At 34.2% G+C, this 72,089-nt stretch overlaps 3 protein-coding genes across 7 annotated transcripts in view; all 3 read right to left on the minus strand.

The window, feature by feature from the left end:
• Positions 1-4,047, minus strand: part of LOC122276458 — a 6,948-nt gene extending 2,901 nt beyond the window's left edge. Inside the window, exons 1-4 of one of the 2 annotated variants that reach the window (XM_043086191.1) lie at positions 3,778-4,047; positions 3,409-3,506; positions 2,156-2,244; positions 1-1,949 (exon numbers count right to left, since the gene is read on the minus strand). The exon at positions 1-1,949 is cut by the window's left edge and continues 52 nt beyond it. In XM_043086191.1, coding sequence (XP_042942125.1) covers positions 1-1,949; positions 2,156-2,244; positions 3,409-3,505 — 2,135 coding nt within the window. In that variant the 5' untranslated portion in view covers position 3,506; positions 3,778-4,047. Of the gene's footprint in view, positions 1,950-2,155; positions 2,245-3,408; positions 3,741-3,777 lie in introns of those variants that run through there. The other variant, XM_043086190.1, reaches the window with a different exon arrangement.
• An 8,900-nt stretch (positions 4,048-12,947) lies between these two features.
• Positions 12,948-17,744, minus strand: LOC122277337 (protein SLOW GREEN 1, chloroplastic-like). 2 transcript variants are annotated; one of them, XM_043087297.1, is made up of 2 exons: positions 16,503-17,744; positions 12,948-15,510 (listed from the first exon to the last, which is right to left on the minus strand). In XM_043087297.1, exon 1 carries the CDS (start codon positions 17,609-17,611, stop codon positions 16,562-16,564), a length of 1,050 nt encoding a protein of 349 aa, XP_042943231.1. In that variant the 5' UTR covers positions 17,612-17,744; the 3' UTR covers positions 12,948-15,510; positions 16,503-16,561. The 2 variants fall into 2 exon arrangements, with proteins under 2 accessions (XP_042943231.1, XP_042943230.1); XM_043087296.1 differs by lacking the exon at positions 12,948-15,510 and adding an exon at positions 16,356-16,417.
• A 25,245-nt stretch (positions 17,745-42,989) lies between these two features.
• On the minus strand, positions 42,990-44,264 carry LOC122275191. 3 transcript variants are annotated; one of them, XM_043084168.1, is made up of 3 exons: positions 43,976-44,264; positions 43,779-43,902; positions 42,990-43,681 (listed from the first exon to the last, which is right to left on the minus strand). In XM_043084168.1, the coding sequence occupies exons 1-3, from the start codon at positions 44,006-44,008 to the stop codon at positions 43,506-43,508; spliced, it is 333 nt and encodes a 110-aa protein (XP_042940102.1). In that variant the 5' UTR covers positions 44,009-44,264; the 3' UTR covers positions 42,990-43,505. The 3 variants fall into 3 exon arrangements, with proteins under 3 accessions (XP_042940102.1, XP_042940103.1, XP_042940104.1); XM_043084169.1 differs by having other exon boundaries at positions 43,779-43,893; positions 43,976-44,263; XM_043084170.1 differs by having other exon boundaries at positions 43,779-43,884; positions 43,976-44,260.
• Positions 44,265-72,089: the final 27,825 nt, after the last annotated feature.

Consider the following 72,089-nt stretch of genomic DNA (forward strand, 5'->3'; position numbering starts at 1 on the left):
ATGCCAGCTGTTTTGTCTGGTAACAGCTCATCAGGAGGTTCAGAGGGCATGTCCGTATTTTCATCACTCACATCGACGACATTTTCAGGGCCTGGACTCGTATTGTTGACATTACTAACTGATGTCTCGAGGATCATAACATCTTTTTCAGATGGATTAATATTTTCAAGGCTAGCCTTCACTTGATTCTGGCTTGTATGAATCTCTGCCAAATACCCATTACTTTCCATGACTGTGCAGCTAGAAGAATGAGACTTCTTACTACTAGATCTTGACTTGTTAGTGACTGATCCTTCTCTCCAATCAGATTTACCCTTTACTCTCTTGCTTCTTTCCTTCTTCAAGGTCTCATTTGGCATGAGATACCTGTCCTCATAAAAAGTTTCCCTGTGTTTGCTTGTCTTAGGACTTCCAAAAGCAGTAGAAGAAGCAGGTAGTGATCTTGACCTTGATAACTTTCTCATAGATCCATCTTTCCAGCCATCCCTACTGCTAATTCCCAAGGGCTCAACCCACCCCATTGGTCTATCTTCACTAGCAAATTTGTCACTAATTTCATCCTCACCAATCACACCACTGAAATTTGCTGGAGTTAAATCCTTATCACGGACAGAAAGCATTTCAGCCAGTGTGTTGCCCTTGCTAACCACTCCAAACTCTTGAGACTTGTGAGTCATCTTCCACCTCTCTGAGAGTCTTTTCTTCGCCTCCCTACTCACAGAGGATTCAGCTGAACGGGATGATGAAGGCTTGTACTGGTTACTCAAGTCAAATGAATTTCTGGAATCCACTGTAATCGCCTCTGATTCATTTCCAGATATGTCACATGAACTCTCATCCCCAGCATATCCTCTAAATCCAGCAGATGAAAAATTCATTGAACCACCACGAAAACTCTTTCTCATTTGTTTAGTTATTTCCCTAGCAATTTCTCTAGACTCCCTGGACTTATGCCTTGAAAGCTCAGCACGATCAGGAAAGTTCTTCATCCCACATGAGTCTCCCTTCCTATTTTTGACACTCGAAAATTCTATCGGTGCCCCACAATCTGACAGAAAACCATGCAAAGAACAAGGTGATGAAGCAGGATTGGCACCATTTTGGGCCTTCCCAATGTTTGGTTTTAACACTACTATACTTGTAGGCAGAGTTGCCAACTTATCCTTCTGCTCCACTGAAATATTTGCTGAATTGAGTGCATTATAAGCAGCATGTCTACTGTCAGGGTGGCTAAATAGACCATCGCAATGCTTCCGAGGAGATCTACTGTAGTTTTTCCAAGGAGTTCGTCTCGCTGATTTCCCAAGTTCACTGTTTTCATGCTTGTGCGCATCTGAGAACTCTACAGCTGCTACGCGACCCCGATGGGTTTGGGGAGGAGCACCTCGCAGATCATGCAAATGCTTTGTGAATAACAAATCTGGTTGTTGAAGATATTTTAGAAGACGATCCTTATTAGAGTCTAGCACCTCAAGTGCATCGTAGAACTCCTTTGTATCCTGTAGCTTCTGATCACTGGAAAGACGTTTAGCATCCATGAACTTCTGCCTAATAAATTCCATCTCAGCATCAGTAAGCTTTGAGCTTGTAGCTTCCTGTGATGAGCAATTGCCATTCTTCATCTTTGACGTTTCCAAAACCTCAAATACATCCTTAAATTCTTGCTCCTCCTTGGAATTTCTACTAGACGATCGAAGGTCATAAAATCTGCCACTCTTCTGTGCTCTATCTACTGATGTTTTCCTATTAATATAATTCTCTGAGTACTTTTTTTGCTGTCTGTGAACAGGCTGCTGAGGTGGCAGCCCATCAAGACCCATCAATTTGGCAATAACACTTGGAGACCTCCTTTTGGATTCAGTTTCTCTTGACATCTCTTCAGCTAATAACTTCTTTATCGGAGTTCCAACAGATTGTTTTGAAGACCTCCAGTCCAATTCAAATGTGAACTACAAATGCCAAATGTATTATACATTACTGTCAGTTTAGTGTTTTATTTTTGGGGCATAGATAAACAGAGAAGATACCAAAAAATGAACTGAAATTGATATAACTCGGAAAAAATATTTCTATAACTAAATTGTGAAAGAAGAAAATTGGAAAAAAATTAATTAGGAAATTCTAGCAAAAACATAAAAAGGGAAAACAAACGCACAGTATTTTCATCTGCAGTACCACTACTGCAAGAACTAGAATCGGAGGCCACTTTTGGAAAGTTCCTCTCCCTTTGAACCTGCCTGTTTCCTGGAAATCAATCACCATAACATGGTTAGGATGACCATGCAAGAATAGTGAGAGCGGCGAAGGAGCTCTTTAAGATCTTTAAAATGAAGAGTCAAAAAATTACTAGAATCCAAAACCAGGAAACAATCCCTGAATAGTGTCGCCTATTCAGACATACATGGTCACAGAAACCATAAAATAAATGAAATTAGAATCATTTTTCAAATCTTAGATGCTTTTTGTAAAGGAATTTGAAAGAACCTTCCTTGCCATTTTGAACAACAAAACTCGAGGAAAAATAATTCTTTTAAAGAGGATCAAGTAAACTAAAGAAACACAAAAGCAAATCAGTCATTAAACAATGGCAAAAATCTAACGAAATAGCAAGCAGAGAACAGAAGAAAGTTTCATGTTTGGGAAAGGGAAATAAAAAAGACAACTTGGAGAGAGAGGATATAATGAAATCGAACGCTTTTAAGAGCACTCAGTAGTGAAGCTGGCAATGCAATGATTTCCATTATATCCCTAGAATTCGTTATGTAAGGAAACAAATCATGGCTGATACCACTACACCAAAAAAGTCAAACTTGCAAATTCCAAAAATTACTTGAACAAAAACAGTAACACTAAAGAAGAAGAAAATCAGCTCGGGTATTTATTCGAAAGAAATGAAATTAGAATTTGACAATATTTACCATTTTCAGCTGTTTTATTTAATTATCTCTGTTGATTTTTTCGAGAAATACTCAAAGAAGTAAAATTAGAATTTGACAGTCTTCATCATTTTCAACTGTTTTATTTAATTATTTCAGCTTTGGAAAACCTGAAGAACATAAGAAACGAAGAGTTTCAATAGTGTTCTTCTCTGACTTTCTTGAGTTTTCTCAGCGACCAAACGGAGCCAGCTTCGTTTTGTAGCTAAGAATGCAAACAAGAAGAAAGAGTAAAAGAGAAATCATGCATTGTTCATCATCATCTGAGCCCAATCCAACCCTTCGGGGCTCAGCAATCAGATCCTCATTTTTCGTAAACCGAGAAACGAGAGGGAAAAGAGCGCAATGAAAAGAAGATTTCGAGTTTTTAAATTTCTTTCGTTTCCTCGCTTTTCTTGGCAACAAACCAAAGTGAAGACTACTACATTTACAATTATTTGAAAAGTAAAAAGAATTGAAAGAACAAACTGACCTTCTCGGTGAGCTCGCACAGTCGAGGAAAACCTTTCGCCGGAGCTCCGATCAGTAATGCCCGATATCTTGGACCTCTTTTGCCGAAAATTATCCATCCTGACTCATCAAAAATATCTTCTGTCTTCAAAAACAAAAAATAAAACAAACACGCAGGAATGCCAAAGAAACCTGGATCCGAAATCTCGGAAACACACACCGAATTAAACGAGAGAGAGAGTCAGAGAAAGCAAAACCCTAGACTTTTTAGCTCATTCAAAAAAAAAATAAAAAAGTCACAGAATCCAAAGGCCGGATCATAGAGAGAGAGAGAGAAGGGGGGGGGGGGGGTGTGGAGGGCGAGCATTAAAGGCCAGGCATAGGGTCTGACCGTTAGAAGCGTCGATGAGAGAGAGGGAGAGGGGGTTGGGTGAGAGGGAAGTCCAAGAGCATGAATGTGAGAGAGAGGGGGAGCGAGTTTTATTTTTGAACATTCAAATACCGATGATCCTTTCATACACTCGCTCGCTGCAAGTGCAACTCTCTCTCTCTGCTCCGAGAATGGCTTACGTACTACTCTCCTGCCTGTCAAAGGCTCCACGTTTTTGGTAATTTTGAAAGCCACATTGGCATATTTGCACAGTCCTTTATTTTGACGTGATTGATTCCCGACGCTATGGCTCTCCTCCTCTACCCCCTGTCTTTTTTTGTTTCCTTCCGACGCGCGGTTCACGGCCGCCTGCTTTCTCACTCAATTTAAAAATTTTCTACAGTTATTACACGTTGAATTTAAAGTTAAGTTGTGCTCATTTACTTGAAAATATGAATAATATTAAATATAATAAAAATTTTGTGTTTATTTTTATCAAAAATGAGGTTAATTATTTAAAAAATAATAATTTTTTTATGTAAATTTTAAATTTAATTTTTAAAAAAATGAGTACATGAGATTTATATATTCTAAAATTACAAATGTATTTTTTTAAAAATATTTTATTTCAACTAAAACTACATTTAATTAACGATGTGCATTCGACACCACAACATTTATTGTCGACCATTGTTGTTCCCCTATATCACTCACCTTACCTTATACGCCGATGACTTTTGTATACATTATGTAAGTATGCATTAAAACTTCAATAAATTTATCATTTGAGATTAAATAGGATGGATGTGGTTCATTTGCCATTTTAGTTTGGTAGATGAGCATGTGTTGCGCTGTCTTATCATGAGTTTATCATTTTCTATTTCTTTTAAATCAATAAAGTATTAAATTAAAACATGAAATATAAGTTGAAATGATGGAGTACCCACTCAAAAATTTCATTACAATAATTATAGTATTAGAGTTGGTCGAATTTTAAAAAGAATTTTGTTACATACAATCACTAACCGTTATATATTCTTTACACACTTAAATTTTAGAATGACTGGGGTAACTAAAATGTAAAATTTTAGGTTCGGTTTGGATGTTTAGATGAGTTGTACTCCATCTTTCATCTATCTCTTTAAAAGGTTGAAAACAAAATTTTATCTCATATCTAATTTTTCAACTAACGCTTCAGTAATACTACAGTAACACTAACTACCACAAGACTACAGTAACACTAACTACCACAAGGGCCTCTGTCGAGCAAAAATGCACTAATAATCAAGATAACTATTTGACAAAATTGCCCCGGACTTTATTAAATTGAAGAGTTTTAAATAGGAGAGAAATAAATATAAATAGACGTTACAATATTTAATGTAATTCAAAAAGAGATCACCAATAAGTACTTGAGGGGTCCAGTATCTGTATATGTGTCTTAACTGAAGCTTTCAATTAAGTTTTTGGTAAGAATTTAGAAAAAGGTAATTTTTCTCAAGTGATAATTAATGGGGACCAAATGCATGTGCATTTGCTTATATCCGTAGTGTGATTGTCAAACAAACACACTGGCGTACTCCAAATGTGTACGATATATCGAAAAAGACGATGCCCACTCAGCCACTCTACCTATATATGCTGTGCTTTTCATGTGTATTCTAGAATAGGAGTAATTTTCGACACAAATATATCAGAAATATTTTAGTTATAAAGAAAAATCCACTTTTCATGATATCATGCATGGATAAGGTATATCATGGTAAATTTGTCAGGAAAAAAATTATGAAAAATGCAAAAAAATAAGTGAGATTTCAAGTAAGTGTTACATAATCTTTTTCTGTCTAAAGAAATAATTCATCGAAATAATGAGTCATTGTTGATATCAACACATGACATTGCCAAATGTTCGGGAATTCCTTTATTCAATCATTTTCCTTCTTCTTGTTGATGGATATCTTGTTTGTACATATCTTTCATCTTCTTTTTGTTTCTCGAAGATATCTCGTTTGCAAATCTTTGATGATTCCATTATATATGATTGAGTTGCAAAAATTTTTGGATAGATATCTTGCATTTGAACTGATTTTTTTATGGTTAAATTCATAAACTAACGTTTGACGTAGTAGATTAGAATATAAATATATTGTGTATTAAAGAGCACACTGATTAAGAGGTTTTTACTATTGTTACGTTGCATAGCGGAAAACACGATAATATTGTATGGGTTTTGTTTAGACTTCTGAAGCAGCGATGCCCCCAAAATACCGTCCCTCCTGATAGGTACCATAAGACACTGACTCAGACCAAACAAAGCAAGGAATCTATTTATAACTTACATGTAATTAATTGTTGTGGGTTTTGTTTTGTTTTGCAATTCTTCTTAATAATTTAGTTGACTCACCCTTTTGTTTTGTTCTCGCATCTGGGAAGGAGCGTACACATCATGTACATGAGTTTCCTCTATGGATCTGTGTCGAGAACTGTACCATGGAAGGGCAGGAAACGATGACAAAATTATATGGGATTCTTTGAGACATAGATCATAGATATATTGGTTTATTAATTTAGGGTTCAAGTACCGTGGTTGCAGTGTCCATAACAGAGAGAGCTGATCCCATGATTTCTGTTTGTTTAGAAAGAAAATATATATATATATATATTTTAACGATATGGGACAACCGACATTTTGACTTTGCAGGGAATTATTACGTTGGAGGTTTATAATATAAGCAAGCCCTAAATATCCATTATTGGGGAAATGATGTTGATAGACACGCCATCTAGCCAAGCATAATGAACACTGCTTAAGTTATCTTACTGCCGACAACAGCTCTCCTAACATGTCGTTTGCTTTGGCGTGGAAGAGCTATTGATTTATAGAGTTATTCCCCTTACTTTCAGCTGCATGGATTATTATGTTAATTTCACAAGCAACAATCAAGGCTTTTTTTGTTTTTTTTTTTTTTGGGTAGAATTGGATTCCCTGGAATTCTCCGCCTTATAAGGGCAACACGTGTAGACCCTACATGTTGCCCGTGTACAGGTCCCCTACCCGGGCAGCGAATATTACCAGGAATTTAGATTCATTTTTGTGGCTATACAGCTTTGCATTTCATTTAGGGCTTTCACCATCTGCCTTGTGCAAGGAGTCAATTTAGTGTATGTAGGCCGGACTGAGGAAAACAAACATGTTGTGATAATGTTCACCACCTCCAAATCCCATGTTTTGCATGATGTTTTATATAGGATGGCACCTTTGTTTCCGTGAACATGGAAGAAAAGCAAAAGACATCATAACAAGGAGATCATTGTTGTCTCCAATCGCTGCCATAAAGTTGGGTAAGGAGGGTTCACTCTTCTATTGCAATACAATGATCATAATGTGGGCGCTTCCATGTTTTCTTTCTTTTTGACACTTTTTCATAGGGAAATCAATTGGTTGTTCATCGAAGAAAGTGAAAGAGGTATAAAGATCAGACCCACCACCCAAATGTTCTCCGATAATCATGTATGCATGGTCACCCATTTATTAGCTATAGTTCGAGAGAAATTATTTCTATTTTTAAAGGTGATTTGTCTTATGTCAATAAATTGGGACAAGTTTTGTACCTGACTTCATGGTTACAATTTGCATCTTTCGATCGGCAATTTGATACAACTTTTCTTTTTTCTTATTTTTGGTTCGGAACAATTTTAAAAAAATAAGTGACTATATATGAGCGTTCAAATTTGTTAACTAAGCAAGATTTTATGAAATTAAATTCAAAAATATATTATGAGCGGATGGTGGATCTCAACAAAAACCTAGTACAAAAAATCCAATGCAACAATATAAAATAATAAATTAGATTCGAACCCATGTTTCCTAGCCGAGTAATGTTATACTTCATATTCTAATTTTACTTTCATTCTACTATATATACCATGTAAGATATAACACATTTATCATCATTGGATAATTTTTGTGCTACATCTTATATATTAGAATGAGAGTAGGATAATAATGTAGTGCATAGAATTTTCCATTCTAGCTAAATCCATGAGATACCACGAGAATGCTTTTCATGTCCAATTAGTGAACTCTTTTAATGCAATTTTTTGCCACATTTAGGGAAGGGACACTTTACTCATTTGTTTCAATATTGGTGAAAGGAGACATATATATCTTCTTCCCCTGGATAATTAGTTTGAGAAAACTCAAAAATAACTAAGACCCATATCGGTGGTGGTGGCTCATTAAGACACAAATGACGATGCAAGTAAGTGAGGCTCACACCCCAATAAGGGTGAAAATCACACTCCAATCTTTTGGTGGCACTTCCACTGGAATTTTGAAGACCAATGGCAATCTCGTGTGACCATTTAGACTTTGTTTGAATGGTAAGATGATTTCAGATGATCTATATTGATATATGAATAGTAATATTTTATATGTCTAAATGAGTTGATAAGAATCATCTAATAATAATAAATGTGACACACCTTACATAGTAGAATGAGAGTAGGATAATAATGTGGTATATAAAATTTTCCTTCCTAGCCAAGTCTAGGAGGGTACCACGGGAATGCTTTTCACATCCAATTAGTGAACTCTTTGAATGCGATTATTGGCCATATTTAGGGAAGGGACACTCTACTCATTTGTTTCAATATTGGTGAATGAGACATCTATGTCTTCTTCCTCTGTATAATTAGTTTGAGAAAACTCAAAGATAACTAGATAGTTAGGATCAAAAGACCCATATCGGTGGTGGCTCATTAAGGACACAAATGACAATGCAAGTAAAGTGGGGCTCATGCCCTAGTAAGGGTGAAAATACACTCCTATCCTTTGGTGGCACTTCTATTGGGATTTTGAAGACCGATGGCAATGAGCATGATGGAGTGGTGCATGTAACAATCTAGACTATGTTTGGATATTGAGGTGATTTTAAATTATCTGAGTTGATTAGTGGTATTCTGTATGTCCAAATGAGTTGTATTTAAATATATGGAGTAGGTTAAAATGAGTATTAATTTTTATAAAAAGTTGAAAAAATAGTAGATCCCATCAATGATTGGTTTGAATTGGTTAAAGTGATTTCATCTTTCAAACTCAACTTAGTTGTGGGAAAGTGATATTTTCTAACCTAGTGGGAAAAAAAGAAAAAGAAGAAAACCAAGAAATAATTATATAAACAAAGAGTTTACGTGGAGGAAATGAGAGGAAGAGGGAGAGGGATCTCTTAGGGAAGAAAATGAATATAGGTTTGTGTGTTTCGAAAGAGAATGGAGTAGAATTTTTATTTTTATTTTTTATTTTCATTCGGGAGAGGGGGCTTTCGAATTCCAGACCTCCCTTTTGAGATAAGGGGTTATACCAATCAGGTCACAAGCCTTTAATAGAAGTTTTGTTTAAAAAAGAAAGAGAGGTCACAAATTTATTAACATTTTGAAAGTTCAAAAGCTATCGGTGGAGCTAATGTTTGGTTGCAAAATTAGGCCATCTTTTGAGGAATAGAAGTACATTAAGGACCCAACTTGTTCAATATCCTAAGCAATTACGTACCACTTGGGGTTGCAATGCTATTAGCATAGATTCCTTAATTAATCTATTACCCAATTTCTATTGTTTATATCTCTAATTTCTCTATCCCTCTAATTTTGCTTCTCTCTTCTTTATGTTTCAATTTAAGTGGATTCTTATATATCTTGTTCTTGTTCTTGCATTGGGAACTTCCCCAACTTCCATAATCTTTTTTTTCCTAAATTAATATAATGCCAAAGCATCTGCATGAATATCAGTCAATTACGTTTTAGTCTGGTATATATATGTCTCATTTATCAGTAACTTTTAGAAGTATTAGTAGAAAAATACATAAATTTCCCTCAAACTATCAGTCCCTTCGCAATGACTCTTAAAACTGTCAATTTTTGCAATCAAACTCCCAAACTCTTCAAAAATTACAATGTACGCTACCCCTTTTTCTTGAAGGAAAAAAAAAAAAAAAAAAAAAAAGAACAAAAGTATCCACAAAAATTTCAAGAATCCCCATTAAACTCAATAAATAAAATAAATTTAAAAAAGAAATTAATTTTTCAAGTTTTTTTTTATATGGTTTTTGATGTTTTTTTGTTTGAGAAGAGTTTTTCATGTTTTTTCAAAATCTTGTTTTTTAATAATATATTTTCAATTTTTTTTTAATGTTTTTCTTACTTTTTTATATTTTATTTATAAATTATGTTCTATTCTTCTTCTTCTTCTTCTTCTTTTTACTTTTTTCATTTTTTAATTATATTTTTCAAGATGTTTAGGTGGAATTTTTTTTATGGAGGGGATATATTGTTTTTTTTTTTTTTTATAATTTGTGGGATGGTCATCAAAATTGATAGTTTGTGAATAATTATAGTATAATATAACTTTTAAGGACAATTAGATCTTTCTACCTCGATGCAGATGCCGTTACTTGAGAGAATTCTAGAAAAGCCCCCAAATGAAAGAAAAAGCTAAAGTGAATTGCCTTAAATAAAGTGTTATTTAGGTACAAATTAATAATCATGGCCTTTGAATGGCCGTAATTATCTTTCTAACTTTTGACACATCTTGGTCTTAACGAACTACTTAAAAAATAATAATAATAATTAAAAATAAATAAAAATTGATGTAATAACACCATCATACAATTTGAATTGACAAAATTAGTATATTAATTTGTAAATAGTAATAAATAAATAAATAAATAATAATAATAAAATAATGAATAATAGTAAAATAATTTTATTAAATATGACTTATGTATCTCGAAAATTGAAACAAATAAAATGTTAAGGATACATAATTTTTAATTATATTTTTTTCCATGAGTCATCTTAAGTTATTACCCCATTTTTAAGGACATGCATGGACTTGAAGTGGATCTTTTAAACACATAGAGTGAGAAGGAGATAAACAGTAGATCTTATAAATTTTCTTGAATATTTAGCATTGTTCCAAAAATTCACTCGAGCAAATGAAAATATTGTGAGATCTACTTTATGTATGGATCTTCTTTCCAGTTTAGATTCTAGAATTTGTTATCAAGAAAAATGTAAGAATCTCAATTCTGCATGCATTGGTGGCCTGGTTAGTAGATCTAGATGACTTTCAAGGGATGGGATGCCTTTTTCTGTTATCTCCAAGCACTGCTTTTAAAACCTACAGCAACTGTGCACACTATGCTGAAAAGAGTCATGCTGGGATCATTCCTGGATGGATGTTTGAATTTGACTGTATAAAAAAAAAGTAGGTTGCAGTAAGGCAGCGCTTATTGTTGACTGCATCTCGCAACTTTAGAAACAATGTTGACTATTAGAAATTTTGAAATTATAACCATCAGGAAACATGAAGGAATTGCTTTGGTTTGCCTGCGGCATGAGTACCCGAGTCCAGGGCAAAGGAATAGAGAGTGCAAATAATCAAGATTAAGAGAAATTGACATTGCTCTATGTTGGAAATAGTTTCCAATGGCAAATCCATCAACTACTAGTTTCTAGGACTGTTTAATCGGATTCCAACCCGAAACTCCAGGAACAATCAGACCGAAACCCAGATTTTAAATCCGGGCCAGAACCCAGACCGGATTAGCCCGGGTCAGACCCAGGCTAGAACCCGGATGAATCTGATTTTTTAATATTAAAACCCGACCCGTAGAACAATCTTATTAGTTTCTATAGAAGTGGTCAAATAGAATGTTAGGAAGTTTGCCATGGCCAAGACTCATTTGTTTTTCCAGATGAGATGAGATAAATTAATATAAAAGTTAAAAGTTGAATAAAATATTATTAGAATATATTATTTTTATTTTACAATTTAAAAAAATTGAATTGTTTATTTTATTTTGTATAGAAATTTAAAAAAATTGTAAATTAGACAAGATGAGAATAGTTATAAAAACAAACAAGGAGACAAGGGACATTGCTGCAAAAAAAAATGGGAACATATATATATATATATATATATATATATATATATTAAGAAGAGCGCTGGTGCTTATCAGTTGTTTGTTCTTGTCATAAGGATGGTGTCTTATGTATTTGACTATTACTTTAATGAATGAATGTCGAAGTGTTCTTCTCCAAAAAAAAAAAAGAAGCGATATCTCTCCAGTTAATCATTTTTGAAATTTGGATCTTAGCATTAGGAATTAGGAGTAGAACTTTGGATTAATAAAGTTTTATCACCTGAATTTTTTAAAATTGCTTTAAGATTTAAATTGGTTTTTAGCAATCTATAGTAAGTCCGATGAACAAAATAGCAAGGGGTTTACTCTCTTCACCCATATCATAACCATATGTCAAAATATTCAAAGTCAAGGCAAGAATATTAGGATCATCTAAAGCAAGGATCAGATTAGGAAAGCAATCAAAATGAACTCGACCATTGAACAAAGATTAATGAATCATTCCAAGTATACTTGTTTCAAATTTCTTGAATATAATATTGTCCCACAAAATTTTTTAAAATATCCCTTCAAAACTATCCATTCTGACCATAATTTCGAACGGATACATCGAGTTTTTCATGTGCTGAATAAAAATATAACTTGCAATGCATGATCTGTTACTACTATGACACACCTTAAGTATCTTCAAACTGAGTAACATTTTGATATTTTTCAGCATCGTAAATTATGTTTATATTGATATACATGCATCGTAAATTATGTTTATATTGATATACATGAAAAATATACATTATATACAAACATTTATATTATTATGGTAAGTTTGGGCCATCTAAAGATAAATTTCTAACATTGTCATCAATTCTGATTCTTAAGACAAAGGAGGATTGATGAATATAAGAACGCATAGACTGAGGTTCGGGCTTCTCAGAAAAGGCACCCAACAAAACATAAAAACCAATGCCCTAGTATTTCAGTTTGTAAAATGGGTTGTATATCAATTGCCATAGTTTTTGTCAACATCTCTCTCTCTCTCTCTCTCTCTCTCTCTCTCTCTCTCTATGTGTTATGTTCTATCTACATGTCATACCCAGTGGAAGTTTAAGGTTGAACAAAGTTTTCTTTCAAATTGAATTAGATGAAGTTCTTTTAACCTAGTCTATAAATTGCCCCTTTTAAGCATTTTACCACGTCTTTTAAGCATATAAAAATCACGTGAGAAATTTTTTTTTTTTTATGAGTAAAATCACGTGAGAAATTCCTATATTAGACAATTAAAAAAGAGTATATACTTCTCACATGTTCAAGGGATACTAGAAAAATTTTCAGATCAGGGATTGAGATTCCCAATAATCTTCTGCCCCAAACACCTTTTACAATTCAGCAAGATAGACACAATAGAACATGCCTAATCATTAATTATCTTAGCCGGCAAACAAAACGGATCCATCTATCTTACCTGCTGCGCAAATGTGAGACAGTTCTTTTATTTTAAGGGCCACAATCAACTAAACCTGTGCAGAAATATCAGCATAAGCAAAATGCAGTGTTGTTTTAGACCGGAAGGGAGGTATACCGGGCAGAAATGGTCTATGCCAAGAGGAGAGGGTTTATTAATGCCAATCTTTGGCTTCTTATCACCAACAGTTTATGCAAAAATAGGCCATGTTAAGCTTGCTTCCTTTCCACTCTTCACAAGCGTTGGTCAGTTACAGATACATATCTGTGTGGGTAGGTGGGTGTTGTGTTACATATTCATCAATGCATATTATAGAATATACTCATACAAATATGTAGCTGTGACGCTCAATTACAATTGATAATAAGTAAAAGAAGTGAGACATGTTGACTTATCAAAAAAAAAAAGTGAGACATGTTGAATAGGCTGTCAAGTAGGGGAATGCATTTTATGCCTATGTTTATTTGTAAGGAACTATTTGATCTTGCCACTAATGTTCATAAGGACGTGGGGTCGTGGGTATATGACACAATAACTATGATAATGAAACCAAAAAATTAATATGAAGGTCGTGGGTATATGACCTTCATATTACTAACTAATGATAAAGTCTAATTTTACAACACAAGCAAGGAAATCAAAATGTTTGCATTCAGTTGAATAACCACAAGGGAAAAGCACCCAAATGACTTGCTCAAGCTAAATAGACAGCATTGCAAGGATAGAAATATATCATTCAGGTGGACAACTAATGATGAAGTCTAAGGTGGAGAACCGTCTTAACATCCTATCATTCAGGTGTTAAGGTTCAATTGTCTTATCTAACTCTTGTTTCAAGTCTTCCCAAGAGATGCAGCTTCTTCATCGAATCAACACTACCAACCACAAACCTTGCAGATAAAAGTACCACATAAAAGAGGAAAAAGACACGACATAACCACAAATGTGCAACCAAAAACAGAATTTGTCCATGATTTCTCTGCATGCCACAATTGTACCACCTAATCAGTAATCAGCAGAGACTTGAGCTGAACACATTATTTTTTATCAGTACTCTTTTATCTTGGACTGTCTCCAGAGACTTTAATGGGCTATCTACATGGCTTTCTTGTACCTTTATCTTCTTCTAGATAGGCGTCTCTTTTGGATACTTCCTATGTAGTTTTGTGCTTATTAATGTAGAATTATTACTTATAAAAAGAAAATAAGTAACAGCAGGAACAAGAGACGCACTATAAGGGGAAAAAAAGTTTCCAAATAACCTAATGGCCGAGTCTATATGCATAAAATGCAGGAGCAAGAACCATTAATTTGTCGTTCAACCCCGCGCTAAAAGCCCATTACAAGCAAGCTTCCTAGCAGATGTGGCCTGTGGGTACTATTAGGACTATGCTTAAGCAAAGGATTCCAAGGTCCCCTCCCCGGCATTTGAGAGGGGGGTCGGGCGAGATACCTTGTTTTGCTTATCTTACATATTGATTTGAACCCCTAGGGGTTGGCTCAAGTGGTAAAGGCCTTGGTATTGGTGGTATGCTCCTTCCAAGGCCTAGGGTTCAAATCCTCTTAGGTGCAAACAATCTCTAGGGTCCATCGGACTAGGGGATTTTTCCCTTAAATTACCCAAGATGCACTTGCAGGAAACTTCTTACCGAAGGTCTGTGCACCCCCAGGATTAGTTGTCGGACACCCAGTGCCAATAAAAAAAACATTAATTTGCATATGTCAAATTATCATATGTACCAAAAGCTTAAATTGAGAGGAATGTGTGAGTTTAATTATTCTTTATAGATATAATATTAAAAAAAATGTAAACAGCTATAGTAATAGCGAGCCAGGTAACATGCTCACCATGTCACAGGACCTGTATGTAATTTTATTTATGCATGTGTGAAGTTAATTACTTTATTTATAATCTAACACTTCTCCTCACTTGCAGATGAGAATCTCCTTTAATAAGTAGACCCAAGACATGGGATATCTACATAACCATATAAAAATCACGCATACACATGATTGTCCCATTAGGGAAATCATGAATGCATTTATATAAATAATCATATAAAAATCGTGTGTATAAACATGTGACATATTCACAAGTTTACTTGTCCCATTAGGGACCTCAACAGGTCTGTACAACTGCTACAGCCATTTACTCAAAAGCTTAGCACATGTAAATTTTTTGATGATCAGAACCTTGTCAAGGCAGGACCTTCAAACCTACACATGAGGAGTAAACCTCGTATATATGACAACACGCCCATAACTGTATATCAAGTAATCCAAAGGAAATCCTAGTGTGGAATCAAACCCAGGATGTCCGAGTCTATACCCATCCGTGACCACTACGCTCAACCCATAACTGAAAAAAACCTGCATAAATTGGTTCTGAATGAATAACTCAGATGTATTATCATAAGTTGACATTCTCCCTTGGAACCATTGAGAAAAGAAATTAACTATTGAGGGAATTTCTCTATCAACACCACCATTGTTGTCTAAACAATCATTGCAAAAAGAAGACTACTCACCACCAGAAATTTTTAACATCAAACTAAAGCTCCTCATGTCATGGACCTAATGCATTAGCCAACATCCAGTCCCTGGGACAGATAAAAAAAATTCTAAACCATAAAAAGGGAAGGGGAGTCAACCACAAACCAAGGGGTGGCCTTATACATATCTTTTTTTTTTTTTTTTTTGATGAATGGGGTGGCCTTATACATATCTGATGCGTATAAAGGGCAATACCCCTGACTTCGCTTGTACCTGCCCTTAGTCCATATGTATTGTACACAAATTACATACATGTATGTGTTTCAAATGTTATCATAAATATCACATTACAAACTTGTCAAAAAAAAATATCACATTACAAGTAACCAACCAACAATCAAGTCTTTGTTAACTGCAACAACATACTTCAATCACGGCGATCCAACAACCACATGCTTAAATACAACCACAAGCACACAACCATGTTGCGCACATGCAAACACAAAAATCAATATAAGGAAATGCTAAGAACCTAAATGTAATCTCAATTTTCATCAAACATCCAAAACACTCCAACTAGCTACTACATTAAGCCCACACAAGTAACCCCCTGCAATGCAATAAGAAAACCATAATGCTTATCCTTACCTTTCCCGCATCAGAACAGCTAGTGTGTTTTTCACCTTCCTACTATCAGCTAAAAATATAGATACAGATAGCAATTCCACCAAACATTAAATTCCATTGAGCCATTAATTAATTTCCAAAATATAAAGCTAGTAACCTACATCCAAATAAAGTAACCATCCAAGCGTTAGCCTGGAAAAGACAAACAAAAAGTAGGGGGGCAACGGGGAAAAAACACTCACTGTAAAACCGGCCAATCATCATATAAGGATCGAATCCAATTGGCAATTAGCCGTTTTGCTCAGCGATTCGAACCCGCTCTCTCCTTTTCAACTTTCTGAAGAAAACTCTTCGTCGCGAACATGTTCTCATCAAAATATTCCTTATAAGGATGATTTTTTGGCACGAGCCTCCGGAATTTCTCAAAATGTTTCTCCGCCTCATCTTTCTTCCCCAGCATAGTATTCAAAATTCCCTGACATAAATACGGCCTAAAGTCCCTCGGCTCCTCCTTCACAAGCTGCTGATAAACCTTCAAAGCCGCAAGATAATCGCCCTCCATAACCCTAATCTGCCCGACCAAGAGATTGAAATCCCTTACTTCTGACTTCCTTCCCAGCTTATTGCATTTCTCCATTGCCTCCTCAACTCTCTTTGTGATATTATGCATAGTATCTTCATCCGATTTTTCAGACGCTACCATCAAGAGGCCGTGATAGGCCTCGACCCGCAATGGGTCTCTCTCTAGAATCTCCTCGAACTCATTTCTCGCCAATTCCAGCTCCCCAATGTAGCTATGGAGGTTGGCTTTCAACAACGGCCATTCGAACTCTTCGGGTTCGAGCTCGATTAGGCGGTCAAGGACTTGGATTGCTTCTTTGAAATTGCGAGCCTTGATTCTAGCCTCCATCAGGGAACGTAGAGCTTCGGTGTCGTTCTGGTCGTGGCCCAATTGCTCTTCGATGATCCTCTCTTTTTCTTCAGCCGACGAAGCGGTATCCAGCGACTCCTTCGAGGGCTCCACCATGGGCGAAGCGGTCGGGGCGGCGATGGCTGGTTTGAGCTGGAACCGCGTGAAGAACAACGCCGCGACGGCGGCGAGGGTGGCGCAAGTGGTTTTGACGAGGGGGCTCAGGGTTTTAGAGAATTGGGATTTAGGATTTTTGGGGGTGGAGGATGAAGCTTTGATGACCAATGAAATGGACGGCCATGATTGTGATGATGGAGGTATCGCCGTAGGCGGGTTCCTGAAAGAGAGAGAAGAAAAGGCTCTTGGGAATGACGGACGGTGGTGATTGAGTGAGAGGTGAAGGGGTTGGTGAGAGTAGTTCAGTTTGGCAATGGACTCCATGTCCGTGACAGAGAGTGAGAAAGAGCGAGATGGGTGGGATTCTAAAACCCTAATTATGTGACACCGATGGGAGCAGAAGGTTTGAAGGACTCTAAAACCCTGAGAATATCCTGTTCATTCTGGGCAGTCGGACACATCCTGTCGAATAATTGTGGGCTTGGTTGTCGTATAAACGCACTTATAATGACGAACTTCCAGACTCCCTCGACGTTACAAATGTCAGAAGGATACCAAAATTGAACATAGCCGTCGTTAAAAAAGAAGAAAAAAGGATGGCATGAATTTCACAATTATGGATTCAAATTTATTAAGTTGTCATGCAAACTCTAGTGACTATATCGACGGAAAAATATATAAACTGAATTTTAAATTATTTATATATGTTAGATGAAAAATAAAGTACTTTTAAACAAGAAAGTGCCATCATGATTGAGGGTGCAAATTAAATAAGAGATAATATTTTTAGCAAAAAAAATCAGTTCGACTATTCATCCATAGAGTGGAGCAAAAATCTAAAAATTTGATTCTATTCTGAGTCTGTTCCAACTTCAACAAAACAAAGTAGGAGTCAGATTTTTTTTCAATCAGAGTCGAAGGTATCGTTGGACTGACTCTAATTCCAATTTTTCCCTCCGAATCTAACTCTGACTTTGAATTCGACTCCAATATTGTACTTGTAACAGTCCGCTAGAAATTCAATTGTGAAATTTCTATTAACTTTAAGAATCTCGTGAAGACCCCATAAGTTTTCACGAATCCATTAATCGTATAGGTTTTTGTCTAACTACATAGTTAGTGTTATTATCAGAAGTGTGTTTTTTATTATTGGAGATAGTTAGAAGTGTCAAAATGTATTATGGTTTGTGCCATTAGACTTGGAAGGTTATTTAAGGTCTTATGGCGCAATAACATTTTTTTCATATTTTCGAACAAAACGTCTGTTCAAAACTGTAGATATTATTGGATAAAAATATCTTAAACTAATTTTGTGGATATTATTAGATAAAATATTTTAAGCTAATTTCGTGGATATTATTGGGTAAAAATATCTTGAATTGATTTTTGTAAATATTATTAGGTAAGAGAGTTCTGCACTCCACTCTCACTCCGGGTAAGAGAGTCCTACACTTAACTCTCATTTCAGGTAAGAGAGTCCTACACTTAACTCTCACTCCAGCCTCATCTCTTCCATATCTCATCCATAGGTATCTCCAGCCACCTCTCCCTACGAAATTATTTTCATTTATACTTTCCATTAAAAGAATATCAAACACTCTCTCGGACAACTTTTAGGAGTTCTTTTACATGCCCATTTCGAAGTTTTTATAAGTGTTTTGTGATAAAGTCCCCTTCATATAAGTTGTTCATTTTTTAGTCTAGTTTACGTGGATATCTTATTTGTCCTATTTGAAAATTATTTGGTCAGTCAAATATTATGTAAACTATAGAAAGGTCATTCTGGAAGATAAACTGGAGAATATGTTATAGTTTGAAGTTTTTGACCAAGCTAATGAATAGATATTGGTCCGAAATTTTTATGGAGTATTGTTAACATGTATATATGACTATTGGTTGAGGAGTTTTGCATGATTAAAGGTTTTGATGAAATATTTTCTTAAATTTAGAAACTTAGAAACTAGAAGAGGAAAAACAGTTTCTGTTTTGAGAAAGTTTAACTCTTTGGTAGTCTAAACCTATTCCAACGACTTTGATAATTTTATTGGAGGATCCTAAGCATTTTATATACATGTTATATTATTATTTTGAAGATATTTGATATTAGTTTCAAATATATGAAATTTTATGCAAAGATATATTCAAATAAGCCCAAGCGTGGATGTTCTTGGCTAAATTTATGTTTTGTTTAATTTTTAACCATGTGATCTTGAATTAGAAGCTTATATATATTTTAGGACATCTTTTTAAACCATGTGATGGTTCGGTTTGAAGATCACATATTTATAAGTCATAGATCAAAAGATTGATCAAAACAAGTTGGAAACAAAAATCAATGGAAATAGCATATGAGAATTTCGGCCCTATGGAGTTTTAATAGTTGTGATTAGTTTTAAATTTTTCTAAATTGATATTTGAATTGAAGATAAAATTTACATGAGGCATGTAAATTTTGGCGACTTTTGGAGTTAGTATGCAAAATCCTTAAGTTATGGGTAAAACGGTCATTTTCCTACATGTAGAGAGTAAAATGGAAATTTTACTCTTTAAGTTAGTATTTTATATATTTCAATTTATTAGTGATTTAGTGCTAACTTTTAGAATCACTAATTACAGTTCCTCGTGATCGCGCTTAAAGTTTTATAAGAAATGCGGAGATCGAGGTAAGTTAGCTTTTAACTTAGTAGCAGTCTACTGTGTATATGTGCTAAGTAAAGGAACTACAATGTATGTATGTGTGTTATCATATATGTCATACCATGCCAAGTTATCACGTAATTGTCTATTATACAGAATTTATTCCGTCATCAATTTTTATTTGTTACATAATATATTTTGTCATGTATTACTGTACCTTATAAGTACGTCATACTAAGTATGTCATCTATTACATGTATGTCAAGTCATGTAATATTCACTGTTGCAAGTATGTCATGTTAAATATGTTGTCTATTATATATTATGCCATGTTACGAAATGTTTCTATCTCAAGTTGGTCATGTATTTCAAGTTATGTTCAAGTCACGTTATGTTACGTCAGGGCTTCAGTCATTTCATATTCCAGTCACGTTTCATCTTGATTACTTATGTATGGGGTCACAGCAATTGTGACGCATACACTACGTGAGACACAGCAATTGTGACACGTAGAATACATGGGACCACAACAACTGTGGAGTATGTATTTAAGCAGTTAAAGAATAAGTTTCCGCAGAATACATGGGGTCACAACAACTGTGGAGTATGTATTTACATGTAGAATACATGGGGCCACAACAACTGTGGAGTATGTATTTACACGTAGAATACATGAGGCCACAACAACTGTGGAGTATGTATTTTTCATGTTAAGTCAAGTTTGTATATAATACATGGGGCCACAACAACTGTGGAGTATGTATTTACACGTAGAATACATGGGACCACAACAACTATGGAGTATGTATTTTTCATGTTAAGTCAAGTTTTAGATCAAGTTCATGTCAAGTCAAGTTCAGTTCATGTTTCAATTTAAGTTATGTCAATTATGCTATGTTGTACGCCAAGTTATGCTTTAATTACTTATGAATTTGATTATGCATTTATGCTTTTACTGTCATCCATGCATCATTAGCTTGTGTGGAAGTTTTTTTGTTAACTTACTGAGATTTGTAATCAAATCTCACTTTGGTAGTCCCAACTACCATTCCCCCCGAATGGTAGATTTTGTTACAGGACCTGAAGGAGAATCAGGAGCTGATCAACTAGACACAGTTGACTAAGCGACGGTGCGACATCAATGTTAATATAGTAGTTAACGTAAATTACTACTTGTACAATGGAGTTGCATTTCTAGTTCTTTTTGGATCATAACCATTTTTGGACTAGTGTTGTGATCTATTCAATGGGTCTTTATGTATGAAGTATGTTTTAAGCATTTGGGATATTTTCAATTTGGTGCATAGTATTGCTAAAGAAAAAAATTATTCGCTGCGAATATTGCATAATGTTATATGCATGTTAGGAACATTGCATCTTATATGTCATGAACGGGGGCAGGTAACCTTGTGTTGCATGTCTCGACGCTTCAAATGTCCATCCGATCCCAAACGGAATTTGGGGGCGTCACAGGGTGGTATCAGAGCAATACGTCTCCGGGCAGTAAATCCACATGTCCTTAGGAAATGCACCAAATATTAGGCTTGAAATTTTAGTCGTCAGTAGGCTTGAATTTCTTAAGGTATGAAAGGTAGTATGTGGTTTTAATACATATACTCGTGTGTTTCAAGAAGGGACACATGACTCGTGATAGAATACCTCGGAATCCTAAGGGAGATAACAATCAAGAGGATCGGAATTTCCCGATGGATGAAGGATTAGTTGAGGTAAACATAGTTAACGTTGATCTGATTGCAATTGATGGTAGTATTGCATTATTGTTATTTTGGAGTAGGTCAAGTCATTGAGGTTGGTAAATTGTACATTGTTTGATTCAAACGAGTCATTGTTTCTATTAATTGTGGTAGTGCTTGAGAATTCAGCTTGGAAGCTGAATTGTTACCCTAGTGGTAAAAGTAACAATTTTCATTAGAAGTATTATTGTTCATACCAATGTAGATATAGAATACATTTTAGTAATATGAGAAAGGATATGTAGGATTGATGAATGGTATTCCACATATTTGAAAAATTGTTTTGATTCTAAGAATACAATAGAAATTGTATTTGAAAGAGTAATTTGATTAGGAGAAGCTTTAACTTTAGTAGGATTCATTTATGATAATAGTATTATCATGCCGCCAGTAAATGATTTCTAGCAAAGCACTATCTTTATGGATACATAGATCGATCTTCTTTTGAAGACTATTATATGGGGAGTAAAATCTTGATCTTGAGGATTTATGTGAACATTAGGAACAAATCATTTAGAGTTAGAATAATTGATAACTCATGATGGATAGAAGAGTTATGACAATCATAAGAGAGAAAATCTCAAGTTTAAATAATTAACTGGTCAATTATCGAAGTACCACCTAGGAAGATGACTGATTGTTGCGATTATAAAGAAGTAAGTTAGTCCTAGACCAGTAGAACTCCTTGAGGTTTTTATTAACTTGAAGATTACTGAGAGTTTGGATATGCATGATTAAATGCATATTTATATGAGTCATTGGATCATGTCATATATATGAAAATCCCTGAAAGAAATAAAATGGAGCACATAAAACATCTACCAGAAAATAGAAACACAAATATAAATATTTGTGAAATATTATTTTATTATCATAAAGCAAAATTACAGAAATTTGAGGCTCTTTGCCTCAATCTTTAAACGCTATTGCTCTTCAAAAATCTGCATGTCTTTCCTATCTAAAGGAGTAGCCACTCAAAAAGAAGAGTTAAACAAAGATTTTAAATCTCTGTTCTCTCACTTTACTGTTTCTATCTTCATGTTGGATTCCATAAGAAGCCTCTGAAGGATAGAAATATTCTTCTGGAGTTTGTCAACCCCACCAGTCCTGGATTGCAGTCACTGAGAATATGCGACAATGGCTGATGAGTATCGAGTACCGAGACTTACAAGCTCGTAGATAAGTTCATTATCTAACTTATTAGTCAGATCATTATTGGATTGCATTATAGCACCTACGGAAGAAGTATAAACAACTAGTGAACGAGGTGCAGAATACCTCATGTTTTGGTAATGAGAAGATTGTTGAGCCATTGCAAAGTGAGTAAGCAAAAAGAGATTGCAGAGTAAGAATGCAAATTAATTTCAGAAAAGTGAAAAAGATGAGATGTGAAAGAAGATGAACTGAATAATTCTTTTATAGAGAAAATTATGACGAATCATCTCTCGTGAAGCATTTCTCTACAAGAGACAAGAGCAATGTAGTATCACAGCTGCGGTACCTGACAACTACAGAAGAACAAAGTAGTGTCATAGCTATGCGGCGCCTGACAACTACAGAAGAGCAATGTAGTATCATAGCTGCGGCGCCTGACAACTACAGAAGAGCAAAGTAGTGTCATAGCTATGCGGCACCTGACAGCTACAGAAGACATATAAAAATCATGCGGATCAGAGTTGTCTGGTCTAAAATAGAGGGCCACCGATTTTGTTAAAAAAAAACAAAAAAACAAAAAGAGAGAGAGAGAGAAAGGTTAACGGCTTAATTTTGATGAATTCTCTACTAATTATGGTATTTATAAGAACACTTAAAGTATATCGCCTATGTTTTTATAAAAAAGAGTTTCGGAAGATTATTTACTTAAAGTTTTCAGTTTGGAGAGTGTGTCGATACAACTTGGCCAACCTTGTGGAAAGAAGTATAATATAATTGTTGATTAAAGTAAGAGAGTTAAGGAATGACATAATCTCAAAGGAAAATATATACGGAATAGACAGCAAATTAGTAAGCAACACCTATTCCTTAACTTGTTATTTCTTACTTCGATTTCGAGGATGAAATCTTTTTTTTAGGAGGGGAGATTGTAACAGGCCACTAAAAATTCAATTGTGAAATTTCTATTAACTTTAGGAACCTCGTGAAGACCCCATAAGTTTTCACGAATCCATTAATCGTATAGGTTTTTGTCTAACTACATAGTTAGTGTTATTATTTACTATGATATCATAAGTGTGTTTTTTATTATTGGAGATAGTTAGAAGTGTCAAAATGTATTATGGTTTGTGCCATTAGACTCGGAGGGTTATTTAAGGTCTTATGGCGCAATAACATTTTTTTTCATATTTTGGGACAAAACATCTGTTCAAAACTGTAGATATTATTAGATAAAAATATCTTAAACTAATTTTGTGGATATTATTAGATAAAAATATTTTAAGCTAATTTCGTGGATATTATTGGGTAAAAATATCTTGAATTGATTTTTTTAGATATTATTAGGTAAGAGAGTCCTACACTTCACTCTCACTCCGGGTAAGAGAGTCCTACACTTATCTCTCACTTTAGGTAAGAGAGTCCTACACTTAACTCTCACTCCAGCCTCATCTCTTCCATATATCATCCATAAGTATCTCCAGCCACCTCTTCCCATGAAATTATTTTCATTTATACTTTCCATTAAAAGAATATCAAACACTCTCTCTCGGACAGCTTTTAGGAGTTCTTTTGCATGCCCATTTTGAAGTTTTTGTAAGTGTTTTATCATAAAGTCTCCTCATATAAGTTGTTCCTTTTTTAGTCTAGTTTACGTGGATATCTTATTTGTCCCATTTGAAGATCATTTGGTCAGTCAAATATTATGTAAACTATAGAAAGGTCATTCTGGAAGATAAACTGGAGAATATGTTATAGTTTGGAGTTTTTGACCAAGCTAATGGATAGATATTGGTCCGAAAGTTTTATGGAGTATTGTTAACATGTATATATGACTATTGGTTGAGTATTTTTGCATGATTAAAGGTTTTGATGAAATATTTTCTTAAATTTAGAAACTTAGAAACTAGAAGAGGAAAAATAATTTCTGTTTTGAGAAAGTTTAACTCTTTGGTGGTCTAAACCTATTCCAACGACTTTCATAATTTTATTGGAGGATCCTAAGCATCTTATATACATGTTATATTATTATTTTGAAGATATTTGATGTTAGTTTCAAAGCTATGAAATTTTATGCAAAGAGATATTCAAATAAGCCCAAGCGTGGATGTTCTTGGCTAAATTTATGTTTTGGTTAATTTTTAACCATGTGATCTTGAATTAGAAGCTTATATATGTTTTAGGACATCTTTTTAAACCATGTGATGGTTTGGTTTGAAGATCACAAATTTATAAGTCATAAATCAAAAGGTTGATCAAAACAAGTTGGAAACAAAAATCAATGGAAATAGCATATGGGAATTTCGGCCATATGAAGTTTTAATAGTTGTGATTAGTTTTAAATTTTTCTAAATTGATATTTGAGTTGAGGATAATTTACATGAGGCATGTAAATTTTGGCGACTTTTGGAGTTAGTATGCAAAATCCTTAAGTTATGGGTAAAACGGTCATTTTCCTACATGTAGAGAGTAAAATGGAAATTTTACTCTTTAAGTTAGTATTTTATATATTTCAATTTATTAGTGATTTAGTGCTAACTTTTAGAATCACTAATTACAGTTCCTCGTGATCGCGCTTAAAGTTTTATAAGAAACGCGGAGATGTAGGTAAGTTAGCTTTTAACTTAGTAGCAGTCTACTGTTTATGTGTGCTAAGTAAAGAAACTACAGTGTATGTATGTGTGTTATCATATATGTCATACCATGCCAAGTTATCACGTAATTGTCTATTATACAGAATTTATTCCGTCATTTTATTTGTTACATAATATATTCTGTCATGTATTACTGTACTTTACAAGTACGTCATGCTAAGTATGTCATCTATTACATGTATGTCAAGTCATGTAATATTCACTGTTGCAAGTATGTCATGTTAAATATGTTGTCTATTATATATTATGTCATGTTACGAAATGTTTCTAACTCAAGTTGGTCATGTATTTCAAGTTATGTTCAAGTCACGTTATGTTACGTCAGGGTTTCAGTCATTTCGTATTCCAGTCACGTTTCATCTTGATTACTTATGTATGGGATCACAGCAATTGTGACGCATACACTACGTGAGACATAGCAATTGTGATATGTAGAATACATGGGGCCACAACAACTGTGGAATATATATTTAAGCAGTTAAAGAATAAGTTTCCGCAGAATACATGGGGCCACAACAACTGTGGAGTATATATTTACACGTAGAATACATGGAGCCACAACAACTGTGGAGTATGTATTTTTCATGTTAAGTCAAGTTTCCGTAGAATACATGGGGCCACAACAACTGTGGAGTATGTATTTACACGTAGAATACATGGGGCTATAACAACTGTGGAGTATGTATTTTTATGTTAAGTCAAGTTTGTGTAGAATACATGGGGCCACAACAACTGTGGAGTATGTATTTTTCATGTTAAGTCAAGTTTGTGTAGAATACATGGGGCCACAACAACTGTGGAGTATGTATTTACACGTAGAATATATGGGACCACAACAACTATGGAGTATGTATTTTTCATGTTAAGTCAAGTTTTAGATCAAGTTCATGTCAAGTCAAGTTCAGTTCATGTTTCAATTTAAGTTATGTCAATTATGCTATGTTGTACGCCAAGTTATACTTTAATTACTTATGAATTTGATTATGCATTTATGCTTTTACTGTCATCCATGCATCATTAGCTTGTGTGGAATTTTTTTGTTAACTTACTGAGATTTGTAATCAAATCTCACTTTGGTAGTCCCAACTACCATTCCCCCCGAATGGTAGATCTTGTTACAAGACCTAAAGGAGAATCAGGAGCTGATCAACTAGACACAGTTGACTAAGCGACGGTGCGATGTCAATGTTAATATAGTAGTTAACGTAAACTACTACTTGTACAATAGAGTTGCATCTCTAGTACTTTTTGGATCATAACTATTTTTGGACTAGTGTTGTGATCTATTCAATGGGTCTTTATGTATGAAAGTATGTTTTAAGCATTTGGGATATTTTCAATTTGGTGCATAGTATTGCTAAAGAAAAAAATTATCCGTTGCGAATATTGCATAATGTTAGATGCATGTTAGGAACATTGCATCTTATATGTCATGAACGAGGGCAGGTAACCTTGTGTTGCATGTCTCGACGTTTCAAATGTCCGTCCGATCCCAAACGGAATTTGGGGGCGTCACAGTACTTATGTTATAAAAATATGTATTGATTTATATATTTATCATATCAAATATACTAGCATATTTATATCATTTTATAACTAGAACTTATATAGTTAAATTTAATAGTATACTAGTATGAGTTAATTATTATAAAATAATATACTTATAGTATAATGTAAATAAACTAATAATAATTTAGTATATATAAACATCATAGTATTACTATTATACATAATCAAGTATAAAATAAGTTAGACACTAATATTGAAATAAGCCTAATGTAATAAGTTAATAATATAAAATACTAATTTACTAAAGTATAATAACATGTCTTTAGATACTAGAAATATAATAACATGTAATAATAATTTATAATAACATGTAATTAGATACTAGTAACAATATATAATAATATAATATGATAAAATGTAATTAGACACTATAGTATAAGTTTAGTATAAAATTAAGTTAGATAATTAGTATAGAAGTAAATTAGCAGTGAAAGATTTAATTTTAGTTTTTAAGTCTTAAAAAAACTAAAATTTGGAAGGTCACAAAAAATTCTTTTTTAAAAATGAGCTAAATATGAAATTAAAAAAAATTTAAATCTGACTCCGCTTCAATTCTGCTCTAATAAGTTGGAGTTGGAGTTAGAACAAAACCTACACAAGTCAGTAGTCAACTCCGACAAAAGTTAGAGTTGGAGTCGAACCTGTCGAACCTATGTGTACTGTAAATATTTTAATGGTATCAGAGCCTATCTCAATCATAAATGTAGACCTTAAACCGTGTCACCTGCAATAGACAGACCCCATGACGACGTCAGGAATTTAAGGGGGAAGATTGTGATATCCCATATGATAAGAATAAGAGTAAGTAGTGTATGAGATCCCACATTACTTGGGAATGATAAGTTCTTATTTTTTATAAGGTTTCAATAGGATTCCAATTTTATTATTGACTAATCTTTTTAAAGTATAGGCTATACAGTTTGGGCCTTCTATTGGGACATTACAGACTTTAACAACGTCAATGCTCACCCCAGTTCATCCATTTGGGGTATTGGTGCTTAGAAATTTAGAATCTCCTCTGTCCAACTGTATTGAAGGTTCTGAAGAACATATCTTCTTTCCAAAGAAGCTGGTCCATAGGGATGGTCATTTCTTAGACTTTCAACTTGAATTGAAATATTTGGAGCTAGTTCCACTTGAAATCTAGGAATCCAAGGTTTTTATTGACAGGTTGGGGACTAAAACTTATCATATTGGTTAATAAGTTCCAACAAATATCCCGAAACACTAGATTCAATGTAAAAATTAAAACCTAATTTAAAAAATGATATAAAAAAAATAGAGAAATTATATTTACAATTCCTAAATAGGAATTGTATGTGTAGGTCTTTTATTAAAAGAAAAAAAATTCATTTTAAGAGGAATATTTCTATAATTTTAAAAAATTTGAAAAACAAAATTACCTAAACATAGATTGCAGTCTTCAGATAAAGACTGTACGTAGAATTGCTCAAAAAAATATCAATCAGGTTACATGGTTGGCTGTCTAGAGACAATTATTAAATCAATCCATAGATCTAATTATTTGAAACATCTACTACAAGAAGAATGTAATTATCTGGAGAAAACAATTGAATATCTTCAATTCCAAAATCTTTTGCATTTCGAATAAGGGATGTGGGGTTGGTTTGAAAGAAGGGGTGCGACAGTGTATGGTGGCCCATGCACCGAGCGACAAAGGGGAAGGGGGATAGGGCTTGCCGAGATGTACGGAGTGGTTAGGCTCAAAAGTCCATTATTTTGGGAGAGGTATGTGTGGCATGTGAGACCCACTCACCCTTCAAGTAAATCAAAGGATAATGACGGGTCACAATGAGGTAGCATGCGGGTGGGGTTATGAGTTAATTTTGGATCTCAAACTACAACCTTTTCGTCTTTTAATTAAATTTATACCCCAAATTACCCCTTTTTATAGTTTGTGACTGCTAATTATTAAATTGATTGAAATAGATATTGTAGGGAATTGGGCTACGCCCATGAGTGAAGTAAGCCCAAACATGCTCAAGGACTTGAGCAATTCGAGCTGAATAGAAAAAAATAACGAACGAGATCACTAGGAGATGATTCAAATCATGAACGAAGCAGGACTAGAAAAAGTCTATTTGCAGGCGTAAACGAGGAAGGCCCTGCGAACGGTATTCTATGTGTAGTCAAATGTACCATTTTGAAGTAAATAAAACGGTGCGTTTGATTGAAGTTGAAATTATGCAAAGACCAAAACGAAACGATGTGTTTCACATTTTGATTTTTCTCCCCGTGCTTTCCATCCCATTCTTTCTTTGTGTGATCTCGTTCCATAACCCTAATCCTATATTAGTAATGCTAGAGACAGGTACAGAATACAATTCTGTGCTTGTATGCAAACTCCTCTAACATTGCATTTTGCCACGTTAGCAATTATATATATATATATTTTTAAAAAAAGATAAGATGAAAAGGAAAACGCAGCGGGAAGAAATATCATTAAAGCTTGGAAGGAGAAAACGTAGATCTCATGCATCCTCTCTCAAATCTCATAGATATTTTCTCAGTTCTCTTCCTTGGCATCGTAGAGTTCTCCGTGTAGTCTGATTGGTGTGGTTCAAGAGGCAAAGAGGAGTGGGGAGGCAGAGCATCAAGGGACCAAACACGACAAAGGGCTAACTCAAAGGTAAACAAGTTCGTAGTTGTCTTCTCAGATCTCATAGATGTCTTCAGGTGAAAGTAAAAAACAAATGATCATAATTTTAAAATAATTGAAAAATAGCATTATCTGTAGTGAAAAATACTCCCAACCCTTCTGTCTTTGAGGTCTAAGTAGCAAAGTATCTATAATACATGCTAGGATACCCAAAGGAAACGAAAATGATTAGGCAAACTAATTGAAATCAAGAACATATGAAAGAAAGCAAGCAAAAAACAAAGAAAAAAGAAAGCTTTAATTTTTGAAAACATAAAGCTTCAATTTTTTTATTCCAAGGAAAGCCAACAAAAAGTGATTATGCAAATTGAGCCTTGGTCTTCCTAATGGTTTTCGTCTACAAGGTTTAATCCCTATCCGCCATCCATTCAATTTGCTGCACCTTCTTCCCTTGTATACACTCTATAACAGTAATGAAAATACGTTTAAATAATATATATTTAATGAAGATATCAAAGTTTTATAATTTTTAAAAAAATAGTTTATTTATTTTTATAATAAAATAATATATTTTTAATGAAGAAGGGAAAATGTTGAAAAAAGATTAAGAACAGATCAGATACATCACAGTACTGGATGCATGGTGATTGAGATTTCAATTTGCATCACTATACTAGAATGTCATTTGTACCTTTAATGGGTGTAAACCATCATGGATAGTCAATTCCTTTGGATGAGATCTTATTTCAAGTAAGGATACAGAATTATTTATAGTATGGTTATTTAAAATTTGGCTTGATTGCTTATGGCACATATTCTGAAAGGTCCCTGATAAGCTTGGTTCTCATATTCAATACCAGTGTGACCTGAAAAATAAGTTGCTATCTTGTGTCTATGACTCCTTTACTATCAAAGAGTTTGAGGATTCTTGGAACAGCCTCAAGGATATATTCAACTTACATGAAAATGCAAGGTTGTAAAGCTGATATACAAAAAGAGAGTTTTGGGTGTCTGTATATAAAAGAACTCATTTTGGGCTAGAATGAGTACAACTCAGTGTAGTGAGAGCATGAACGCTTTCTTCGACAGCTATGTGCAAGCCAAGACAAACCTTAAAGAGTTTGTTGATCAATTCGACAATGCATTGAAGAAAAAAGCAAAGAACAAAAACGAAGCAGACTTTCATTCTTTTAACTTTACCATTTCTTGCATATCATACTTGGCTCTTGAGAAGAAGAACTTTCAAGAGGTATATACAAATGCAAAATTTAGGAAGGTTCAACAAGAGATAATGGATGGAGTCATTGTAACTTACTTGGTCGATAATGAAGTTAAAGCTGAAGATTTCATCAAAGAGGTTACTTATATTATTTTATTTAATGAGGTCAAGTGTGAGGTAAAGTGTCTTTGTGGGTTGTTTGATATGCGAGGGATAATATGAATATTCTTACCATCTTTTTAGCTAGGAAAGTACATGGGTTGTTGAAAAAGCACATATTAGACTGGTGGAGAAAGGACATAAAATGTAGGTATACTATTACTACGAGCAGTTATGATGTTGCTTATCAGTAGCCCAAAACTGTTAGGTATAAACGTCTATTGAAAATTTGTTATGAGGTAATAACAAATGCAGCACCGTCTAATTGGCAGACTGAGGACATGGTATCAAAGTTGCATGCGACGAATGAACTATACTGCACCTCAAAGCCCCACAACATAGATTCCAATGGTTGAGTAAGTATTGTCAGAGGCAAAAGAAGACTCCTGTGTAAGAGAAGGATGCCGATGATGGAGGAACAATTGAAGAAAAAAAAAACTAAGGCTGCGAAAAAGAAAAAAGATAAGGAAAAAAGCAGACTAGTAAGAGCATGGTGGAATGCAAGTTATTGTCATTTTTACCTAATGTTGATTGTTGAAGATTTGATCATATACTATATTTCTATTTATTTGTTAACTCTAATTATTCATTTTTTATGTTGTAGAGGCGTGGATTGGACACCGAACTATTGGAAAGGAGTAGAAACCAACTTAGGCCATTGAGAATGCAGAAGCAAGAAAATGTACAAACTCCCGTAATGGTGGATCAAGAAAGTGTACAAATTCTAGTGACAGAGACACAAGAAAGTGTACATTTACCGCTTTAATTCATTTATTGTATTTGTATATTTTTTTATGTGGGTCTTACTTTATCTGCTATTACATTCACAAATGCAACTAGAGATGGATGGAACACAACTGGAGATGGCAAATGGAATGCAACCAGATAACACTTTTTAGTCTGTAGGTGTATGTTATGTGTTGGTGGTGGTTTGTTGGATAGGCAAAGCATGGATGGAACCATCGACAAGATTGGAGCATGTTGTGCCTCTACTCATGCACTGCCTCTTCTCTGGCTGTGCCTCTCTCCTCTTTTCTTTCCTCTCCCCTACATTAATCTTTTAATTTGGTTTCACTCTCTCAAACACATTTCCTTATTAATGTTTGTTCAAGCAAAAATGAACCCATGGGTACTTTTTTCCAGTCTCTGAGGTTGCATTATATAACTAACTTGTGATTTTGTTATTTTTTTTTAGTACAGGTCACTCACATTCCATTGATTATCAAATTGTTTCATTGCAAATAATAGATGCTATTTGCTGAAAAGTTCCATGAAGTTTGAGCTTCAAAAGCAATGCTAGTGTTTATCCATTATTGGATCTTTCAATAGAGAATCTAGAAATGCAATCAGAAAGTAATTAGCAGCAGCACACGCATTAGATATGATCTTTCTACTATCCCTAGGCTTGATGTATGTGTAGCTTTGGACACTTTGATATGTAAATTTGACTATGTATCCAAGTATTCAATTTATGTAAATTTCATTTAATATGATTAGTATGAGTTTGTGAGTTAATGTGATTAGTATGAGTATGATATTGCTCCATCTGTCCAGGTAAAAAAGGTAAATCCAAAAACCTGTAATTTAGTTCTGTCAAATATTCTGACCAATTATTTTCATTGCGCATTCTTGATCTGTAATAACAATATTCGGCTCTTTTCCATCCATACATTCAAGCCAACTTTTAAATAATCATACAAATGATTATGTATGCTCACTTGAAATAAGGCATGCACTCAAAAGGCTCGACTGTCCATGGTGGTTTACACCCATGAAAGGTGCGAATGGCATTCCAGTAATGTGATGCAAACTGAAATCCCAATCACCATGCATCCAGTACTGTGATGTATCTAATCTGTTTATTTTCATTACTGTGATGGAGTGCATACAAGGGAAGAAGGTTTAGCAAATGGAATGGGCGATGGATTGGGTCAAACCTTGCAGACAAAAACCATTGGAATGCCAAGGCTCAATTCGCATAATCACTTTTTGCTGGCTTTCCTTAGAATAAAAAATTGAAGCTTTCTTTTTTCTTTGTTTTTTGTTGACTTTCCTTTCATCTGTTCTTGATTTCAATCAGTTTGCCTAACCACTTTTGTTTTCTTTGGGTATCCTAGCATATGTTACAGATACTCTGCTACGTAGACCTCAAAGACAGAAAGGTTGGCATTATTTTTCATTACAAATAATGCTATTTTTCAAATATTTTTAAAATTATGATTGTTTATTTTTCACTTCCACCTGAAGACATCTATGACATCTGAGAAGACATCTACGAACCTGTTTACCTCTAGGTTAGCCCTTTGTCGTGTTTGGTCCCTCAATGCTCTGTCTTCTCCCCTCCTCTCTACCTCTTGAACCACACTGATCAGACTATGCAAAGAACTCTACGATGTTGAGGAAGAGAACTAAGAAAATATCTATGAGATATGAGAGATGAAGAGATCTACGAGAGGATGCACAAGCTCTGGGTTTTCTCCTTCCAAGCTTTAATGATATTTCTTCTCACTGGGTTTTCCTTATCTTATCTTTTTTTTTTAATACAACTTTTGAGTGGAAAAATGCCGTGCAAAACTGGCTTCTATGAATAATTGCTTCCTACAACCCTACACAGTACAAAATCAACTTTTAAAAATGCAAAACCGATGTAACCGTTTGGTTCCAAAAATTGTACAAAATCAGACCAAACTGGACCGGTTATACCCCTAGTGGTGATATGCATTCCTACTCCCCCTCCAACTTGGCAAGAGGAGTCATAGATGAACACTTGCCGAGACTTCATGTGAGGTGTGTACTTGACCCCTTTCTGGTGGCTCAAGCTCGAAGAGATCACTTCTTGTGGCTTATTTGGCTTCACCTTCTTAAACACCCGAGGGGAGGACCACGCGTTCCCCACCAGCCCTGGATTTTAGTTCCTGCACTTAGCACTCTCATGCCAAAACCTGTTCTCCTCAGATTTCTCTCACTCCCTGAGAGGTCAGGAACTTCATCTTCAAGTGGTAGGTGGACTTCACTACCCTTAGGCTGTTGAGGGTTGGCCAACCAATTATGGCATTGTAAGACGATGAGGCCTTTACCACCAAGAATTCGACCATGAAAGAGGTCGTGTACAAGGCACTACCTGCCAAGCTAGAATGGGAGTCATCCGGGTGAAGGCTTCCCAGTAGAGGATGTTTATCGAGCTTCCATTGTCGACAATGATTCTTCTTGTAGTGAAGTTGGTGACCAACAAGGTCACCATGAAGGCATCATCATACGGGTAAACGAGCCAATTCTCGTTGCCTTCTCCAAAGGAGATTATGGGGGCTATTTACCTTCTTTTGTATTTAGTAGTGAGGTACTCAGCTAAGTACACTTCTTGGTATTGAGCCTTCTTGGCGTGAGCTTTCCACTTGGACGAGGTCGCCCCTCCCCCAGTGAATCCTCCTACGATGGTCCTCATTTCTCCCAGTGGGGTCCTTCCTTACATGGCGACTAGGGTGGCCACTTGAGGGCCCTCACGTAGGGCTTTCTTCCATCCTTGGCCTATCGCCCCTTTCGTCACTCCTTTCCCAATATCTCCTTCTCCTTCTTCCTTCCTCCTTGCAAAGAAAGGCAATCTTCGGTATTGTCGATGTGGACTAATGGTAGGTGCAATAGTGGTGGTTGGCTCTCTTGTGTCCATTATCTTGGGCGAGCTGGTGGTCGTCCTTTTAGATGGCGAGCCCCGATCGATCAAATCCCAGGCCCTTTGTAGGGCCTTCTTCCCTCATGCTATTGCGCAATCCTCTCTTTGCCTTTTCGTGAGCCTTGCCTTTGACTGGGGCCTTCCCTTTCTTGTCCGCACGCTTCAGCTCCTTCCTCCTTGGCTCGGTTAGGGCGCAGAGCTTGTCCTCAGCATTGATGAAATTGTCGACTTGATCCATAAACTCTCGTAATGTGGCGGGAGTCCTCATTTCCAGCTCTGCCATGAACTAGGACTGAGATCGTACTCCTCCTAAGAACACTGTTAGATTTATCATCTCATCCTAGTCATCCGTCATCATGCACTCATTGTTGAACCTGGACAAGTACGCTTTCAGGTTCTTGTCATCTCCTTAGTTGATGGTAAGGAAATACACCACAAGGCGCCTTCTTCTCCTGCTTGCCATGAACTGCATGAGGAACGAGTGGGGTAGTTCCCCAAAGTTGTCTATGGACCCAAGTGTTAGGGATTCAAGCCACACTCTCACCAGCCCCTTCAAGGTTAGTGAGAAAGCTCTGCTGGCCACATCCCTTGGGAAGCCGTGCATGGTCATGTAAGCCGTGAAGATTTCCAGGTGCTCGAGGGGGTCCTTGCTCCCGTCATACATCTCCATGAGGGGGACCCAAAACTTTGGTGGTAAGGGCATGGTCATCACCTCCTCGTTGTAGGGCAAGCCCGTTCTGATGATCTGTTGGTCTATTGATGATGATGTGCTTATCTTCCTTGCCATTTTCTCATACTTTCTTTTGAGGTTACGCAGCTTGTTCTACATGCTCTTCCTTTCTTTCTCCATGTCACCTTCTCCTCCACTGTTCCTGGAACCAACATACTCGCTATTGTTGGGTTCTACATCATTCTCTGGCTCGTTAGTGGTTCTCTTCTTTTCAGAGGGTCTCCACCTCAGTAGTCAGCCTTCCTACCAACTATTCCATTGCCACAAGTCTTGCTTTCATGTTTATCGAAGTTGCTTCTTCTTGTCCTCGAGCCGTCTGAGAACGGGTTGTTGCAGCCATACAAAGTACACGTGAAGTCTATGCAAATCTCACAGATGGTGCCACTGTTAATGTCGTGTTTCGTACATCTTTGGACCAGACTCTAGCAACTCGGATATTTGATCTTGGGCCTGCACACTCAAGGAAAAACACAAAGAATCAAGAGCCTTGGTGAAGGTCGGGGAGTCTTTGATGCTTAAGTCAGTATCACCTTAGTAGTTCATGTGAGAGAGTAAAAGAATCAGAGAGAGTTTTTTGTACCTGAGGATTGATTGGCTTGTATACTAGGTTTCGGGAGTCAACCGCCCATACCCTGTGTTAGGGACTCACATCACTTCAGCTATTCCCTTGGTCAGAACCCTTTAATGCAACGTGGCTTATTGGGGTGGCGCAATAAATGCAGCATGGATTCCTATCCCATTTGCGCTGCTGCAAGCGCCCTCCGTCATATCCTCCTTATTTGCCAGTCCGGCCGGCCCGGCTCCCTATATTTGGTCCTACATTTTTTACCTTCAGCAGGAGGAGAAGAATCCCCTTACAATCATACTGGGGGCCTAGCTCCTGGCAGGGTTGTTGCCTACTGCCTCAATGACCATGTTGCCACATTAAATGTTGGCATGTTCTTCTTCTTGTCTCCAGCCACCTTTATTGCTAGTGGTTGTCCTTGTACTTTTAATGCAGTGTGACCTCCTATAGGGTGTGTGGGCAGTGGTACGTGTGGATGGTTCTGACAATCCTTTCCTTTCTGACGTGAAGCCTGTGGGTTAGGCCTAACTCCTCTCTAGTTACTTACGTAGAGGTAGGCCCTGCAGGCATTAAAGGGGGAGGGGACCTTGGCTTCTAAGGTTAGGGACTCACCCAGCCTGACAAGGGAAAACTCCCTTACCAACAACTATATAATTTTTTGTTGGTTCTATTAATAATATCCAATAATCATCCTTTTTTCATTTTGTTGATTTTAAATGTATAAATTGTATACATTTTTTAGTTTATGGATTTAAATTGATTCTAAGAATTTATTTCAATTGTATAATTTTATATATTTTTTAGTTTATGGATTTAAATTGATTGTATTGATTTATTCAAATTGTATAAATTGTATTTAAGTTTTGTTTTTAGTTTTTTTTTTCAACCAAAACTGAAATAGCAGCCCATTGGGCCTTGGGTAAACTCCAATTAGAGTTCTGACTTTTGACTTCCTATTCCAACTCCAATTGAAGCTTCAGAGTTGGACTCCACTTCTGGTTGGAGTCAAAGTTTGAAGTCGAGGCCCAGCCCTAACCCCAATAAAGGGGTGCCAACTTCATTCAAGAGGGAGACAAATTACTTGTCTTGGCATGGTTAAATACTAGTGTAGATGTAATCCAAGAGATCGATCAAAAATACGCTCAACTTTGGGAGAAATGTTTTTTATATATCAATCAATATAAGTGAAATACAATGGATCGAACTATTGGATCTTTAATACATTGGTGGTTAGCGATCCAAATGACGACCAATTAGATTCTGTGTGAAGCTAGATTAAGTCGAATGCTTAAATCAAGTGGCATGACTAAGCAAGACAAAGTATATCCATCCACTAGTTTCAAGCTCTTGTGCGTACCGTTTTATTAAAATTTTGATAAATAAACACTAATTATTGTCTATTTGTTTGTATTTTGAAAGTTTGACAAAGTAAAACTTATGTACCAATCAATGGAAAAAATCCAATTTCCATTCGAGCATTATTGGCACCTATTGAAGGACTAACCAAAATGGATTCAGTATTGCTCCAAGGATGGTCCAAAGCAAATATCCACAATGTCGCCAACCCCAACTTGTATCTTTGTTGCTCTAGATTTAGTAAATGATGCCGATGAGGAGCATGTTCTTAACAATGATGTTGTTAAATTGGATAGGCCAATGGGAAGGAAAGTGGAGAGGGGGGGGGGGGGGGGAACTCAAGGCCCCAACTAGGCCATTTGAGGACATTGTCGAGATCTTCAAGATAAAGTATACTCTTCTTGAGCATTCACATGTTCAAGAGAAAGAGTTTTTCCATCTTAGAAAATGCATTACGATCGAGAAATAGAGGAGCATAAAATATGGTAGGAGAACGAGAGGTTAAAATTGGAAGCAGACTTACTTGAATTTGCCCAATTTAAAGCGGAGAGGGAGTGATTAGAAAGAAAGATGCCGATTATGTTGATGAATGTCACTGCCTTACTCGAAATACAACACACATATTTACAGCAACATTAAATGAAAATTATTGCAAAACATAATGCAAATAACTAATGACAATTGTTTTGTGACAATTTTGTGTAACTGATTTAATCATCCTAACAATTTCACCAAAGGCAAGCATTAATTAATATGTATCTCCTTAACTTCTTTTATTTCACTAAGTGTTAGATTTGAGAACATCTAGTGTGATTTTGGACAATGTATAACCTAATAAAAATATGGTAAACTTGGTTTTAGATGGAAATATGGTAAACATATAATACAGATATTAATTTGAAAGTATTAGCCCAAATCTTGTTGTGATAACTTTTATCCATGAAGTAATATCTTATATAGAAATCTTGAGTCCAAATTTACAACAAATATTAAACTAATTGGCTAATTTTCTAAATCTTGAAGTATAATTGTCATTGATGCTCAAATAGGTCCGATTGGAGCTGATGATGAGCTGAACTGTCTCTAATTTGATGATGACATTAAATGAACTACATAAGTTCTGTTGTAGGATTGCACGACAATTTAGGAGGATTATCATCAACTTGTTCATACTCGAAGTCGAGAACCTAATTATCATCTCGCTCATATTCGATCATCATATTATGTAGAATTACTCATGCTTTCATAATATTTTTTAAATTACTAATTTTAAACATTCAAGCTGGTCCACGAACGATTGCAGAATGTTGTTGAAGCCATGGTCCCCAAATGCACACTCTATATCCTTTCTTGATGATTCCTATGTTGCTGCAAAATATTTCTTCTTCTTCACAAGCTTGTTCTGTTGTGGAGATGAGATTGTCTTCACAATTGTTGACCATTTTGGATAAATATCATTGGCAAGGTAATTCTCCATAGTATAATTATTACCATTAATTGAGTAATTGATTGGAGGATCATGCCCTTGGGCGAGCTTAGTGAAACTAAAAAATCTCTCTAGCACGTTGATATGATTTTGAGAACAGGGTAATCCAAAAAAGACATGTAATATCCAAAGATCATATTATGACATCGATTCTAATATAATAATTGTTTCACAACTATGACTGGAGTACATACATTTCCACGTAAACGGGTAAATTTTTTCACTTCCAATGTATGCAATCAAAGCAATCTAGTGTCCTTGTGAATCCATGTTATTCACCAACAATGACAAATCGAGTAATATCATTGGCATTTAGAGATTTTAAATACTCATTAGACAAAACTTTTATGACCACTTCCACAAACTTTTAGAAGCTCTACATTGTGATGCTTTCTTCAATTCATATGTATTCACCTCTGAAATCAACAGTTACTCCATACGCAAGATTATAAATGCCATGGTTATCTTTTACAAAAAAGATAGATCAAGTCTTCTAGTATTATATCTTTTTTGGATGAATTAGAGCTCGTAAACTTCTACCTTGTGTTGATTATGAAGAAAAAGAGAGTAATTCATATGAAATCTCTTTTGAAATAGATTCAATGGATATATTGGTGATCTTGCAAAATAGTCACGAAATAGCAGTTGCCCTTGGTATATGATCATGCCTAATGACTTACGATGTTGCCGAGTATCGCCACGAGTAGATGTTGATTTTCCATCTTCTTTGGGAACCATCTCCAACTCATATTCAGAATCTAAGTGAATAAGCAATTTGCAAAAGAAAGAACGAGCCATTTAAAGAAAAAAGTGAATAATGAGGTAGGAATGGAAATTTTCTCTTAATCTCAAATGAAATTTAGGTTGCTTTGAATGTCAATGTAAGAATAAGTGCTCTTTTTTATATATCAAAATATTACTATTTGAAAATATGACTCGTAGGAAAATGAAAAAATATTATCGTTAGAAGAATGACAAAAAATATTATTGTTGAAATTTAACCCTTATGAAATATTACTATTGGAGAAGGTGAATTTTGACATAAAAAAATTAAATTATCCTAAAAAAAATAATTCCCTTGAAATTATTATCGTACTCGCAAAAAAATAATTGAAATTTTTGTTTAAAATATTGGTTAGAGAGTAACAATTCAAAAAAGAAGAAAAAATATAAAGAGGAAATAGTTAAAATTGTAAAAGAAAATAAGGGAGAAAAGTAATAGTTAAAGAGTATAAAAATATTATTTTAATAAAATAGATAAATGATAAGAAGTGAGCAAGGGTTGTTCATGCGGGCCGGATAAAATCCGGCCTGGCCCGGAATCCCGTTATTCCGGTTTCGGTTTTCGGCCCGGGTCAAATCTGGACCCAAAAAAAAAAAAAACCCTAATTCTACCCCGCCCCCCCCATTTCAGATCGTTTTCTCTCTCGCCGAACCCGTCTCCTATCTCTCTCGCGCCGAACCCTAGCTACAAAACTGTAGCCCACGCCGCCGTGATGAGGATCCGCAAGAACGCGAAGCTCTCACCCCTCTGGTTCTCCCACCCTTTCGCTCCCGAGGCTCTCCAGACGCACGTGTGCCAGCTCAACCAGTGGCCCTGGGATGCGATTTCCTTCGCTCAAGACTCCCAACAGGTCAGTCCCCCAAACTTTCTCCTCTCGGTAAGCCTCTCTCTCTCTCTCTCTCTCTCTCTCTCTCTCTCTCTCTCTCTCTCTCTCTCTCTCTCTCTCCATCTTTGAGCATTTCGGTAAGCCTAGTTTCTGAAATCTGGCTTTTTTATTTTTTATTTTTTTTAACATGAGTCGTTTTCCACTACTCTGCCCAGATCTAGGAAGAACTCCTTTAGTCAGTTTGTTTATGGGTTAGATCCTCGTGCCGTCGTCTTCATCCCTGGGTATGTTTTCCTCTCTCTATTTCTTTTGTTCTGTTTGTTGATTTTGCTTTTTTTTTTCTTTTTGTGCATTGGGTATTAGAGTATATTTTATATAGATCTATGTTGATTTGGGTTTTAGAATATATCTTATATTGAGTTTGGGTTTTAGAATATATTATAATTAAATTTCGTGGGAATACATATACTTTGATAGCAATTTTCCTCCCCCGCTCTCACCTGATTTGGTGGTCGTGACTGATAAATTGGTTAGCAGCTCTACTACACCAAACTCATTCTAGCAATTGAGATTTCGTAATCTTTAGTTGCTTAAACTCTAAAAGTTGACGGTAAAAGTAATTAGGGTGTCAATGAGTGGGTCAATGTTTCGTTATCTGCACTATTGGTTGGTTTTGTTTTGTCTTAATATGAGATATAGGTGAAGGAATTGCAGATGCTTGTTGGGCAATATGTAAATGGTAAATGCAGCTGTGAACAACGAACTTTTTAACTCATTTTGGTGTGTATTAATTTAATGACATGCTTTGATAATATGCTTCAATATGAGACTTGGGAAGTTTACATGGTTTGGCTTTATGGCTAGGAAAGAGATTAAAACTTGTTTTCGTGAATCTTTCAACCCCATTTAAAATTTCTCTGTAGTCCTTTTGTGTCTGCCTAGCAGTCAAATGATCAATTGGAAAGATTTGGATGGTTCTCTTAATCTTTCTTTCCATTTTGTTTTTGGTAACAGACACAGGTCTTAAGGAAGACAACATGATCCAAGTCGTGCAGGCAAGGAAGGACATATATACTCAGTACTCTGGGAAGTGGTTCAGGTTTAGGTTGTCTCGTGTGCATTTGCTGGAATAATGTGGTTGAACTTTGGGCCATTTGAATAAAGTCCACTCATTGCTTCCAAAAATGGGGATTAATTACAAAGTTGCAAGCCACTTAGAATTCAGATGTTGACCTTTTAATCTTCAGGATGGTCTAGGCAAATCAGTTCAAACAATGTAATATATAGTGGATTTTTTTTAGATTAATTAGTTGTTTATAGCTGATATGTATGTAGTAATTATAATTGGTTGATATTTTATCATCATAGACAATGATATGAAAAATATAAGCTTTTATATAACAAAAAGCTTTTGCATTTCAACAATAGTTCTTGAAAAAATTGCAATAAATTGTGGATTTTTTATAAAAAAATTTTCAACATAAAAAAATTAAGAACAGAATGATTTCAGTTATAAAAAAAAAATCGGTTTTGATCCGGAACCCGAATTTCCGGTTTGTAAAAACTCAGATTAATCCAGATTTCAGACCGGGTCATAACCCAGATATAATTGGGCCGGAACCCGGTCCGGATATTGAATCCGGGTTCCGGGCCGGGTATACCCGAATACCCGGTCCAAAACCCGGTTGAACACCCCTACAAGTGAGATAATGATGCTTTTGAAAGATAAATAATTAAAATAAAAAATATGATTTTTGATTTTTTTTATTTATTTATTATTATTTTTTTTTTATAAGTTTGAACATCCGAACGTGGATGAGATGCTCCATTTGGAATCGTGTACCATGGGACAGAAGCAGAGCAACTTCATGGCCTCAATTTGTGCCATGCATGCATACCGGCACACATGACTTAACATCGAAGAGTTTTGTTATTTATAAATCTCATATACTATATTTCTTATTATTTTTTTATTTTTTAAATTTTTTTTGAATTTATTTATTTTTAAACTAATTCAATTTATTTATTTATTATTTATATACCAAATATTTGATAAAAGAAAAAAAATTAAAAAAATAGATAATGTGTAGTGTATGTACTTATATTTAAAAATTTTCAACACGAAAAATCCACCTCTACGCGATGGAATAGTGGACAGCTCGGCATACCTTGAATTCTTTGGAAGGTTATAGATTATTCTTGTCGTTGAAAAACTAATGTTATTTTGAGCTTATGTTTAGGTTGCTATTTATTTGGCTTGTATATTTTATACCTAGAATTATAAGAAAAAAATCGAGTAAATTTTAGTTAAAAAATAATTATTTTCAAGACTTATTTTTAGCGTATAATCTAAAAATAATACTACTCTGCCATCAAGTATTTTTGTTGAGCATGTCTTATAGGTAAAAATATTTTAAAAAAATAAAAAAATATATCAATATATTAATATTATTTTCTTAATTATTAAATAAAAAATTAATAATAAAAAATTAAAATATATAAACAATTAAAATAAAAAGGTAAATTCATGGATAAACTAACATTTTTCATGTCTAAAAGCACATAAATGAAACGAAATTACCATGGCTGTAAAGAAAAGAGAGGAGGAAAGGCATCAGCAAAACGGCCGCATGAAGCCCACATTTAGCGGCAAGCCTTTTGGTGAAAAAACAATAAAAGAGAAATTAATGACGTGACATGGTGAAATTACAATTTTAGTACTGCTCGAACACGCACGCGTCCAAATTAACACGACCCGTGTACTAAACGTGTCGGGAATCCATGCGAATCCCCCGGCCACACAAATTCCTCACGCTTCCCAACCACCTTTGACCTGTTTTTTTCTTTCTTGCAAGACACCGAATATACGACGACGTATCTTTCGGCATATTTAACTCTTCCCTTGTCTCCCTCTCTCTCCAGCTTTCACCTTATTCTACCTATAATACCCCCTATGTTGCCAAGCCAATTACGTAAATAACACAAGCTGAGCCTGGCCCGTCCTCTAACGTTGTTTATAGGAATTAATGATACTGCAAGACTAGTAGGGGGTATGATCAGTTTTGGAAGCAGCATCAGAAACAGAGAGCACCCTCTGAATCCCTTCCCTTGTCTCCATTTCAGAAGCTTCCTTACTCACCTTCACCATCTGATCTTCTCTGCTCTTGCTGTATGCCTCAAAGAACTCCTTGTTCTCCTTCTCCAACTCCTTCCACACTGCTAGCAAAACAGAAAATACAAATATTTTGGTGTTAACTGTATCAGGCTTTCACATATTTGGTGCGTCTTTCAGAGATTGGAAGGTGTGACTGACCTGTGGAAGTAATGATGGGTTTGATATTTGCATGCTTGGAGAGGGCTTCCATGCACTCTTCCATGCTCATCTTGAATACAATACACTCCTCTATCAGGTGGTGCACCTGCAACATCTTCCAAAACTATGGATCATGATCATGGTTTTGCATGAAACATCAGGGATCTTATGCCACTAAGGATCAAACATAAACTCACCATCCGGATATACGAAGCTGATTCGTCTTCCATATTAATATATATATGAGGAGATATAGAAAACTAAAGTGGATTTGGAGAATCGCCAAAATGGAAAGCAAAAAGATTAATTTCTTCTAGCAAAAGAATTAGAAGAGGGATGAAAAGAACAGCATAGAAAGCTAGCAATGATATGACACCAAAAAGGGTGGAAAACAGAGGGATGAGGGAGGAGCATATGATAAATGTTGACACAAATATATAAGCTTGAATATATATACAAGGAGGGGGGAGAGAGAGGGATTTGTAAATTTTTAAAAGAGGGGATGAACAAAATATAAAGTGCTGGCAATTTGATATGATATCCTTGGTATGGTGGGGTCGGAATTCCCACGTGGGCGGGGGTCGATGATTGGTGGAGAGGGGATTAGAGGGGATTCTACAAGCTGCAATTGTTTGTCTCTTACGTGGCCACTAGGACATAATCCACGTGACATGTAGGGCCATCTCCTATATTTTTTTACTTGTCCAAACGGCACTGCTGTGCTGACAACACATGAGGCCCACAACTCGGTCCTCGTTAAATCTACAGGCACTGCCCCGTGAAAACTTCGTGCCGTCCTCGTTTTCCCTTCACTTTTCATTTTGGCGTATCGGTTTCCGAGGTTAATTGTGCACGATCATTCCCCCAAGGCAAGGCAGTCCTTTTCTCGAGGTGTTTTTCTTTTCTGTTTTTAACAATTTTTATTCCTATGCTTTTTAATTATTTTAAATAAAATTTAAGATGTATAAAATTAAATTTCTTATATTCGTTAGAGCTATACAAAAATCAGCTGGACTAACTGTCTTTGACACAAACCGATCATCAGATTTAAGAATCGGCTAAAACTAATGAAGAACCAGTTTGCAGGTGAGAGGATTTGAAGAAAAATCAATGTCGGTGTTTCGACACCGGTTTGAACCCTTAAAAAACCGTTGAATCGGCTTATCATTTTTTTTAATACATGTATATTAAACGGCGTCGTTTTACTTAAATGAAAGAAATGTAATTATTTTTCCAATTGGAAGTAAAAAAAAAAACATTTTGAATTAGATTCCATTAACCCTCATTCTTCTTCCTCTGCGTCTTCTTCTTCCTCTGCAACCTTAAATCCTAAGCCTTCTACTCTCATTTGACAATGAACACAGCATCTCTCTTCCGTCACAAAGATGCCGACAACAAACTGAAGAACCAAGCATTTTTTATTGGTGCTGAGATCTCATGGCAAACGTCGATGGAGTCTCGATTTAGCACCGAAACTATCGATGTACACCCCTAATATTCGTTAAAAAATTTCAAATTCATTGTAAAAATGTGTTTTCTTTTTGAAAAATATGACTTTTTTAAGTTAGTTTGCAAAATGTAAATTTATATAAAATAAGAAAGTTAATTTATAAGAATTTCGAATGTGCAAATCATGCTTATACGTTTAAAAAAAATGACAAACATTAAAAAAAGGAGATTCCAATGAAAAATCTAATTTGAATCCCACTTTTTTTTTGTTAAATAAAAAACTTGTGAAAATTGAATGGATATCTAACCTTTCTAATATGAATTATTTTATCGGCTTCTCCAATAAAAAGCTATCAATTTCGTATGCTAAAGTTCATTTATTTTATTCTTATTCAACACATCATATCATGTCGACCCATAAAGATCGTACGTGCAACAAAATTATTAACTTCGAGTTCCTCCAATTCACTGTATTAGAACTTATCGCATCACGTGGAATCAAAATCTAAGTTGGCTATTTTGGTTGTTCGACAGTCTAATCTTAACTTGGATCTTAACTTATACACATTTTATTATTATTTATTATTTTATTATTATTTTTTATTTACTTTTACTATTATTTATTATTTTTTACATACCTTTTATTATTATTCATTATTTTATTATTAATTTTTACTTTTTATTACTATTCATAATTCTTCTTAACACTTCTCAATATCCAATCTCACCTTTAAATCTCAATTTAAAAGCTCCTTATACGTGAGATTTATAATCTTTTTTAACTCAATACATCTTTACACTTATAACCCATAACTTTTTTCAACTTTTCATAAATAATACTAAACTTATTTTAACATTTAAACATATTTAAACTCATTTTAGATAAATCACACATAACTTACTCCATCATCTCAACTCATTAATATTCATAAAAAATTAAACTCAATTTAACATCCAAACGCAACTTAAAATCTAAATCTAAATTATTAGATATATGTATTTATTGTCAAGATTCGACATACTAGCTAGTTGAGCCCTCTTTGAAAATATTCTCATCCCCTTATTATTATAATAAAGAGAATTATTTTAGTTGATTAAATATGAGTATTATAAATTATTTTTATTATAAATTAGTAAATCTAATGTATCCCTCTTTCCGATTTTATGCATATAAACATTGACTGATGATCAATACAATTCATCATCAATATCTCTATCCAATTTCCATTAATTCAATGACGAAAAATGCTAACCTGCCACTCACTTAAAGAATAAAATGGTGTGAGGATAAATTTGAGGGATGCATAATTATTGTTTAACAAATTAAGAAAATATTGCATTAATATGCCACATCGTAAATAAATTAAAAAAAAAAAAAAACGAGAAGAAGGCCAAGTATAAATATATAAATAAGGCAAAAATAAAAAAAGATAGACTGAGGATTGTTAAAACGAAAAGCCGAGATCTAAAAAGCGAAAGAATAAAGAAATAAAAGCGTAATTTAGATTTTGAGATGAGATGAGATAGAAAATTTATTAATAGTAGTGAAATAGTTTGAGTTAATATATTTTATGAAATTTTGAAAAATAAAAGAGAAAAGGTTGAATAAAAATATTATTATAATATTATTTTTTAATATTATTTTTACTTGTAATATGAAAATTTTTATTATTTTTTGTGTCTTGTTTGTAAATTTAGAGAAAATTGTAATAATTAGGTAATGAATAGATAAAAAAATTAAAATTAAAAAATTAAAAAATATTTATATCTATTATATTTGAATGTTAAGATAAAATGTGATAAGATGAGACTATCTTGTAATCTAAATGGGTAAAGTAATTTCAAATATGTAGTAATTTGAAAGAAAATAAAAAATTAGAAGATATTAATACTAAAAAGATAAGAGTAAAAGCACCATTGGTATTGGTCTTGATGTGGCAAGTGATTCTATGTCCATGCTTTTCATAAATTATTAAAGATTAGGTCCGTTTAAATATAAGAAGTGTTTTATCTTATTTTATTTTATCATTATAATTTTTTTAATTTTTCACATAAAATATAATAAATAATTCAATTTTTTTAAATCTCAAAATAATAATAATATTAAAAAAATATTTTAACAATATTTTATTTAACTTTCAACTTTCATTTCAACTCATTATCCAAACGATACCTAAATGAAAAGATTGTTATAAAGATGGTAAATGTTATAAAATGATAGTTTTGTCCAAATTTAAAAGATAAATACTTTAACTATAAAAATAATTCAAGTTGACATTAGGAGTTCTACTCGCACCCTATAAGGTTGGGTAGCCCTCTCCCACCCCCACGTGGGCATAGGGTGGGGTTTTTCTCCCAGAACCCTTCCCTGCACAATAAGGACGGGGCACCATGTACCTGTGCCGGGGCGGGGGCTGACTTCTACTCTATCCACCACCCATCCATGGGCCACCATGCACAAAATTCACAAAAGTATAAATTACACTGATACACAATAAAAGTACAACAAATCTACAAGAACATAACAATTCTACAATCATTTGCAAGAAATAATTAGAGGGAAAGAGTGTGTGTGTGTTGTGGCAAGGTAGAGACGACGTCTTGGATTGCAGTGAGGCTGAGAGCCACTCACCGAGAGGGGGAGCTGGGAAGAGAGAGAGGGAGGGAGGAGAAGGGGTAGGAAAAATAAATTGAAAAATACTCTAGTTATAAAAAAAAATTACATAAAAATAATTTTACAAACTAATATGGTTCATCAAATTGTAAAATTACTTTAATCATAAAATAGATCAAATAGATCAGATGAAGTCACATCAGTTTGTGAAATTATTTTATATAATTATGTTGAAGATATAGCAATACTCAAATAAATTAGTATCTTGATTATAAATTACGAAAAACAAAGATTTCATTTTTTGCTTTAAGTGATGTGAAATTCATCAATTTGTTGAAGTTTCAAAAGATACGAGTTTGTGTTTGAATAAGAGTAACCACCCTACATATGCTAAGAGTTTTGTTATGTATAAACAAAATCGTGTACTAATCTGCGTACCAATATTGATTATTTTATATTTAAAATTTAAATTAATATTGTTTTCAATAAAATTTATTTTTTGACCAATCACATTAGATTGATGCACATATTAACATCCAATTGTGCTTGTAATTAAATTTTTCCATATAGCTAAAGGCCCAAGGATTTTTCCCTCCTCTGATAGCAACAATTCATCTTGTAGTCTGTTCATTTCCCTCATAAGGTGGCATTTAAGGGAGAGCAATACTTCTTCACCGTCAAGGGACCCCTCAGCCCTCCCAATGACCCCACCATCACCTTGGTCCTTGGGACACCTATTACCCCCATGAATGGCATTTTAGGCTCCGTTTGGATATATAATTCAAATTAGATGAGATAAGATATTTTAAATAGTAATAAAACTTTTGAGTTAAGATAAAATAAAATAGTTTGTAAAAAAATATCTGTTTAGATAGTGAGATGAGATGATATAGTTTTTAATTTTTGAGATTTGAAAAAGGTGTGGATCCCATTATTTAATAAGGGTAGTTGAATTATATACTGTTCACGTACTGTTTATATACTGTTCACACACTGTTCATGTTAGATTGTACTGTTCATACACTGTTTATGTATTGTTCATTACTGTTTATTTAAGGAGATGTTTTTAAAATTTAGATATGAAATATAGTGTGTTTAGATAGAAAAAATTAGTGTATGGTATAGATGAAACATCTCATATGTGTTGGCCATCCAAACCGTGCCTTAGTTATTTATTATTATTAATTTTTTTTTTTACCATTAGTTGGATTTTTCATTAACTGATATCAGTTTTTCTTTTATTTTTTAAAGGAATTGATATCAGTTTCAGAATTTCCATTATTTTGATTGGTGAAAATACATGTTATTTACTATTCTTATGAGCAAAATTCGTAAGATACCGAAGCTCCAAAAAGTTATTCTTAAAAAAAAACAAAAAAGGGAAAATAGAAAACTACCACGTTTAAGTTTTGTCACCTAAAAGTTCAAAAATATCACGAATTATATAACATCATTAAACATAGAAACATATTAAACTAAATAAACCTAAAATGTAGCAACAAAAAGTAGGCAAAAGAACCCACATTATATTCTTAAAATTAAAAAATAATAAACATATTTTAAAAAATTGAAAGTTAAAAAAGAAATTCAAGGGCAAATATTGCTCGACCAACCTTGGTAGAGGGGGCAGAAAGGGGATGATCTAGATCATCTCTAGGGCTGAGCACCAATAATGTTGGAGTCGGAGTATAGTCTACCTTCGACTCTAATTCTGACGTTGGAGGTCAAATCCGACATTCAACTCCGACTCGTATAGTCTCCAATCCAACTCTGATTCCGACTTGTCGGAACAAAGCCAAATTTGGACTTTTTTATTAAGTTTTTTTTTGTTAACCCATTTGAAATTTCAATTTAATAATTTTGGGCTCTTATTAATTGGGTTTGGACTTCCAAATTTCAGTTCTTTTAGGAAAACATTTTTTCAAATTTCAATTTTATTAAAACATAACCAAATTTGAAAAAAAAATCATTGTACAAATTAATGTTATTATATATTAGTAGTATATGTTATTATATATTAATGTTTATACATTAATATTACATGTTATTATAAATTTATATATTTGTATTTATACATAATACATTAGTATTAAATGTTATTATACATTAGTTATTATATAATTAGTATTACATGTTATTATACAATAGTGTTACATGGTAGTAATTGTTAATAGTATGGTGTTTACATATATTAAACTATTATTAGTTAATTTAGTCTATTCATATTATAGTATAAGTCATTTTTAATAATTTGTTCATATCAGTATATTATTGAATTTAACTAACTATATAAATTATAATTATAATATATATGATTAATATATAATATATATATTTTTATAAAATATGTACAATATCAGAATTGAAATCAAAGTCGGACAATCGGAATCAGAGTCGGTGCATAGCTACCTCCCAGTCCAACTTTTTTGGTGAAAAAGACTCTGACTTATCAAAGTTGGCGCAGAGCCGGTGTAGAGTCGAAGACGGAATCAGATTTTTAAATTTTACTCAGTCCTAACCATCCATTCTTGTCGTCTAACCACCTTAGTTTTCTTTTCTACTTTTTATATAGATTCTTTTTATAGTTGATATATTTTCTTTTCATTGTATTTGACTTTATAAAGTTTACTGTTTATTAATTTTAAAAAGACTAGGTTTTTACTAACTCATATTACAGTCTTTTAATATTTTATATTTGTCTGCTAGGTATAAGTCCATAATAGATAAGATTCACGAAAATCTTCTATAAAAAAGTTGGTCCCGTTAAAAAGAATAATTTTTTTATATTTTTATAAAATAAAATCTATTTTTTTTATAAAAATTTGTGCTTAACTTATATTAGATTTATTTATTTAAAATTTATACAAATTAATTATAAGAATGCCCCCTTCAAGCAAATATTGTCCTCGGCCTCTTCTCGAGCTTGTCTACTGTTCATTTCACTTTTTCTGTAGGCCCATTCGACAGTGCCCCCTCGGCAGCTGGATACCATCACATTGTTTGGGTACATTTTGCTGTCGAGTGGAAATGTGAGCGTAATCTTTTGTCTCATCTTCTTGCCGCTAAATTAGGTTCATTCTTGTCAGTTTCCTTTGTCACAAACGATACAAATAACATCGATCGTAGATTATATTAATAATAACAATAATGTTGATTATGATATTGTAGAAAAATTAGAGTGATTGTATAATATTTATATACTCTAAATATCATTTCTTTTATTATATATATATATATAATTTGCATTGCTTAATTGGTCTTACGTTCTTGATTAATTTAATTTAAATGCAATGTTAATTAAAAAATAAAAATTGATAACTCGCGCTTTATTTAAATATAAACCGTCTTTTTTTAACTGTTTGTTTTAAAAGGAACATCAATCTAACCAATTTATTAGAAGATAAATTCTATACACTATAATATCATCTCATTTTTATTTTATTAAATAAGATGTGATATATTTATTATTATTAAATAATAATTTATTATATACTTCTTTATTATATAATAATGATAAATATGTTATATTTTATTTAATAAAATAAAAATAAGATAAAGAGTAATGCGATATATACTTTTACTTGGAAAACAAAAAGTACGAGGCTGATGCTAGCAAGAGGAAGAAAACATTATGTGGTTGATTGCTTATTGGGGATTTACACTGACTAGAAAGATTTACAGTCCCTACTGAAGATTTACAGTCCCTTGGATATATAATTGCATGAGTTCAGTTCTTCCAACAGGAGAAGAGGTAGGGGAAAGAAAAAAAAAAAAGAAAAAGCGCTGTTCTCTCTCTCTGTGGTTGATCATGATCTAAGCAGGCTGTCATGAGTAACATTATAGTCCCCACGACTTTTGAAAACTAAGGAATATAAATATTAGCAAAAGCATTGTAATTTGTAGGGTTGTGATCAGTATTTGGTGGACTTTATCTTTATGGAGCTTAAAAAAATATTTGCAGGTGCAAATTAATGCAATTACAGCATGGATTGATAGTGACATTTCTTACTTTTTATTCTTTGTTTTATGCCGTCATTCGCGCTGATCATGCACGTTGATGTACGGGTTATATCAACCTTGGAATCTATTAAAATAGACAGTTAAAATACGTGAGATTAGCTTCAAAATCTAGGATGTCTCTTTGTAATTGGATACCAGACATGCATTTACATGAAACAACTGTGTTACTTTGCCTAGGGTTCTCTAGGGTATTCCAATATATAAGTCATCAATCAATATCAGCGGATATACATATATATATATATATATATTTGGGTGGTGCTACTCCCACCGTTGAGAGTTCTTGGTGGAAATTCCGTTAATATAATTTTAAGGGGTGCTACTCCCACAGTGGAGAGCTCCTGGTGGGAATTTCGCTAATATAATTTTAAGTATTTTTCTTTTAAATGTATTTTTTTAACACTTTTAAATATTATATATATATATATATATACACTGGTATATGGAGTTATCACTACCAGATTTCAACGGATTTGAACCACATGTATTTGTTGTTTGGTATTTATTTCAATTGGGGGACTTAGATATTTTTTTTTCTCTTTTATGTTTTGGAATTTAACCATATTTTTTTGTAGTTTTAAGATTTGGGGACTCCACTAGTTTTTTTTTTTTTTTCAAAAAATAAAAATTATAGATTGGCAAAATTGCAGTGTCGACAGAGTAGATGATGTTACTTACTAATATGAGTTGAAGCTTGCGTGCATGAACAAAAGAGGTAAGGGGGAATCGAGTTTGGAAGAATATCAAGTTCTCTACAAAAACAAACTTGAGGTCAAAAGCTTTTAGAATTGGCTGCACGCAATCCCTTTCTTGATCTTGATTGCAGAAAACAGCTAAACATTTTCACTTGCATCATTACCTTTCTCATTTGAAAGTTCCAAGTCCATACACGTTGCGATTGTTATTTTAATGCTTTGTATATAGTTTGTATATATATGTATGTACACACCAAGGTGGTGATGTTTTGTAACTTTGCCTATCTATTCCGTTGTGTTCCTCGTCGTTATTCCAATATTTCGTGATAGACACTTCACTTCAACGACTTTGAAAAAGCTGATCATTGATCAATCCTTCTTTTCTCTTCCTCTTTTCCGGTTAACACATCCTACTGTTTTTTTCCCCTCATACAAAGAACCAATCCTAGTGTATTATACAAAGAAAAATGGACCTCTCTTCTTGAAAGAATAAGGGGGAGAGTGAGGAAATGTTAAAGATCAAGATGGGAATGCTTTCGATCATTTGAGTGGATGCAACCCATTTTACCAATTCGTACGCACTTTCCTCTGCACTACACGAAGCTATTTGTGGTTCCAATATTAGTGTATATTGAAACAGAGCCCGATTAATCTGCATCAAGCTCCAGCTGGAAGGAAGATTAAGTCAAAAGCATATCTGATGCCAAGTCCAACAACACAAGCCAATCCTCTCCAACTCAAATTTCAAATATAAAAGATAAGGATAAACTTAGATAGCATTTCCTTTTGAATTTCATATTTGTAACAGTACACATGTAAAAACTTATTATAAGTAATACCTCATGCTCCCAAAATGATTATGGGAAGTGTTGCCCAGATGACTAACACAAGAGGGGGGGTGAATTGAGTTGTATTAAAAAAAATTAACAATTATAAATCAAATATATAATATAAAATATAAACAAAATATGAAATAACAATAAATATAAGGAGTAAGGGTAAGAGAGAAGCAAACTCAGTATGTTAACGAGGTTCGGCCCCACTGCCTACGTCCTCGCCTCAAGCTACCCCTTGAGGATTCCCAAATTCACTATTCAACCTCCTTCAGGTGGAGATAGAAACCTATTACACCTTTGAACAACACCGCTACAAAGGATCCGTGTAGAACACCCTCTACACTTGCAATCACCTTACACGTGGTGATTCAACTATTCCCTGTGTAGAATACTTTCTACACACACAAGGGTTATACACACCCTTTTTCTGATACAAAAGCTGATAGTGGGTAGGTTATCAGAAAACACTCCTCAACGAGTGAAATAAAAACAATACAGCGCAAGCTATATCTCTCAAAATGAACAAGGATTAAGGCTCAATGTTTATAGAAGAGAGAATGAAAGCTTTGAATGAATGTTGTATGCTCTTGGTGTTGTAAATGTGAAGCTCTCAAATGATCTATTTATAGGCATATGAGACTTCATATTCAAATTTAAAAAAGATTCACATGTCAAAGACAACATCATTCACTTTTTCAAAAAATTCAAATAAAAGGTTCTTCTTTTTCAATTGTCAAAGACAACATCATTCACTTTTTCAAAGAATTCAAATAAAAGGTTCTTCTTTCTCAATTGTCAAAGACAACATCATTCACTTTTTCAAAAAAATCAAACCTAATCTTTTACTTTTGGCATATGACAAAATGAGCACACTTTCATTTTCAAAAAATTCAAACCTAATCTTTTACTTTTTGTATAAGTCTAAAAAAGCATCAATCACTTTTGAAAATATTCAAATAAAACATGCACATGTGAAAGATGACAATCTATCATCTTTAATATTTTCAAAGTTCAACCCTTTAATCAAGGCATGCACATGCAAAAGATGACAATCAATCATCTTTCAAAATTTTCAAATTTAATTTTCAAAAATATTCATGCACATGTGGAAAATGTATTTTAATGCTTTATGATAAAATATTAATTTTGAGCATTAATCCTAATTTCGAATTTTGAAGAGATTTACAACATTACTCTATAATTTTAATGTGAACTTGTTCCCTTCTTGCTCATGCTTGTTTCCTTGATGTGCTTGACTCCATTGTGTAGACAACTTGAGCTTGAGACTTCTTTATTCTTTGAATTCATTTGTTATCATCAAAATCCATGTGTAGATTTATAATCACATGAAACTTGAAACCTTGAGTTCAACAATCTCCCCCTTTTTGATGATGACAAATATTTGATAGAACTTGAAACCTGTATTAATACTTAAGCTCCTCCTGAAAATATGCGTTAGTTTTTCAAGCAAAAGTATAAATATAATTCCAAGCATATATAACAAGTTTAGCAATTTAAACAATGTTAATGTTCTAGTATAAAACTTCTCCCCCTTTTGGCATCATTAAAAAGGATTGACAGCAAATAAATGGACTAAAGAAAACGATGCGTTTAATAGTCACTGTAGATAGTTGAAAAAATGGAGCCGTCCGTGACCCGACAAGTGCTGCAAAGCCTCGAGGCCTAACTCTATGAATTTAATACGGCTGAAGATTTAAACAATCGCCTGATGTTGTTGACAAACGGGATTGAAGGCTCCGAGTTTCTATAAAAAAATGATCATTTTCATCTATCGGATGCCAAAAAAATAATCACTTCTTGACCTGAGTTCTGTTTTTCCACAACGATAGAATGGCTGAGCAATTCTCTTCCACTAATGTTCCAGACTTGAATCAGGAACCCTTGACGCATCAACCATCAATCTTCTCTCCTGAGGCCGTCAATACCATGATAGGAGCAGTGAACCGTTTTTCTAGTAAGGCTGATTCTGAGATTATTGCAGAATCAAGAATGCTCAGTAATCAATATGCTGCCTCTGTTACGATCATGTCTCGAAGGTTAATGGCGAGGGTGAGTGAGATTGATCATCTTAACATGCAAATATCTGAGTTACGACAGAAGCTTGCTAATAAGGATAGTGAGAATAAAAGGCTAAAGCAAGAAAACCAAGAGTTGAAAAAATTTGCAGATTGGTATGCTCATGATCTGCAACCACGAATAGAAGAGCTGGAACGAGAAAGGGTTCAGATACAAGGTCAACATCGGCAGATAACAGCAGAGGTTCATCGTTTACTAGAAAAATAGGGACAATCTACTGTTAATCTCGCTGGCTTAGTAAGAAAACTTTTGACAATGTGTGTCCAGCATATCTTGTATTTCTTTTGACTAAATAAGATTTGAAGAGAAAATAGTTTGTCTTATTCTTTATGCTATCTCTATAAAATCAGTCCTGAAGTTCATCTAATCCGCATCAAGTTTTCATCTCATCTCTATAACTCATCTGCATTCCTTCAGCATTCTCGTTTTAAGCCTTCTATTCTTTTCTCAATGGCTCATTCTTCTAACATTTCTCTAGATCCATCCATGAGGCATTCTGCATCTCAACCTCCTGTTCTTTCTGCAGCTACCATTGGTGCCATGTTGCAGCAAGAAAATAATAATCTGACTAATAAGTCAGATTCTGATGCTATTTATGACTTGGTGAGTCTTGGGACTCGCTACTCTTCCTCTATTGTGGCTTTTTCTCAGCGGCTACAAGCCAAAAATCACGAAGTTGAAAAGCTCAAAGAACAAATTGTTGTACTTCAACAAATTGTTCAAGAGTCTCACACAAGGGAAGGAATCATTCGGCAGAAGAATAAACAGTTGAAATCTTTATTAGATTCTTCATTCCGCTTGCCGGTTCCCATGAATAAGAATGACATGATATTGTATGAAGAGAATGAGCGTCTCAAACATGAGGCTAAGAATCTCAAATTTATGTAAAAGTATTAAAAAAAATCTATCTCTATTTTTATTGACTCTGGTCTATCTTTTAAGAGATATTCATAACATGCATCATACCTATTTCTCTTCTGATCATACATAATCTATCTTCTGGTAAAGGTTTTGTGAAAATATCTGCTAACTGATCGTGTGTGTTTGTGAACTCTAACATTATATCACCTTTTTGCACATGATCTCGAAGAAAATGATACCTTATTTCAATATGCTTAGTTCTAGAATGTTGTATTGGGTTCTTTGAAAGATTTATAGCACTTGTATTATCACATTTGATTGGAATGTGATTATACATGAGTTTAAAATCTTCAAGTTGTTGCTTCATGTAGAGAACTTGAGCACAACAACTACCCGCAGCAACATATTCTGCCTCAGCAGTAGATAGTGCAACAGAATTTTGTTTTTTTACTAAACCAGGAAACTAATGCATGACCTAAGAAATGGCATGCTCCACTAGTGCTTTTTCGATCTATTTTACAGCCAGCATAATCTGCATCTGTGTAGCTGATTAGATCGAAAGATGTGTGCTTAGGGTACCATAACCCTAGGTTAATTGTACCACTAAGATATCTAAGAATGCGCTTAACTGCAATTAAATGTGATTCTTTTGGAGATGATTGAAAACGTGCACATAAGCACACACTAAACATAATATCTGGTCTACTGGCTGTTAAATATAATAAGCTACCAATCATACCTCGATATATCTTCGAGTCAACTGGCTTACCGGATTCATCTTTATCAAGTTTAGTTGATGGGCTCATTGGTGTTCCAATTTCCTTAGCATTTTCCATCCCAAACTTCTTCAGTAATTCCTTAATATATTTTGATTGATTGATGAATGTCCCACTTTTTGCTTGCTTAATTTGCAATCCGAGAAAGAATGTAAGTTCACCCATCATGCTCATCTCAAATTCTTCCTGCATAGTCTTAGCAAAAACTTGACACATATTTTCATTAGTAGCACCGAATATTATATCATCAACATAAATCTGAATCAAAAGAATATCATCATTTTCATATTTAATGAAAAGAGTTGTGTCGATTTTTCCTCTTGAAAAACCTTTTTCAATCAAGAAACCACTGAGTCTCTCGTACCAAGCTCTAGGAGCTTGTTTAAGTCCATATAGTGCTTTTGTGAGTTTGAAAACATGATTTGGGGAAATATGATTTTCAAAACCTGGAGGTTGCTCAACATATACCTCTTCATTTATAAAACCATTTAAGAAAGCACTTTTAACATCCATTTGAAAAAGTTTGAAATTTTTATAACAAGCATATGCAAGTAGCATTCGAATAGCTTCTAATCTTGCGACAGGTGCATATGTCTCATCATAATCGATTCCTTCGTCTTGATTAAAACCTTGGGCTACAAGTCGAGCCTTATTTCTAGTAATGACTCCAGACTCATCTTTCTTGTTTCTAAAAACCCATTTTGTTCCAATAATAGTATAATTTTTGGGTCTAGGAACAAGTGTCCAAACATCATTTCTTTCAAATTGATTCAACTCTTCTTGCATAGCTAGAATCCAAGATTCATCAAGAAGTGCGTCATCAATATTTTTGGGTTCAATTTGAGATAGAAAAGCAGTATGATTACAAATATTTCTAAGAGATGATCGAGTACTTACACCTTGTGAAGGTTCTCCCAAAATTTGTTCCACTGGATGATCTTTCACAAATTTCCACTGTTTGGTTGCATCTTGTATTAAATTTTGATGATCTTTCCTGATGGCTCCATGTTGAACTTCCTCTATTGCTTTCTCTTTGTTGAGATTGAGACTTTCTGTGTTATTTATACCTTCTGTTTCTTCATCAATAGATTTCTTGGAGAGTGGAGAATTAGATTCATCAAATACTACATGCATAGATTCTTGTACAGTTAAAGTCTTTTTGTTGAATACTCTATAAGCTTTACTATTAGTAGAATACCCGAGAAAAATACCTTCATCAGATTTTGCATCAAACTTGCCTAAATTATCTCTGTCATTCAAAATAAAACATTTGCATCCAAATACATGAAAGTAACCAATGTTGGGCTTTTTCTCATTCCAAAGCTCATAGGGGGTTTTATCTAATTTAGACCTTAACATAACTCTATTTATAACATAACATGCAGTACTTACCGCTTTGGCCCAAAAATAACTAGGCAAGTTGTTCTCATTGAGCATTGTTCTTGCCATCTCTTGAAGAGATCTATTTTTCCTCTCTACTACCCCATTTTGTTGAGGAGTTCGAGGAGCAGAAAAATTATGAATAAAACCATTTTCATCACAAAATGTTTCAATATTTTTATTAACAAATTCTTTTCCCCTATCACTTCGGATACTTGAAATAGTATAACCCTTTTCATTTTGAATTCTCTTGCATAACTTGGTAAAGGCATTATGTGCCTCATCTTTATGAGCAAGAAAGATGACCCAAGTATATCTAGAGAAATCATCAACAATAACAAATGCATAATATTTTCCTCCTAGACTTGCAACTCTATTTGGTCCAAAAAGATCCATGTGTATCAGTTGCAATGGTCTAGTAGTGGAAATATGTTTCTTAGTTTTAAAAGAAGTTTTTGTTTGTTTACCAAATTGACATGCATCACAAATTTTGTCTTTAAGAAAATATGTTTTTGGTAAACCTCTCACAAGATCATTTTTTGAAAGTTTGGAAATAAGTTCCATGTTGGCATGACCTAATCTTCTATGCCATAACCAACTAGTTTCATTTTGAGCTGACAAGCAAATAGCATCTTGTGAGGTAATTTCTTCAAAATCAATTGTATAAACATTATTGTTTCTAAAAGCAATAAAACAAATATTACAATCATGATCATTCAAAATAATGCATTTATCCATTTTAAAAGTAACTGTAAATCCTTTATCACATAATTGACTTATGCTCAAAAGATTATGTTTTAAACCTTCAACAAGTAGAACATCTTCAATTATGAGAGAAGATTCATTACCAATTTTACCTATTCCCACGATCTTCCCTTTCGAGTTGTCTCCAAATGTCACGTGTCCTTCTTCTTTAGATCTAAGATCAAAGAACTTAGTCTTGTCTCCCGTCATGTGTCTTGAACATCCACTATCTAAAAACCACTTATTTTTGCTTGTGGATGACTTCATGCATACCTATAAAAACAATTAAAATGATTTTTCTTGGTACCCAAGTTCTTTGGGTCCTTTATTTATTAGTATTAGAAGAAACAAGATTTTTAGGTACCCATATGGCCCTAATAGTCATTGTATGATTTCTTCTAATAGGACAAGTATGATAATTATGACCATTTCTATTACAAAAATTACAAATAGCATGTGACATATATGAAAAACTTGAATGATTATAATAATATCCTTTTTTGACAAAATTATTTTTATGAAAAGAATTTTGAATATTAGTCTTTGAGGTAGAATGATTATCAAAGAAATTTTTATAAGGTTTGTATTTTTGTTTTGGCATATATCCCAAACCTGCCTTGTCAAAAACACATCTTTGACTACCAAGAAGTTTTTCAAAATTTCTTTTTCCATTCGTAAAGTTTTCAACAATATTTTCTAAATCGGTTTTCTTCTTATTCAATTCAAGATTTTCATCTTTCAAAATGATACTTTCTTTTCTTAAAATTTCAATTTCGTTTGTTAAAGAAGAATTTTTCTTTTTCAAAGCAGTATACTTGATACCCAATTTTTCAAATTCCTCATAAATCTCTTCTAAAACATTTTGCAATTCTTCATATGAAGGATTTTCAATATTATCAAGATTTGTTACCTCAATGTCATCTTTAGCCATAAGACAAAGATTTGCTGATTCTTCATTGCTTGCTTCACTATCTGAGCTACTTGAATCATCATCCCATGTAGCTTTCATTGCTTTTTTGCCCTTGTTTCGATCTTTCTTTAGCAGAGGACAATCTGGCTTGATATGACCAGGTTTATTGCATTTATAACAAATTAAAGTGTCGTTTTTACCTGAATCTTTCTTGGAAAACTTTTTGAAAGATTTCCTCGGAGGAGTTCTATTTTTCTTCAAGAACCTCTGAATTCTTCTTGTTATCATCGCAACTTCTTCATCTTTATCGTCATTTTCCTCATCTTCATCACTTTCACTTTCATGAGGAACAGCTTTAAGTGCTAAGCTCTTCTTTGGCTTTCCTTCTTCTTCTCCTCTTTTCAATGTATACTCATGGGTGATAAGTGACCCGATGAGTTCATTGACTTCGAGCTTCTTGAGGTCTCTAGCTTCAAGAATCGCTGTAACTTTTGATTCCCAACGTTTTGGTAAAGAGTTGAGAATTTTTCTTACTATCTCCACCTTGGAATAAATTTTGCCAAGAGCTGTCAAGCTGTTTATGATGTTAGTAAAACGAGTGTGCATACTAGAAATAGATTCATCATCATTCATCTTAAACATTTCATATTCATGAGTAAGAATATAAATTTTTGATTCCTTGACTTGCGAAGTTCCTTCATAAGTTACTTCCAAGTTATCCCAAATTTCCTTTGCCGTAGCGCAATTCATTATTCTATTAAACTCATTTCCATTAAGAGCATTATATAATAAATTCATAGCAGTTAAATTTAAAGTATAAAGTCTATCGTCTTCACGATCAAACTCTTCTTCTTCCTTTTTGACCTTTACTCCACCAACCACTTTTGTTGGAATATAAGGTCCATTTACAATACATTTCCATATTTCTCTACCTTGAGCTTGAAGAAATATTCTCATTCTAACTTTCCAGAATGAGTAATTATCTCCACAAAAGAGTGGAGGCCGACTACTAGATTGACCTTCACCAAATGAAGCTGCAATGTTAGCCATAAGATCTTAACTCAAAAGATAGTTAATCTTATAATAGAGCTCTTAGCTCTGATACCAATTGTTGCCCAGATGACTAACACAAGAGGGGGGGTGAATTGAGTTGTATTAAAAAAAATTAACAATTATAAATCAAATATATAATATAAAATATAAACAAAATATGAAATAACAATAAATATAAGGAGTAAGGGTAAGAGAGAAGCAAACTCAGTATGTTAACGAGGTTCGGCCCCACTGCCTACGTCCTCGCCTCAAGCTACCCCTTGAGGATTCCCAAATTCACTATTCAACCTCCTTCAGGTGGAGATAGAAACCTATTACACCTTTGAACAACACCGCTACAAAGGATCCGTGTAGAACACCCTCTACACTTGCAATCACCTTACACGTGGTGATTCAACTATTCCCTGTGTAGAATACTTTCTACACACACAAGGGTTATACACACCCTTTTTCTGATACAAAAGCTGATAGTGGGTAGGTTATCAAAAAACACTCCTCAACGAGTGAAATAAAAACAATACAGCGCAAGCTATATCTCTCAAAATGAACAAGGATTAAGGCTCAATGTTTATAGAAGAGAGAATGAAAGCTTTGAATGAATGTTGTATGCTCTTGGTGTTGTAAATGTGAAGCTCTCAAATGATCTATTTATAGGCATATGAGACTTCATATTCAAATTTAAAAAAGATTCACATGTCAAAGACAACATCATTCACTTTTTCAAAAAATTCAAATAAAAGGTTCTTCTTTTTCAATTGTCAAAGACAACATCATTCACTTTTTCAAAGAATTCAAATAAAAGGTTCTTCTTTCTCAATTGTCAAAGACAACATCATTCACTTTTTCAAAAAAATCAAACCTAATCTTTTACTTTTGGCATATGACAAAATGAGCACACTTTCATTTTCAAAAAATTCAAACCTAATCTTTTACTTTTTGTATAAGTCTAAAAAAGCATCAATCACTTTTGAAAATATTCAAATAAAACATGCACATGTGAAAGATGACAATCTATCATCTTTAATATTTTCAAAGTTCAACCCTTTAATCAAGGCATGCACATGCAAAAGATGACAATCAATCATCTTTCAAAATTTTCAAATTTAATTTTCAAAAATATTCATGCACATGTGGAAAATGTATTTTAATGCTTTATGATAAAATATTAATTTTGAGCATTAATCCTAATTTCGAATTTTGAAGAGATTTACAACATTACTCTATAATTTTAATGTGAACTTGTTCCCTTCTTGCTCATGCTTGTTTCCTTGATGTGCTTGACTCCATTGTGTAGACAACTTGAGCTTGAGACTTCTTTATTCTTTGAATTCATTTGTTATCATCAAAATCCATGTGTAGATTTATAATCACATGAAACTTGAAACCTTGAGTTCAACAGGAAGCATACTCCAAAACCTCTACATGGTATTAGAGACAGGTTTTTTGTTATACGAGGAACATGGAGAACATTATTGAGAATGAAAGATTTGGGAGAGGAGAAAAGAATAGAGGAACCAATATTATGAATGCACAGACATTTACCATTACCAATCAAGACTTGATCATGTCCAGTGTATTCTTTAGTGTGAAGGATGAGATTTTCCTAGTTAGAGGTAACATGATGAGTAGCATTAGTGTCTGGATCCCAGGACTGATCTAATGATGCTTGAGTTGATGTATTATATGCTTGTGGAGTGGAAGGAGATTGGTAATCTTGATCGAACCTATACAAGCATTTGGGTCCAGTATGACGCACCTTGAGGCAAATCTGTCAAAACGGGCGTGAGGCGCCAAATGAATTGTTGGAGTTGCAATTGAGTTGGGTCGACCACGGCTTCTATGATCATCCTATAAAAGCTTTTCAATCAGATTGGGGAGGTGAGTTCAAGAAATTACATTCTATTCTCACTTTCTCTGGCATCTCTCATTGTCTCTCTTGTCCCCACATACACCATCAAAATGGTTCAGTTGAATGCAAACATAGACATTTAGTGGAAATGGGTCTCTCTCCTTGTTGTTACATCTATTCCAAAACGATACTGGGATGACGCCTTTTCCACTATTGCCTACCTTATGAACCGATTGCCATCACCCATCACCAAAGATAAATCCCTTCTTGAATTACTCTACAAGCAACTCCGGATTACAATTTTTAAAAAACATTTTGTTGTACTTGTTGGCTCCATCTTCGACCTTGCAATAAGCATAAGGTGGACTTTCGATCCTCTTGTTGTATCTTTCTCAGTTATAGCACGAACTACGAAGGTTACAAGTGCTTAGACCCCTTCACTAGCTGAGTTTTCATTTCTACTAATGTCATTTTTTATGAACATGTTTTCTCATTTGCTACACCTTCTACGTTTCTTCTCCTAACAATATTGCAGGTACCATATTACCACTAACAATTCGTCTCCCACAATCAAGCCTTTCATCTATAATTTCTGAAGACCCTCTAGTGGTCACTGCCTCACCTTCTCCAACACTAACTACGGTTTCTACACCTAATTCAGTGCATTCTCAAGTGTCTCAGACTTCCATTCAAACTCGAGCTCACAATAATATTTTTAGGCCCAAAAGACTTCCGGATGGCACTCTGGCTCACCAACCTATTGCACTACTCATCACTACACTAGCTTCGGGTCCATCATTAACTAATTCAACCCTCACAGATTTAGCACTTATGGAGCCCACATCTTTTAGCAGTGCAGTCAAATTCCTGGAATGGCGTCAAGCCACGAATGAAGAATTCACAACTCTCATGCAAAATGGCACATGGACTCTAGTCCCTCCAACTGTCTAGATGAATCTAGTAGGCTGAAAATGGGTATTTAAAATCAAATGTCGGGCCGATGGATCACTTGAGAGATATAAGGCCCGTTTTGTGGCCAAATTGTACCACCAACAAAAGGGCCTCGACTATGGTGAAACTAATAGCCTCATTATCAAGCCCATTACAATTTCTCTTATTCTCTCTATTGCCATTTTATCAAATTGGATTATTGGCCAATTGAATGTTCAGAGTATCTTTCTACATGGCATTATTGAAGAAGATGTCTTTATGACTCAACCTTCAGGATTTAGGCATCCATCTTTCCCTTATCACATCTGTCACTTGAAAAAATCTCTCTATGGCTTGAAGCAGTCCCATGAGCATGTACTCTTGACTTAGCTATAAACTTCTTGAATTGGACTTCATGGATTCCAAATCTAATACCTCACTATTTTTTACATCCATGGGTCGAGTCTTGTTTATATCCTCATATACTTTGATGACATTGTTATAACTGGGCTAGATCGGATGCTTATTACCCAACTTATCACTACTCTTTAGTCCGTCTTTGCACTAAAAGACCTTGGGCCATTGCATTATTTCTTTGGAGTATGGGCCCACTTCACTGGAGATGGGCTTTATCTATCCCTACAATGCTATATTCAGGAACTTTTTTAGTAAGCAAACATGCATCATGCCAAACCCATCTCGTCTTCTTTGGTATCTACTAGCGCTCTCTCCCAAAACCATGGTGATCCCTTTTCCGACCCTACCCTATACAAAAGTATAGTTGGTTCCCTCTAATACCTGAGCTTCACTAGACCGTATCTTGCTTTTGCAGTAAGCAAAGTATGCCAATTCATGCACCGCCTGTCTACTGCTCACTGAAGTGCTGTCCAGAGAATCCTTAGGTATCTTCAGCTCACTCCTCATCATGGCCTTCTTCTTTGATGGTCTACATCTCATCATCTTAAAGCCTTCTCAAACTCTGATTGGGTTGGTTGTCCTGATGATTGCCGCTCTACCACTGGCTACTGCCTTTTCTTTGGATCAAACCTCATTTCATGGAGCTCCCACAAGCAAAAGACTATCTCCCGTTCAAGTACCGAAGCAAAATATCGCGCCATTGCCAACACCGTTGCCGAACTAATTTGGGTGCAGTCTCTCCTCTGTGAACTTGGTCTCAAGCTACCTTAAATTCCAACTCTTTGGTGTAACAATATCGGTGCAACATATTTCACAGCCAATCCTCTTTTTCACTCACAAACAAAACATATCTCCATTGATTATCACTTTGTTCGTGATCAAGTATCCCCTAAATCTCCCTCAGTGAAGTTTCTCTCCTCCAAAGACCAACTAGCTAGAAGATGCTCTAAGTGCTCGGTTTTCTTCCATTAGACACAATCTCAATGTACTTGAACTGCCGTTGACATTGATGGGGCGTATTAAAACAGAGCCCTGATTCATTTGCAACCAACTCCAACGCAAAGAAAAAATTAAGTCAAAAGCATATATGATGCCAACTCCAACAGCACAAGCCATCCTCTCCAACTCAAATTTCAAATGTAAAAGTTAAGGATAAACTTAGATAGCATTTCCTTTTGAATTTCATATTTATAACAGAACACACATACAGACTTATTATAAATATACATCATGCTCCCAAAATGAATATGGGAAGTACACTCCAAAACCTCTATAAAGTAGTGCTATTATGCCTCCTCAATTTTCTCATTTGGTATGTCCTTAGTGTAAATTGAATTCTTCTTTTCTTTTTATTTTTTATTTTAAACATTTTTTAAACATGTTTAAACATTTTTAAAAAATAAAAAAAAAATACTAATACACTAATAGTCACTTCTTTAATCAATAAATAAAATTTTTTTAAATTAAATATATAAACGATCAAAATAAAAAGATATACTAACATTATTCATCTCTATGTTGTAAGTTTTCCTAAGAGTATATTTGACGAGCAAAAGTAAATAAGAGAAAAGAAATGGCTGCATTTTCCTTTTACGTAACTCGCAGGGGAGGTTTTTATTATTAGAAAAACATTCAATAAAAAAATTATTATTCCTTATAATCCTAAACACTAAACACCATTTTAAAAGATAAGCAATGCTACATATAGTCATTTTTGCATACTTTCTGTGCACTCCACTGATATGATTGGCTGGATTAATTTTTTTTTAATATCCAACCAATCATATCACTGAAGTGCACAAAAAAATGCATAAAAATAACTACACATAAAATTTTTGTTAAAAAATAGAGCTCAACTAGTAGCAGTCATTTCTAAAAGGGAAGTCAATAACATAAGTAATCTTGCATAGCATACGTAAAATCCGGGATTAGATGGCTGCCAACCGTGGAATCCTTCCAAATCTTCTAGATATTGACTCGTCCTCGGGTTAGTGTCGGTGTAAAGTAACTCACCAGGTGGATAATATTCAGATAAATCTGAGATATTAAAGTTGCTTTTAGATAATGGAGTGATTTTAAATATTTTATGTAAAAATAAAATAAAAAGATAATAATAATATTATTATTAAATTATTATTAAATAGTAGTAAAAAATAATAAAAAATAGATTAAAAACATTAATTATAAAATAATAAATAATAGTATACAAACTAGCTCTAAAACTGAAAGAAATGGACTTTGTCTTCAGGTAGCTTCACCATGTAGCCATTGTCGATTTATCGTTGAGTTTCCTTGTGATGCTGAATGGCCTGTACTTCTTGCTCTTTTGTTTGTTGTAAGTCCCTGCTGGGAAACGGCTCTTGGGTAAGTGTACCATTAATAAGTCTCATTTTTAACATTAAGATAGAATGAAATAATTTTTAAACAGTAATAAAATAGTTTGAATTAAAATATTTTATAAAAATTTTTAAAATGAGAGAAAAAAAATTAAATAAAAATATTATAAAATTAAAATATTTTTAGAATATAATTTTTTAATATAATTTTTTTTTTAGATTTGAAAAATATGAATTGTTTTTTATGTTTTTTTAAAAATTTGAAAAAGTTTTAATGATTAAAAAATGATTAGATGAAAAAAATTAAAATTTAAAATTGAAAAGTATTTGTGTTTATATTTGTATTTTTTTATATTAAAATGAAATGAGATGAGAAGAGAGGCTCTTTTTATGCCATCTATGATCAATAGGTAAATAGCAATGATGACCTATGAAGTATAGCTTTCTCTTTACGTAAGTCACTCAATTTGTGTGTGCTTGTTACATGTTGAATATATTATTTTCCCTTTAGTACTCCAACTTGACAAGTTCTTATATGCGAGAAAATCATTTATTGTTCATAAGACTACAATATGCATCTTGAAAAACTGGTTCGCTGAGGCATCAAATGTGTTGAGCCCATTCTCCCATAAATCTTTTAATTTCGCAATCAATGGTTATAAATATACGTCTATATCATTTCTCAGTGATCTCAGACCAGGAATAAGCAAACTCATCGTAAAATATGGATTCTTCATACACTTCCATAATGAGAAGTTATACGACATAAGTACAATTGGCCAAGTACTATGACTCGTATTCATATTTCCAAACATATTAAATCCATCTATTGCCAGTACAAGGCACACATTATGAGATTCTTCAACATACCATGGTTGTTCGAAGTCAAACTCCTTCCATGCTTCAAAATCAGTAAGATTTGACAAATCATTATCATTCCTAACTCTGAATGAAGAATGCCATGCATGTTTACAGTCGTTGCATGTGACATAAATAGCCGTTGCAATCTCGGTATTAATGGAAAGTGACGTACCAGCTTTTGCAACACATTCTACTTCTCAGATGTCCATCTTCATTCATGATACACTGGACACTTGTTCAAATGTCTATTCTCTCGTCAGAATAGGACATAATCATTCTTGCATGCATATATTATATTATAGCAAACCCTAGGCCTCATTTCAATTCCTTAGCTTCATACAAGTTCCGAGGCAAAACATTGTCCAATGGAAGTACTTCTTTAAATAGTTCAAATAACATATCAACCGCTTTAACAAATAGTCTACACATAGATGTTATGTGACGTAGTCTCACTATAAAAGACATCTTACTATGTCTTTTGCATCTTGGATGTACCTCACGCTGCAAACACTTCACAAGCATTTGAACGTGTTATGACTTGCATCATTTGCAGTTGATGTGTTCGCCATCCATAAACATTGTAATATATTGTAAATATTATATATATATATATATATATATATATATTATATAGTAATATCATATAGTGATATCATACTATATATATATTTATATAGTATCATATATAGTTATATAGTATATATCAAATCACTCTATGATATATATATATATATATTATATAGTAATATGATAACACTACGATATATACTTAATATATATATATCATATATAGCGATGATATCATATATATGATACTATATATAGTATCATATATAATATATATTAAATCACTATATGATATCACTATATATTGATGATATCATATACTAGTATCATATTATATATTATACTAAATTTCAAATATTAATTAATTTAATAAAATTAAATATATATCATTGGAACAGTACAAAATTTAGTGATATTATATGAACATAGAAAGTAGAAAGTTTTTATAGAAAGTATTTAGTGATATTATGTGACGTAGTCTCACTATATATTTTAAGGGGTTAATTTGGAGTTATATTTGGATTGATTATTTATAGAAAGTAGAAAAATCAATATTTTTGGTGTTTTCTGTCAATGGATACCGTAGGTGGTTGGGAAACACAAGGTCAGGATGTCTCTATGCTCATCCTGGCCTTGTATGTTTGTTATTTGTGTTAAAATGAAAGGAATCCATCAATTCCCTTCGTTTTAATAATCATTGAGTTAACTTAGCCATTACTGAATTCAATCCAAAAACTATTCGAACAATAGTTTATGCGTTCAAATGTTAGAAGGTCATGACTCGAATGGTTGAGTAAGCATTTGAATAAATTTTAAACATTGCGTTCAAACACATATTCTGTACATTCAAACGATATGCATTGTTCTGTTATGTTTAAATGGTTATGTAACCATTCAAATGCATAATGGTTCAACCAAACGATATGACACAAAATAGTTTCTCATTGTTTTAATTAGCATATAGTTTTGCGGAGGTTTATGTATCATATTTTATAACCAATTTTTTAGTTTTATATTTAAAATTTCAGGTTAACAATGTCTTATAGGAGGAGGAAGAGTGGCAGATCTAGGCAACCCTCTAGTGAAATAGTTTGAGAGATGATTGTTTTATTAGAACATCAGGTGAAGATCTCCAACATTTAGGATCTTCCCTGGGAGTCGTTCCTTAGCAACTGTCTTCATCGAGGGTGGTTGGGCACCAATCCTTGACTAGAAGGACGAAGGAAGGGGCATTATTTCTTATATCAACATTGTCTCTGAGTTTTATAAAGATTTCGATGGTACCAGCCGAGATAATGAGGCATACATGATCTTAGTCCTGGGAGCCTTAGTTACATTTCATCACACGCACTCATTGATTTTATTAGTATCCTTCGGTTGCCCACTGCATATCTGAATGTGCTGCCTAGAGAGTTTACATATGTGGGTAATGGGGAGACCCGTGAGGACGAGGGCTCTAACATAGATAGACTTGTTGGCCTTACTAATTATGAGATTTGACTATTAGCTATTGGTCCAGATGCTCCTCCCTAGTCCATATGATGGGACAAAGAGCATCAAACATGTCGATTTATTTGGCTTCTTCAAGATTATGAATCTAATCATTGCCAACAACATTGATTCTCGGTTGCAAGACTAAAGTTGGCATGGATCAAGCAGGGTTTATGATACGCATCGCTCGTGGGATACCTATTGATCTAGTGAGTTATATATCCACTATGATTCGATTAGAGGCCTATTATATTATGACGGATATATTGCCATTTGGGATCTGATCACACGATTTTTGCTAGCTACGGGGGTCCTGCCCAATATTGCTGAGCATATTCAGGATCCGATTGGACCGATCAACGCCTCAATCTTGTCATGCAGCACGAGATACTCGAGATTTCGTCTTTATGCTCCCATTATTAAGTTGGTCGAGACTCAAGGAGATGCACACTTAAGAGATCTTGGCGTATCAGCTGGTGAGACATTTACACATGAGGCATCACACACTGCTATTCATGAGGAGATTGCAAATATAGTATGTGTAGAGACATCAAAGGTGATTAGGGGTGGGCTCCAACTCTGATAGGAGTCGGAGGAAAAAAATTTTCTGACTCCGACTCCAAATGGAGTCGGACTCCGATTCTGATCGGAGTGTATTTGGGCTTTGGCCCACCTCCGACTCCAAAGGCCCAATTCCAACTTTGAAGGCCCACTTCCGACTCCGAAGGCCCATTTCCGAAGGTCCATACGCAATATTAGGCCCAACTACCTAAATAACATAAATACAAATGTCATTGATTAAATAGTCATACATTACACAACCAAAGAGTAGTAAATTAGTAATTAAACAATAACAAAGTCTTGATTCTTGAGCATCGAGAAAGGAAAAAAGTCTTGATTCTTGAAGTTGAAGCCAGTAGCCACTACCATTCGGCATTCGTTCTCATAATGTTTTATCTGCAAAATAATACATATGAAAATATTTTTAAAAAATATAGTATGAATTATGAAATGGTCAATAATTTTTTAAATGATTGAAAAATACTAATCTAGTACCTGAATAGCATCACTCATCCATGTAACTTGTAACTCATCCGCAATTATCACTCATATGCAACTATGCTAGGGTTCACGAGTAGGTCTACAAAATCATAAAAATTAGAAGTTGAATAATCAAAACATTACAAATATTTAAATTATTATTTAAAAGCATATAAACTATAAATTTACCTGATTCAAGCCTATAGCTCTCGGGATCAATGATATCTACTCCAATGAGCATTTCACATAGCCAGTTCTATGTACAAATGAGGGCCTCCATAGTTGAAGCTAATAATGAACTCTGATAAGCATCGAACACACGACCTCCAGTGTTAAACGCCGACTCAGAGGCAACCGTAGTGATAGAAATAACCAACACATCTCGGGCTATTCGGGAAAGAATAGGAAACTTGGTGGAATGAACCTTCCACCAAGTTAATAAATGAAATGCATCACTAGGTGCCTCGACATCTTCTATCAAATAGCGTTCAACCTCAGATCTACACTGCATAATATTCCTCGATGCACGCCTTTGATGATATCGCTGCACCAATGGTGATGAAAGAGCTGCAGCAAAAGTAGTGTAATCACCGGAAGATGTCGAACTAGTCGGGTGTGAGGAGCTACGGCCACCACTTGCTAGAGTAGGATGACTATTATTGTTATAGTGGTCATATAAGTCATCAATATCATTTCTCAGCTCTCTAATAAACTCTTCAGTCTTCTCTTCCCCAAGGATGTCAGTAAAGAAAATTGTATAATTTCCAACCTATATCGGGGGTCAAGGATTGCAGCCACAAGTAATAATCTATTTATCTTCACAATATCCCCCAATATTTTTCATATTTTGATTTCATCCTCATAGTCGTAGCAAATAACAATCCCTCACTATTATCATAACTCTGTTGCAAGTGTTCATGAATCCTCAAAAGCTCGTTGAAGTACAAGTTTGCAGTACAATATTTGGATCCAAATATCTGCATAGTTGTATCATAAAATAATTTAAAAAAATCAACGAAAGACTTCACACGATCCTAATCAACTGCATCCGGCGCACCGAGTCCCCTTCTCCCCCCAGTAGACTCCATCAAAGCATACCTCAGACTCCCATCCTCGACCTCCTCTCGCTGGAACGCTCTTTCGTACTTCTGTGCCACCGCCAACATCATATATGTGGAGTTCCATCAAGTCGGAACGTCCAAGCACAACATGACGGAATATGGAATTTGAAGTTGTTCTGCTATCGCCTTAAACTTGCCAAGCCTTTGGGGGGAAGCCCTCACATATCTCACAATATTTCAAACTTTGGTAATTGAATCATCAACCTCCTTCAACCCCTCTAAAATAATGAGGTTGATGATATGAGCACAACATCGGATATGTA

The sequence above is a fragment of the Carya illinoinensis genome, chromosome 9, assembly GCF_018687715.1.
Source record: "Carya illinoinensis cultivar Pawnee chromosome 9, C.illinoinensisPawnee_v1, whole genome shotgun sequence".
In the NCBI taxonomy this organism is placed as follows: Eukaryota; Viridiplantae; Streptophyta; class Magnoliopsida; order Fagales; family Juglandaceae; genus Carya; species Carya illinoinensis.

Bases quoted from the DNA above. Each gene is read 5' to 3' on its own strand.
- LOC122277337 (XM_043087297.1), bottom strand. From the start codon at position 17,611: ATGGAGTCCATTGCCAAACTGAACTACTCTCACCAACCCCTTCACCTC.
- LOC122275191 (XM_043084168.1), bottom strand. From the start codon at position 44,008: ATGGAAGACGAATCAGCTTCGTATATCCGGATG. The intron at 43,903-43,975 runs GTGAGTTTATGT...CATGATCCATAG, and splicing joins CAGCTTCGTATATCCGGATG to TTTTGGAAGATGTTGCAGGT. The intron at 43,682-43,778 runs GTCAGTCACACC...TTTTGCTAGCAG, and splicing joins ACCCATCATTACTTCCACAG to TGTGGAAGGAGTTGGAGAAG.